We start from the raw sequence: 70,662 nt of genomic DNA, 5'->3' as shown, positions 1-70,662 counted from the left end.
AGGTTTGTGGGCCATAGTGAGGTCTTTGGTTTTACTCTGAGTGAAATGGGAACCATGGGAGGGCCCTGAGCAGTGGAGAGATGGGATCTGACTTAGGTTTCCAGAAGATCCCACTGATGCCCACAAGGTAGGAGGTGGTGGCAGTCTAACTGGTGGAGCCATCTAGGGGTGGGTGGGGGAGGAGGGATCCGGAGGAGAATATCCAGAGATGTTCTCAACACTCAGTATGGACCCTGTACTGTGCTGAGTGCTTTGCAAGCTTGACCTCAACCATTCCCTACCCACCAATGAGGTGGGTATAACAAGCCCCATTTTTACGTGGGAGGAAACTGAGGCACAGAGTCCGTGAAGGCACCAGCCCAAGGTCAATTGCTCAAGGGCACCAAGAAAGTCCCTGGCATGAGATCCCAATGCAGTTCTGCTTCATTCTTGGCCCTCACTTGCTTAACACCTTCCGATGTTGGTGGCTGAAGACCAATGTAGTCAAGGACAGTCCCCAAGACCCAGGGGTGGTGAGGTGGTGCCAGTGGTCACTTTTGGGACTGTGGCCATTCTCTGTTAGGGACTAATTTTCTTGGTCATGTGTAAAATGCTTTGTCAATGCACTCAAGGCACATGCCTAACCTTCTTTTTTTTTTAATTTTTTTTTTTTTATTTATGATAGTCACAGAGAGAGAGAGAGAGAGAGGCAGAGACACAGGCAGAGGGAGAAGCAGGCTCCATGCACCGGGAGCCCGACGTGGGATTCGATCCCGGGTCTCCAGGATCGCGCCCTGGGCCAAAGGCAGGCGCCAAACCGCTGCGCCACCCAGGGATCCCTACATGCCCAACCTTCTAACCCAACTGTTGTCCCCAACTGCTCAGAGGGTAGAAATTGTGGAATCTTCTCCGTATAAGAGCCTCTATGATTTGGCCCTGCAGTTCTTTCCAGCTTCAGGTCCTCATCTTCTTCTATAAGCATCAGACATACTTCCTCTTTGTTAAGTGTTCCCTCCTCCCATCCACCTCAGGGCCTTTGCACATTCTTTTTACTTGGAACTGTCCTCCCCCAGTGAATTCCTCTTGTCCTTCAGGTCCCCACTCGAATGTTGCTTCTTCTTGGAAGCTTTCCTTGAACTCTGAGGAGGAGATAGATCCCCTCCCGTTCATTTCATGCCTTCAGAGCAACATATCAGACGTCCCCTGGAGCTCACCTTTGTGTCCCAGGGACTCATGCCATGTCCCAGCACATAGTGGGCATGCAATAAAAACACTGGGGAAAAGAAGGGAGGAGCCAGGCCATTCTGCTACCAAAGCTTAAGGTCTTAAACCATCCCCCAGTGGTTTAAATTTTTTTTTTTCTTTTAAGCAAAGGAAACCTATTTTCAATGTCTCACATGAAACTCCACCACACAGAGCAGATAAAAGAGAAACTGTTCTGGTGAAAGTGGGGGCAGGGCAGGGGGGCCAGGAGCCCTGCCCATCTCTTCCTGATCCCTTAGGATTGAAGGTTCTGGACTCCCTGGTGTGTTAAGGTGGGGGTATGGGGGCGAGGGGCTGGACGGGGCTTCGCTGGTATGGCGAGGGGGGTCCAGAATGAAGGGGATGCCCTGAGCCCAAGGCAATCCTCTTAAACTTGCCTCATCAGACCATTAAACCTATTAGGTAATTAGCCCCCCAGAGGGCCTTCCCATCAATCATCCTGAGCCCCCTGAATTCACTTTCTTCCCTGGGCTCACAGAGGCAGCCTCTTGCCTGCTCCGGCCCCTAAACCTGTCACAGAGGTGGAGGACCAGTCCTCTATCCCTGAAAGGCTCAGAAAGAGGAGGAGGGTGTTCTCACAAGGACTCCATCCTCTTTTTCCTTCTTTGACTTCATTCCCTATCTTCTCTCCAGCCAAGGTCTCTTCCCCAACTTCCTCCTTGAATGTAGAAGATATTCATCTACTCTGAAGAAAACTGGGTATGCCTCCCTACCCCATTTCCTGTGCTCTCCGTCTTAGCCTTCCCCAGGAATCCCCATATGAAACAGCAGAAACAGCCATAAACTGAGTGTGAATTTTGCCAGGATGGGCCGCCTGGCCTTGGGCAAACCACCTCACCTCGTTGGGCCTCAGTATTCTCATCTGTAAAACGCGCTCCATAATTAATTAAATGATAAACCGTAAAGTACTCGGGATGGTCTCAGGCACATGGAGGCACTTGAGGAACACTAGATGTCATTACCTCCACCATCAGTGTGATTATCACTGACGTCAGGAACACAAGCAAAGTTCTTGTCACAGTGTCTGGCCCAGGGTATGTGCTCTACAAGTGGGGAGACGAGCCTCTAAGGTCTGAGGTTTTTGTTGGGCGATGAGAGAAGAAGGGGAGACCCCCACTTCCTTCATCACATGCACCCTAAGGGATGTCCCTGGCCTTTCTCTGCTTCTTGGAAGAGGAATGAGCTCTCACTGATGGAAGCGAGACCCTGCTCCCCCTTCTTTTCTCTGGACGCCCAGCATCTCTCTGACTACCTTCCTTCTCATGCCACCTCTTGCCTTTACCCTTGATGTATGCCCTCGGTACAGTTTCCTTCCTTCTCTCCCCCTTCCCTCCCATCCTCCAGCAAACCCTTCCTGAGCACCCATTCTCTGCCAGGCTTTGTTTTAGGTGCTGATGACACAGCAGGGAGCGAGACAGTCCATTCCTTCAAGCCCACTCGCTTTTAAAATTTAAATGCATCCAAAAAATAAAATAAAATAAAATTTAAATGCATCTATTTAAAGAGGACACTTAAAACCCACTGCTAATAATCAGAGTTTGAAGGCTCGTTATGTTTTCCCCTCCAGGACATATGATATAAACATACCATGGTTTTAAAAAAAAAAGTTTGTCCAGGGACTGCTTAAGCCACCTATGGGTGCTCAAAGATCCCTGTATCAGACTAGTGTAAATTGGGAGCCTCAACCTGAGGCCAGCCTCCCACAGAGAACGACTAGGTGGGACCTCCCACCTGCACAAGCTCAGAACTCAGGGCACAAGTCCCCCCAACTGTGGCCAACAAACTGCTCTGACCCTCTTTAGAATCCTCTTCACGTCTTTCCCATTTGGGAAGCACTCCCCTCCGCCTGCTTTTAACCCTCACTCACCCATCCCTGTGTGAGTCCCACCTCCCCCAGGAAAAAGCCAGGCCTCTCTTTTCCCAGCCTGCGTGGCAGCAAGGGGAGACACATACCCTGAACCGAACCCAGAGCTCCCCCAGACCTCACACACTCCCAGCCAGTTTGAGCAACCAAGGCTCTGCCTGTGAAAAAGTTCTTCCTTCTACTGAAGTAGAATCTAAATGCCAGAACTCTGCACCCACCTACCTCCACCCCCCGCCTAGCTTTTCCCTCTGGGTTCAGGAAGCTCCCTTTACCCACGACCATGACAGAGAACTAGAGATGCCCACTTCTGCTTTCCAGATGGTTTTCGTCCTGCTACAATGTCAAACACTCCTTCTTCTAGTCTTACCCTCCCTTTTGTGCCTACCTTCTTCAGCAATGCTTCTGGAGTTTCCAAAAGGCATCCAATACCCCTGTCCCCTGAAATAATGTGGACTTACCCAAGAGATTTGGGGTGCCGTGGTAAGAGTGGCACTTTTGATCAGAGAGTTGACACTAAAAGGCAGCTTTAAGTGGGGGTGGCATCTGGGTAGCTCAGTGGTTGTGCATCTGCCTTCGACTCAGCTCATGATCCCGGGGTCCTGGGATCGAGTCCCCCATCAAGTTCACCACAGGGAACCTGCTTCTCCCTCTGCCTATGTCTTTGCCTCTCTCTGTGTGTCTCTCATGAATGAATAAATAATATCTTTTAAAAAAACATTAAAAAAATAAAGGTGGGGGAGGTCATTCATGACAAAGGTAGAGCAGAAGGGGTGTGGTATGTGTTGTAGAGGTGACTTCGGTGTCAGGAGGTCTAGGGGGAACCAAAGTTGGGGTGTCTGTTCGTGGGACCCGCTCTGATTTGCGGGTTGGGACCGGAAGTGTCGGTGTGTTCCACAGAGGTGTGAGGCAGCTGGGGTGTGATGTTGACGTTGTCGCGGGAGTGTATGGGGATGTTGTCGGTGGAAGACAAGACCTGGTGGAGTGTGGCGGGAGCAGTACCGCTCAAGAGGGTGGGGACGGCAGGTGTGCAAAGCGGTCTGGTGTGAGAAATGCAGTACAACGTGCTTCCAGGGGACGGCATGTCGAAAGTGTGACACCGTCTTTGAGCTGTGACACTGTCTCTGAGTGAGAGAAAGGTGGCTGGGTAGGATTTCCTCGGGGGGGGGGGGGCGGGAAGCACTGCTGGATGGTGTGACAGGCCCCTGGTGGCATTCTCCATGGGATGGATAACAATGTAATGACAGCTCTTGTGTACTGATACGCATATGTGTGAGTGTGACAGCCTCACATATAAAGTCTCATTTAACCCTACATAGCAGTCTGGCGTGGTAAGTAGCAGATCTCACGGCTCCCATTTTGCAGATGAGGAGACTGAGGCTTGGAGCAGTGAAATAAGGTGGCCCAGGGTCCCACACCATGAGCACGGCAGGGAGGAGATAAACCCTAGAAGATCTCACTCTCAGGCTCTTAACCCCTGCGACACTGTCTTTATGTTAAGCAGCGAGGATAGTGGGAGTGAGGATTGGCAGCTGGTAGCTAGTTGGGGTGTGACTGGTGCGCATGTGTGTGTGTACGTGGGGAGGGAAGTTGTGGTTTCTGTACACATGGGGGTGACAGAGGTGGGAGTATGCCAGTCAGGAGTATGCCATACTAGTGGCACCTTAAGAGTTTCACTTGTATTCAAGGGAGGTGGGGGGACATCCTTTGTTACTGTCCTACAGCCAGACTAGTTATCTCTCTGATAAGTTCCTAACCTGAGTTTCCATTCAACCTCTTTTACCCAAATCCTCCTGTGCTTTGGTGCCTTGTCTCCCTCCCAATGGTGTCTGTTGGCCACAGTGCCTGGACATCAGTTGGAATGACCCCTATCTCCTCTATCAGCCGCCCAAGAATGGCCAGGAGTGGCAGGCTGGTGCTGCAGGCAAGAGCTCAATCTGCCCTGTCTGCCACGACCTGCTGTGACACCCTAGAAGACTCCCTCCACCCCCTGAGCCTCAGCTTCCTCACCCCAAAATGGGGTTCACCACAGTGTCTACCCACATCATGAGCCAGCCTCCCGGGGTTCAAATCCCAGCTCTGCCTCTTATTTGCTGACCCACCTGGGGCAAGTTATTTAACTTCTCTGTGCGTCAGTCTGTCATCTGTTAAGAAGGGTAACATAAAAGAATTGTACGGATTCAATGATTGGTCTGTGCCAAGCATTTTCCATAATACTTCCTGGCGCGCCACAGGCCAGAGATATTAGCCAGTATTATAATTTATTATTGTTGATTATTACATCATAGAGTGTTGGGAGAATTACATGAAATACTGCTTATAAAGCAGTGAGCAATGATATCGGTAGTGGTTATTACTACTATCGTTGTGGTTATTGAGATTTCCCCACCTGACAGATGGTGACTCTTGAGGCTCAGGAAGGGGGTGAGGTTGACCCAGCATCCCCCAGTCACGACAGTGTTATTGCAAAGAGCCCTCAATTTTGAGATGAGAGTCCTGGATCTTTGCCCAATGCTGCCTCTTGAGTGTTTCTGTAAATGGAGGACCATCCCTTTGCCTCTGCAGGCCTCAGTTTCTCCACAGGTCACCCAGAGGAGAGGTGGAAGAGCTTGCAGGAGAGGGTCCCTGTGGGCTCATCCTACTTTCCCCGCTGCCGAGGGAGGCAGAAAGCACAGTGGTTAAGCACATGAGCTCTGGAACCAGGGTTGAACAGATCCCCGTTCCACCAACTTATGAGCTGTGTGACTTTGGGCAAGTGGCTTTATTTCCCTGAGCCTGGTTTCCTCTTGTGAAAAAGCAGCTCAAATCATCTCCCCCAGAGGACCGTATTAGGAAATAACCCATATCTCAGAGCCTCACTTGGAGTAGGTGCCGAGGACTCGGGCCTGACCGTCCTTGGCAGCATCGCTATTGTTAGGTTGTGCTGCTCAGAGCAGTCAGATTTGGGGCATCTCAGCCCCTTAAAAAGAAGGATGAGACACCTTCCTCCCCCCAAGCAGGGGCAGGGCTGGGCTGTCAGGTCAGGCTCAAAGACCGCCTGGGTCCCCGACTCTCTCCAGGACTGGGAATGGCAGTGGGGCAGGAAGAAGGAAGGAAGTGGCTGGGACATATTCATGTGTGTGCTGGGGGTTGGGGGGGGCAGGAAGAAGGACAGGAAACTCCCTCCCACCCCTCCCCCAACTTCCTTTTCCTTCAATTTCTGCTGGACACCCCCTCTCAGGCAGCCAGGGGGTCCCCAATTCCGGTCCCACCTGGACAGGAGTGTGGGGGGCTGCTGGCGTGGAGGAAAGAGACTTGGCTTGTGTTCCATTGAGCGGAGGAGGTGAGAGGTCCCCACCCCACCCACTACAGGGCCTGGTGGAGACCGGAGCGTGCACTCTGGCCCAGGCCATCCTTCTCCCATCCGGAGGAAAAGGCCAGAGGAAGCAGATTTTGGCCAAGGTGACCGCAGGGAGGGGCTTGTCTGCTATGGGGTCTCCCTCCATCCAGGGAGTTAATAGGCTGAGTTTTGAGTCTCCGAGAATCCCTACCTCCTTCCTGAGTCCCTGGCCCGAGAGACACCCACTAGAGTTCCCAGCTCGTCTTTTATTCTTTGGTACACATACCTCCTCGGGTCACACACACAGTGAGGGGCCCTCCTGTCTCCTACGCGCACACCTTCTGTGTTGTCAAACACTCAGACCTCACACACACGCACACACACACAGAATCAGTCCCTTGTCTCTCTCACACACACAGAATCACTCCCACATCTCTAGTGTTACATACTCAACCATTTCACTCACACACCCTCCCCTTGTTATAGATATATATACACACATGCACACACACCCCTTCCCTTTTCATACCCCTTGGGTGTCATATACACACATTCTCTCTTCCCTGTCACACGGGCACCATCCTTCCTTCTCCTTGTTACACACCCTCGTGCAGTTCACCCACAGAGCCCTAACCTCTCCCCATCATACACTCACCTTCCCTTGTCGTACACACCCCCTCTGATGTCACTGTTGCACACCTCCATGTGTCACACCCAGCCACGGCCTCTTTGGAGTCACACCCACACCCTTTCCTTGTCACATACCCTCACCAGCTTCTTCTGGTCTCACCCCACCCCAAACACGCCTGTGTCACACACACTGAACTGCCTTCTTTGATCCACACAGCCTCTCATGGCTCACACCCAGAGCCGGCCCATTCAGCTTCCCCCACACACCCCCTTGCATGTCACACACACCCTCTCACTCATGTGTCACACCGCCACAGCCCCCTCTAGGGTGACATGCACACACTTTCCCTTGCCACACATACCCCTTTGAGGGTCTCAAACACAGAGCCCAGCCTCTCATCTCACCCTGTCTCTTACACACACACACACACACACACACACACACACACACCTTCTTTCCTGTCATATCCATGATCCCTAATGTCACACACCCAGGCCTTACAGGGCCCACGCGCGCAAATACACACAAACACACACACACACACACACACACCTGTCCCAGCCACACATTCTTCCACCTGGCTTTACACACCCACCCATTCCTCCATCTCACCCAACACACCCACCCAGCTTGTCCCCACGCACAATTCTCGCCCATGGCCCACTCGTGCCTCCCTCTGGGACAACCCTTGCTCAGGACATCCCCAAGGAGGGAGGCTGGGAAGCTCCGGGTCCACAGGCCTCCTCTACTCCTTCCCCTCCCCCCCGCCAGGACACGCCAGCTCGGGAACACCCCTGCCCCGAAAGGGTCACATCACACACCCCTCAAGGACACAGAGACGCCCGTCCCAGAGGGACCCACGCCCCCCATCCTTTTGCGCCCCCCAAGGACACTTACCACCCCCTCCCCCCCACCCCCTCTCATCGCAGACAAAGCTCCCAGCCCCGGGCAGCGGCGAGAGGGGGAGGGGGTCCGGCCCCCTCCCCAACGCCCCTCTCAGCTCCCCGGTCTAGGGAGGGGCGCCCTTCCCCGCCCCAGAGCCCTTGCACCTGCCACGGCGGGGGGAGGAGGATGGAGAAAGGCGAGGCCCCCTGCCCGCTCCCCTACACCGAGCCGCAACCCTTTCTCACCTCCCGTGTTGCTGCGCTTGGTGCAGACCACCTCGGGGGGCGTTTCGAGGGGCCTCTTGCGGGAATCCGGGGCCTCGGGCTCCATGGGGGGGGCCTGGGGCGGCGGCTGCTGCTGCTGCGGCGGCTGCGGCGGCGGCGGCGGCGGCTGCTGTGGCGGCGGCGACGGCTGCTGGGGAGGCTGGGGTTGCGGCGGCGGCGGCGGCGGGGGCGGCGGCGGCTGCGGGGCCGCGGAGGCCGTGAAGAGGCCGTGCACCGCGCCGGCGGCCATCATCCTCATGGTCGGGGGGGGGGGGGGGCGGGGGACGGGGGTGGGGGAGGGGGAGGGAAGGGGATGTGGGAGGGGGAGGGGGCGGCGGCGGCGGGATGGGGGAGGGGGAACCCCGGAGAGGGAAAGAGGGAGGGAGCTGGTTCTGGGGGGCTGACAGAGCCTGGAGAACGGATGTGAGCAGGACGGGAGGGCAAGGGGGGTCCCCGATAGGGCCCGGAGAGAACTGAGGGGTGGGGTCTCTCTCAAGATCACCGAGGCCAGGGACTGGCCGCGCCACTGGGGGGGGTCGGGACCCCCTTCTTTGCTCCCCCGGTGGAGGGCCGAGCCCCCCAGACCCTGCTCCGGGCGGGGGGCCGGAGGAGCGGGACCGGAGGTGGGAGGCGGAGGCAGCCGCTAGTGGGGACCCGGGGGGCGGCGAGTGCGGGCGGCAGCGGCGGCAGGGCTGGCGGTGGCTGCTGGCCCGAGCATCTTCTTCCCGGAGGCTCCCACAGCGGCCTGGCCCCTCCCACCCGATCAAAGCCACGCCCATGCCGGTCAGGGCCGCGCCCTTCGGCGCCCCCATTGGTCTGTCCTTGAAGCCTGGACCACGCCCTCTGAGTTGACCACGCCCTTTCCCGCAGCTGGGAGATGGACCAGGCTCTCCAAGGCTCCGAGAAGGACCCAGGGCTCGTTCACACCTTTCCTCCCCCCCGGCCCCCCCGCCCCGTAACGTACGTTTATTGAGCACTTACTGTGTGCCAGGTCCAGGTCTAAATAAGCGCCTCACTAACCTTATTACGTTTAATTCCCAAAGCAACTCTTACTCTCCTTTCCCATTTTATGGAGAAAGAAACTAAACCTCAGAGACTTGTCGTCACTTGGTCGAGATAAGAAATCTCACTTCACATGTCTCCCACCTCTGACAGCTGAGAAGTTCCCCCCACAAATCTTTCATCCTTCCCTTGAAGAATCAACACAGGATTACTGCAAGGGCTCTGGGGATTGAGTTCAGTGAATACCTCTATTAAGGGTGTAGAGCAGAGTTTAACAATCTAAATCCAGTTGGTGTTCGGGTCAATCAAGAGCACTTACAAATCACCTACTAAGTGTCAGGCACTATCCCAAACGCTGGGATACAACAGGGAACAAAGCAGTCTCGGCCCTTGAAGACTAAGTATTACTACTCCTGTCATTAAGAAAACCTGATTTTCAGACAACAAAGCGGACACCCAGGAACCTGGAGTGTGGTTCCTCCAAAGGCACACAGAGAGACAGACAGAAGGGAGACTGGGATTTGAACACAGAACAAGCTTAATTCCAGAACCTGAAGTAGGGGCCCCTTCCTTGGAGTGGATCATTGCTAATATTCAGTGCTCTCGGATACATGAATTTTCTGCTCCCTGAATTCCTTGTCTTCAAGGGTTTTCCCTAGGTCAGTCAGACGCAAGATTAGGCTCAGAGGGGCCTGGGTGGGGGTAACTGTGGCAGCTGGGGGGCCCCTCCCTCTCCTCCATCCCACTCCTACCCCTCCCTTGCCATGCTCTCAGGTCCCTGGGATGGGGAGGGTAGCAGATGGCCTGGGGAGGATGAAGTGGCCTCCCATCTGTCCCCTCCCCCCCCATTGTCCCCGGAGCCAAGGGGGATTCGAGGGGGTTGTGGTCCACTGCAGTCTGGATCCTCCCCCTCCATCTTCCTGGAGGGAGCTGAGGAGCTAGTTGCTATGGAGACAAGGAAGAGGCAAGAGAGATGCAGGGAAGCACTGGGGTCAGATCCACACCTTAGACTCTTTGATTCACATATACTCACACCACACAGGTACATATCCCAACATCCATGGGGTCTGGCATGAAGCTCCACATCCCCAGCACACACGTAGTCATGCCAGCCCTCCTGCAGACACACAGGTGTATACTCAACAGTTTCACATGGGCACATTCTGATATATGAAGAATTCTCATGGGGATAGGTACACACACACACACACACACACACACACACACACACACACACTTACCCATAATGCATAATGCACATTCAGTCATGTGGACCATATATGTCACAGGCTCTCATGCAAAAATAGATAGACACACATCTGATATCCGAGTATGTCCCAGGTGCACATATTCAAAGCCAAAATAACTCCACACTTGGTCACACACATCCTGAGAAGTTACATGATCAAAGCCATAAGACATAAACAGCCTATGTTACATAAGGCATACATGTTAGTGACATGTGATATATATACTGACAAACAGACCCAATCCTGCCTTCCACACAAATGGGATAATCACACACATTTAGATACATGGTTCTCATAGTCTAATGCACAAAATGCACAGGACCTCACAGGCCACTCAGAGACATGCAGGACACACACGGAATCCCAAGTATTGGTCAGCCCTCACCCCCAAGTCATGCCTGCAGCCCCAGCTCACCGCCCCCCACAAACCCTCCCATTTGGACACACATGGCAGCACGGTTGGTCACGCACTCACACTCACACACAAACACAAACCTCCTCCTAGATATTTTTAAACCCAGGCTAGTTCTGCTGCTATGGCAACCGCCCCAAACCCATTGCCATAGCAACCTAACGTCAGCTTTCCAAGCACCAAATCCTGGGGGATTGCAGGGCCCCAATCAGAGGCCAGAGGAGGGGGTTGCTGCACCCTCTGCCATCATCCGTGCCACCCCACTACCTCCACCCCAGGGCCTTCAAGAAAGCAGCCACCTTAGGGTGGGTAGAGGCTGGAGCCAAGGATACAAGACCCTCCAGACCAAGCTGAAGCAAGAACACCCCTCAACTTGCTTTTTCTTCCTGCTCCATTAGAGCTTTATGGAGGGGTTCATGGGGCAAAGGTCAGCCTGCTCCTGGACGCACACAAGACTTTGAGGGTTTGAATCTTGGCTCTGAAATGCACATGCTGTGTGACTTGGGCCTGTCCTTACCCTCTCTGAGTCTCATGTTTCTTAATTTGGAAAATGTTCCTGCTGTTGCTGTCAATACTAATACCCCAAGGGCTACTGTGACTCAGTGGCTAAAAGGCCAGCCCGATCTGCATCCAAATTCTCACTCTCCCATTTTCTAGCTGGATGAACTCAGGCAAGGGCCTCTGCGTCTCTGCAACAATGTTGGGGCGCACATAGTAATCTAATTACATAGGGCTGTTGGGATGATTCTCAACAAATGGGTGTGGCTGCTGATCTAAGAACTCTGCATGTATTCCAACTTATTTCAGTCTTAAGCATGGCCTTATGGGTAAGTACTATTATTATTCCCATTTTGCAGGAGAGGAAACTGAGGCCCAGAGATGCTGTCTGAGATCACACAGTTTTGAAGCATGATATTTGAACCCAGGCCATCAAAGATGTGGCCTTAGCCATTTCTCTCTCTCCTACTACTTAAAGGCATTTGGAGAAGGGTGATAGAATGGTGGATCTCTGGAAATGCTTGCTAGCTTCTGTTTTCCAGCCTGCAAAATGGGAATTCAAATGGTACAACCGGCTGAGGTGTCAGAGGATCTGTGAGGCCCCTTGCACCTGGGGGGCTGAGGATGGGCTGGCAAACCTGAGCGCTCTGTGTAGATGGGGAGCAGATTGAGAGGGGCAGGGCAAGCCAGCAAGTGGGTAGTCTGGGGAGGCAGGTTGGCTCTTCTTCCCAGCCCTGTGACCTCAGTCATGGGCTTTCTCCAACCTGAGCCTCATCTCATCATCTGTCAACTGGGAATCATAACAGTGCTTAAGGGAGTGTGGCAAGGAGTCCAAGAACCAATGCAGGTGAAACCACTTGGCCTGGGTCCCAGCCAGCAAGGGGAGAAATCTGAGCTGATACTAATACTATCCATCCAGTCTGTGGATGAGATTTAGGAGTCAGGACTATGGACGTGCAGGATTTTGTGAACTGTTTTGACCCACCATAAGAGATATTATATCATGATCCAATGCATACAACACTAAAAGTTTCATGAAATCATACTTCACCTATATCTTTGTCTATACTATGTCTACATTACATGCACAGACTCCGATCTGTTCTTTTCTACTGAAAAATGTTGGTTGGTTTCACAGTCCCCTAACCAGTTGTGACCAACAGTATGAAAAAACCCCAGTGTGGGGGTTCAGTGGTCTAGCGTCTGTCGTTGGCTCAGGTCATGATCCTGAGGTCTTGGGAGCGAGTCCTGCATCAGGCTCCCCACAAGGAGCCTGCTTCTCTCTCTCTGCCTCTCTCTGGGTCTCTCGTGAATAAATAAATAAAAATCTTAAAAAGAAAAAAAAAAAGAAAAGAAAGAAAAACCCTGACATGGCTCTTATGAGGTACATGGAGTCGTTGTAGAGTTTTACACAGGGGAGTGACATAGGTATCAAACAGGTGATGGAGGGGAAGGGGCCAGTCTAGGGGCTGGGACGGAGCCAGATCAGACTCCAGGGAGGAGGGGCTCTTTGCCCAGACCCTAGCAGGGGCAGGAGAGATAGAGAGATGTGATCAGAAGCCAACACATGAAGAGTCAACACAGTGTTTTGAACACAATGTATGGTGGTTACAAACAACAGCCTTGAAGACAGATCCTTACTCATCCATTCGACAAAAATATTTATCAAGCAAGTGCTGTATGTCGGGCATTTTTCTAGGCACTAGAGATATAGCAGCGGACAAAATAGAAGCAAATTCCTGACCTCATGAGCTCACATTCTAGGGAAATAGACAATAAACATGCCAAAGAAGTAAAACATATGTATAGTATGTTAGATGATAAGCACTGTGGAGAAAAATACTTCAGGGAAGGCGGATGAGATATCAGAGTCCAAGGGGGTGAGAATAAGGCTTTGGGTTTAAATATAATGGACAGGGGAGGCCTCACAGAGGAGGTGGCATCTGAGCAGAGACCTGAAGGAGGAGGAGGTGAGGGAGTGGGCCATATGGGTCTCTGGGGGAAGAACAGTCCAGGCAGAGAGAAGAGCAGGTGCAAAGGCCCTGAGGCAGGAACGCACCTGGCATGTTGGAGGAAGAAAAAGAAGCCCATGGAAGCTAGAGCAGAGTGGGGGAGGGGAGAGCATGAGGAATGAGGCCAGTTAGGCAGGGAGCAGACTGCGTGGGGCCTCGAGGGCCTCTGTAAAAGGCTTAGCTTTGACTCAGAGTGAGATGACAACTGTGGGAGAGTTTTTAGCAGAGGAAGGACGTGAGTTGACATAGGCTTTGTCGCAGATCCTCTGTCATGTATGATAAACATGGTGTGGGGGGTTGGGGGTAGAAGTAAGGAGCCCAGGGAGAAGGTGATTGTGACCATCCAGGTGAGGGGTGCTGATGGCTGGTTGGACCAGGGTGATAGGTAGCAGTGCAGGTGGGGAAACATCACTGGAGTCCTGGTGCTCCTATGTGGCTTTGGGCAAATCATCCCACCTCTTCAGAGCCTCAGTTTCCCTATTTACAAATGGGGCTGATAATAAAGCACCCACCTCTCAGGGCTCCTGTCTGGTCTCAGTGCGATAGAGCATGGACGGCCCTTGGCACAGAATGTGTGCTCCACAAACATTGCCTGTCATTGTCACTGATACTATGCCCCTCCTTCCTGGGCCAGAGAAATTCTGTGTCCTGTACAACGAGGCTTCGAGGAGGAGGATTAAAAAGAAGAGGTTCCTCCTTGAATAATGATTGTGTATTTATCTGATCCTGAGACTATTTGAGTCAGAGTAGCTTGGACCAAAAATACTTGCCCTGAGGGGGCCTTTTGGGGTCTTTTATTCCTACCAGGCTCTTTGTAGGATGGAGAAATGGAGGTCCAGAGAACAGTTTTATCCTGCCCAGGAGCCCACAGTGAGTTGGGGGCTGAGCCAGGGCTAGAATCCATCCTCGTGGCCTGTCTCCCAGGCCTGTGTTCCCGGTCCTGGCTGCCTCCTTGGTGATTATGGCATCTGACCCAGTCCCCTCCCCCCTCCCAGCCTCAACCTCTTCCTATGACTTCCGACTGCCTCCGGGATAAATTCCAAACTCTCCCTGTGGCTTAGGCCAAAAACCTTGCATTCGCCCTTGACACCCCCTCTTTCTCTCACACCTACATCCAATCCATCAGCAAACCTTTTCTGCTGCACCCTTAGATTCTATAGTCTGACCCCCTCCCCTGCCACATCTGTCCACGCCACCAAGGCATACACCCCCAGTGGCTCCCCACTGGACTCTCTTCTCTCCCAGGAGCCTCCCCTTGGGCTCCCTGCTTCCACTCTTGCCCCTTTTCCACAGCAGCCAGAGCCAGCCTTTTAAAAGGCAAGTCAGATCATACGCTGTGCTGCATCCAAGAGAAAGAAAAATGGGATTTCCGTAAGAACATCGAGGAGCAATATAGATTTCTTGCTTTAGGTTTGTGGGGGAAGAAGGGGCTTTTTATGTATCTCTCTCGAGGGTGTAGCTTTACAAATATTAGGGAGGGTGGATGCCTGCTGCCTTAGTCGCTAGAACATGTGACTCTTATTCTGGGGGTTGTGAGTTCAAACCCCAAGTTGGGCATAAAAAAAGAGAGAAAGTACAGGAAACAAGGCACAGGGAAGTCAAGTCTTTTGGGATTAAGTTGAGATTTGAACCCTGGCAGCCTGGTTGCAGGATTACCCTCTTAACAACTTCACCGTACTGCCTTTCTTTCTCATTGGCCTCTCTTTGACCAAATTTCTCCAGGGTACATGCCCCCGCGCCCCTCATCTCCTCCTTCCCCAGTGGTTTCGATGTTTCCCTACCTTGGAACCACAGTGCATGGTATGATCCACTTGAGTTGATTCAATGCAATCATCTTTGGTTGAATTTAATTTTAGAAAATTCCCCCTTTCATCTGTTCCCCCCATAGGCATCCACTCTAGCGTGCTTAATTTTTGGCCTCCATCCTTCTTCTGTTCTTTTATTAAGATTTATGTATATCCTTACAGTTAGTTTCTTTGTGTGTGCTTTAAATTTGCAACAATGTCATTGGGCCACAAACCTCATTATCTTCCTTTCATTGTGCTTTTTGAGAGCTCTCTGTGTGGCTCTGCTTATTTCTAGCTTATGAGGAGTGAGGTTTTTTTTTTTTTTTTAAAGATTTTATTTATTTATTTGAGAGAGAGAGAGAGAGAGACAGAGAGAGCAGAAGTAAGAGGAACAGCAGAGGCAGAGGGAGAAGCAGACTCCCCACTTGAGCAGGGAGCCTGACGGGGGGCTCAACCTCAGGACCCTGGGATCATGACCCAAGCTGAAAGCAGATGCTTAACCCACTGAGTCACCTGGGTGCCCCTGATGAGTGAGTCTCAAGACTATTTTGAGAGGCTACTCACCAGCTGAATGCCTTCAGGCAAGTTTCTTAACCTCTCTGGTCTTTATTTTTCTGTGTAGAATGGGAGGTTGTCAAATAATGGCACTTTTGGGGCGCCTGGGCAGTTCAGTCAGTTAGGCATCCAATTCTTGATTTTAGCTCAGATCGTGATCTCAGGGTCGTGAGATCCAGCCCCACTTTGGACTCATGCAGTGGGTGTGGAGCCTGCTTAATATTCTCTCACTTCCTCTCCTTCCATCTAAAAAAAATAATAAATAAAATAAAAATGGCACTTTTCTCATAGGATCATTGCCAGCTGGCATCTTAAAGTATTTAGCACTAGACATTTACTAAGCACTGCATTGACGTTTGCTTCTCTGTCTTCTATATGTCTGTGGGGTATCCTACCATATAGTCCACATTATGCTTCTCAAGCCCTAATAATGGACATCAAATTCCCTCCAATTCTTTGCTTCTAAACTGCACTCAATTTGCATCCTTATACGTACCCCATGTAGAGGCCTATTGGTGATTGGAGAAATTGGGTTGTCCGGCATCTTCATATTTAATTTCTCAAAGTATTCCAGATTGCTCTCCAGCAAGGATGCACCTATTTATACTCCTGCCATCGATGCCAGATGACCCATTCTTTCGTGTACTTCTCCAGAACTTGGTGTTCTTAGACCACCTAATTTTGGCCAATCTAGTAGATGTGAAAATATTGCTTTATGTTTTTATGGAGATCAGTTTAGCTTCTCTGGGCTTCTTTATATCTTCATCCCCACCCAGAATTACTACAAACACATGCAGCTGTGTGTGTGTGTGTGTGTGTGTAAGGCTTTGAATACTAACACTTTAATACTTTAGTTCCTGTCACAGTAAAAAAGGGATCATAATAGTACCTCTCTCCTAGAGGTACTCCTCTTAACAAAGAGGATGCAGTGATAAGATAATGGCCATGGATATTTTGTGTTTCCTTCTATGGCAGGTGCTGCGATAGGTGCTTTACATGTATTTACCTATTCATTCCTCATAAAAACACTATGAGGCATATCTGCGGTTTTCATCCCCATTTTACAGATCAGAAAACTAAGGCATGGAGAAGTAGACTATAGGAAGCAGAGCTGGGATTCAAACCCAGGCAGACAGGTTCATTAACCACCTCATTGCCTCTTACTGGGACATACAAGAAACCACCTATGGCTGAACGACTGCTCTATATTCATCAGCTGTAATAACCAGACAGGATAAACTAGGGGGACTTGGGATGTGTTTGCTGATGGCCTCAGCAAATCTGATAATGGGTTTATCTATTGGGACATTTTATAAGCATAATGACTATAGCACTTCATATTTAAACAAAATCATGTTAAGGTGTGGGAGACCTGGAAGGGACTCTGGGCCTGGGCCTCTGTTTTCCCATCTGTAAATGGGTAGGATTGGGCAAGACCCTGGTCCCTATCCTTTTCTTAGGTCCTCTATTTTCCAAATCAAAGCGCTTCTAGCCAAAGGAGTTGTCCTCCTTTCTAGCACTCACTGGGCACCGGGTCCTGTTTCCAGCTTTTATGTGAATGAGACTGGTGGGCAATTCTCATTGATCTCTCCGCCTACCTTGTGCCTTGTCCAGACAGAGATGGCTGGACAAAGCACACGCTACAGTGATCACTTGCCTGAGGACCTCCTGGAAGACTTCCTCATGTCCATTTACTCTCCCACACTCCTGGAACACTATACACCTTCTCCTCCTCCTTGAACCTCTAACCCTGCCCCATTCCTTGTTCTCACCCTTGGCCCTGCACCAATCTCTGAGAGAGAAGTGAATCCATCAGAAGATTCCCAGAGCATCTACTTCCTACCTGCACCTGGGACCCTATTCTCTGCCTTTCCTCCTGTTAACTACAGAAACACTCCTAGCGTGCACTAGATCTCATCCTCTCTCATCTATTAGGGACCTAAATCAAGCAATTCTCCCCTCTCTCTCCTGCTCCATCCACTGTCCTCTCTTCTGGATCATTCTAATGGGCATAAAACATGCTTTAATGTAAATATGGTGTATTAACATCATCTAGCTACAGCTCCATGTTCTGCTGCTCTTTACAGTTTTACGGGAAAACCCTTAAAAAAAGATATCTGTACTAATGTCTCCTGTTCCTTTCTTCAGTCTTTCTTGAATCACCCCAACCAGGGTTTGGCTTCACCACTTGGCCAAATCAACTCTTAAGGTTACTGGTGATCTCCACGTGGCTCAATCCAACAGTCCAGTGACCTGCCTTCATGCCACTTGAGTCCTCTCACCAATAGTCACACCTTCTTTCTAGGTTTATTTTCTTCCTTTGGCTCCCAAGACTCACCACACTCATGATTTCCCTCCAATCTCAGTGGCTGCTTCTTCTCTGTCATTTCTTGGAGGTGGGGGGAGAGGAAGAGGGAGAGAGGAGAGAGGGCGAATGCTAAGCAGGCTCCACACCCCCTGTAGAGCCCCATGTGGGGCTCGATCTCAGGACTCTGAGGTCATGACCTGAGCCAAAATCAAGAGGTGGAGGCTTAACCTACTGAGCCATCCAGGCGACCTGTCTTTAAACATTGGGGTTGGGAAGCCTGGGTGGCTTAGGGGTTGAGTGTCTGCCTTCGGCCCAGGGCTTAATTGTGGAGTTCCAGGATCGAGTCCCACATTGGGCTCCCTGTATGGAGCCTGCTTCTCCCTCTGCCTGTGTCTCTGAGTCTCTCTCTCTCTCTCTCTCAAAAAAAAAAAAAAAAAAAAAAAAACAAACCAAAAAACCCCCCAAAAACAACAACAACAACAACAACAACAAAAAAAAAAACACCGGGGCTCGGCGCTTGGTCTTCTCTTTTCCTTGTTCATTCAGACTCATATATTCACTCAGCCTCTCAACAAGCCTACCAAGGTTTGGAAGTCTGTTAGGTATTCCATCATGTCCAAAACCAAACTCCTGATCCCTACTTCTCCTGCCCCCACCTGCTATTCATCTAATCTCAATAAATGGAAACTTCATCTTAGCAGCTCCTCAGATCAAAAAGCCTTGCAATCATTTTGACTCGTTTCTCTATCTCCCTCCCGACACCCAATCCATCAGCGAATACTGTCAACCCGACCTTCAGAACATGTGCAGATCCTAACCACGTCTCACCACCTCCACTGCTACCACCCTCATAAAAGCCACCATCATCTCTCATTTGAATTACTTTCTGAATCTTTTGCTTAAACTATTAACCATTTTAAAGGGTATGAGCCAGAGGCATCTAGTACATTCGCAGTGTTGTGAAAGCATTATCTCCATTTAGTTCCAAAATACTTTCATCATCCCCAAAGGAGACCTCACACCCATTAACCAGTGACTCCCCCATTCCCACCCCTACCCCCACCCCGAGTCCCTGGCACCACTAATCTGCTTTTATTTCTCTACAGATTTGCCTACTCTGGAATTTCATGTGAATAGACTCATGCAATGTGTGACCTTTGCGTTTGGCTTTTTCATTCAGCATATTTTCCAGGTTGCTCCACGTTGTAGCATGGACCAGCAGTCCATTCCTTTTTATGGCTGAATAATATTCCATTGCATGGATGTACCGTACCTTGTTCATCTATACATAGACATTTGAGTTGTTCCCACCTTTTGGCTGTTGGCCACCATTACGAATGGTACTGCTGTGAATATTCATGAACAATTATTTGTTTGAGCATCAGTGTTCAATACTTTTATTTTTTAATTTTTTTAATTTTTAAAAATATTTTATTTATTTATTCATAAATATTTATTTATTTATTCATGACAGAGAGAGAGAGACAGAGACACAGGCAGAGGGAGAAGCAGGCTCCATGCAGGGAGCCTGACGTGGGACTCGATCCTGGGTCTCCAGGATCAGGCCCTGGGCTGAAGGCCACGCTAAACTGCTGCGCCACCCGGGCTGCCCAGTGTTCAATACTTTTAGGTAAATACCTAGGAGTGGAACTGCTGGGTGATATGGCAACTGTATGTTGAACTTTTTCAGGAACTGCCAATGTATTTTCCATAGGTTGCATCATTTTATTTCATTTGAATTATTTTATTTTATTTTTTTAAAGATTCATTTATTTATGAGAGATACACACACACACACACACACACAGAGAGAGAGAGAGAGAGAGAGAGAGAGAGAGAGAGAGAGAGAGAGGCAGAGACACAAGCAGAGGGAGAAGCAGGCTCCATGCAGGGAACCCCACATGGGACTCGATCCCGGGTCTCCAGGATCACGCCCTGGGCTGCAGGCAGCGCTAAACCGCTGTGCCACCAGGGCTGCCCTCATTTGAATTATTTTAATAACCTTCTCTCTTTTTTAAAAGAATATTTATTGATTTACTTGAGAGAGAGAGAGAGAGAGAGAGAGAGAGAGAGAGAGGAGGGGCAGAGGGGGAGAGAAACTGAAGCAGACTCCTGAGAGCAGAGCCAGACATGGGTTGAGGTGGAGTGACGTGGGGCTCAGTTTCACGGCCCCTGAGATCACGACCTGAGCCAAAACCAAAAGTCGGATGCGCAACTGCCTATGCCACCCAGGCATCCCTTAACAGCCTATTCTTAACACAACTGCCAGCATCACCACTTACAACATGAGTAAAATTGTATCTAGGCTGCCCTCCACTTCAGTGGGTCCCATCTCACTCAGAGCAAAACCCAGAGACCTCACAATGGCTTACAATACCCTACATGACTTGGCTTCTGGTTTCCCTTCAGGTGTCTTCTTCCATACTCCCACTCACTCAGTATTGGCCTCCTCTTTGATTTTTGTTTTTTAAGTAAATGCTAACCCCCAATATGGGGTTCAAACTCATGACCCCGAGATCAAGAGCCATATGCTCCTCCTTACTGTTCTTTAAATGCATCAGGGGGGGACACCTGGGTGGCTCAGTGGTTGAGCATCTACCTTTGGCTCAGGGCATGATCCTGGGGTCCTGGGATTGAGTTCTGCATTGGGCTCCCTGCGGGAAGCCTGCTTCTCCCTCTAGCTCTCTCTGTGTGTCTCTCATGGATAAATAAATAAAATCTTTTAAAAAATAAACGCATCAGGCAGGGGTGCCTGGGTGACTCAGTTTGTTAAGTGTCAGGCTTCAGCTCCAGTCATCATCTCAGGGTCCTGGGACCAAGCCCCAGCTGGGCTCCCTGCTGAGCAGGGAGCTTGCTTCTTCCTCTCCCTGCTTGTGCTCTCTCAAATAAACAAGAAAAATCTTTAAGAATAAATAAATAAATGCATCAGGCAGGCTCCCACCTCTGGGCTTTTGCGCTCATTGTTTGCTTTTCCTGGAATGTTCTACCTCTGTATCTGGAAAGCTGGTTTCTTCATTTTCTTCAGGTCTCTCTCCTAAGTCACCTCCTCTGAGGCACTGCTGACCACTCTGTTCTCTTTACTCTGCTTTGTTTTCTCCATGGCATTTACCACAAATCTGACAACATACATTTGTTTATTTATATTTAAATCTTTGTCTCCCTTCTACTAGGTATGGGTTTTTTCTCTTTATTCACTGATGTACCTACCCCCAGCACCCAGAAAAGTGCCTAGAGCATAGCAAGTGCTCAGTAAGTGCTTGATGAATGAAGGAATAAATTGAACTCCATTTATGGATGGAGAAAGCAAAGTTCAAGGAAGGGGCATGACTTATGGGAGTTTCCACGCTGGTGAGAGGATGCTTTGGGATTCCTTCCCCTAACTTCCTCATATGTCTTAGATTCTAATCCTGACCTCTTGGACTGCAAAGCCCGAGTTCCTAACTGGCCTGTTTTGTGAACTTTATATCTGGGCCTAAATGTTAGTCTTTTTAGCAACATCAATTTAGAAGTGAGAAAACTCATATCTAGAGAGGCCAGGGGACCCCACAACCAGTTGGTGGCAATGGCAGGACTGGCTCTTAAGCTTCAGGGCAGGATTCTTGGCATTAGCCTTTGGGATACAGTGGACACTCCAGTGCATGATGTTCAGGATGGGTTTATAATCAAGCTCATGCCAGCTTCAGGGCTCTGATTTTCAAAGATCCTTCAATGTGTTCCTAAGCTCTGCCATGTTCATAACATTGGCCAAAGGAAGATATTTAATTGCAATTGGTTAAGACTACTGTCTTTTTCCAGTTCTACTTCCCCCTGTTACACTTCTCTTTACTGTGGGTGGTGCTGCAGTAGCTTCGGGCATTTGAGGGATCTAGCTGGAGAGAAAGGTGAGTTGAGGATACATTTAGGTTGGGTTTCGTGGGATATGGTGATGTGGTTTAGAGCCGCTTTCAGATATACTTAAATTACCTAACCAGCAGTCCTGGTTTCAGAACAGCTTCCAAGAATGTTCCTATTGTCGGAGGTGCTAACTCACTAGCTAAAAGGCCCACAGTCTGTTGTGGCATGACTATATGCTTTAGTGGCCTGTGCAATGGAGGTGAGTCAGTAATTAAAAGGACTGAGCCAGGAGCACCTGGGTGGCTCAGTGGTTAAGTGTCTGCCTTTGGCTCAGGTTATGATCCTGGGGTCCTGGGATCTAGTCCTGCATTGGGTTCCCTACAGGGAGCCTACTTCTCCCTCTGCCTATGTCTCTGCCTCTCTCTCTCCGTCTCTCACGAATTAAACAACAACAAAAACAAAGCAAACATAAAAAACACTTAAAAGGACTGAGCCAGAAGCTACTCCATGAAAATATTTTCCAAAACATACCTAATGTAACTTAAACTTTGTGAAAGTTTTCACAGATTTCCATAAGGATTTTGATGACATCACCGATACCGATTTGTGAAGCTGAAACTTTTTCTAAATGATAACGACAAAAAAAAAAAAAAAAAAAAGAAGTTCCATCAAGCATACTGGAGGAAAGACAATTCACTTTTCTCCCTGCAGATTAGTATGAAATAAACATATGCAGCCAAAAAAGTAGGCGACTACCACAGAGGTGTGTCAGGCAGTAAATTAATGAAAACATTACGTTATCTTTTGGGATTTTGCAATGTTCGTGGTATTTGTCAGCTCTTTTAAAAATATGTAATTTGTTATTATTTCATATTCCAAATGTTCACGTTCATACCCAATTTTGTGTTAGTGCTTTCGTTTTTTTTTTTTTTGTTTTTTTTTTTACGATTTCATTTATTCATGAGAGACACAGAGAGAGAGAGGCAGAGATACAGGCAGAGGGAGAAGCAGTCTCCATGCAGGGAGCCCAATGTGGGACTCGATTCCGGGTCTCCAGGATCACGCTCTGTGCCAAAGGCAGGCGCTAAACCGCTGAGCCACCCAGGGATCCCCCTGTTTTTCTTTTCTTTTCTTTTTTTTCTTTTTCTGTGTTTCTCTTCTTAAGGAACGCTCCCCCCTTCCTTACTCCTCCACCAAATTCTATAAGCTCTATCAACCCTGTTGATGATTCATTGGCTCAAAATAGGAATACGTTTCCAGGCTGTGCGATCCCCGGGCAGTGGCTGTACCTCTCTGAGATTGTTTTCTTAATAGCCAAGTGGGGATCATAGCAGCCCCTACACCGCAGGGTTGTTGTTAAGTTAAAATAAGTCAGGGCCTGCAAAGGCGCTTCAGTACCTTCAGGAACGCACCCAGCAACGATAAATCTCAGCCCATCTTTACGCTGAGAACTTCCCTGCACCTTCCGGACCCACGGTGGCCGAGACCTTCCTGTGCGCATGCGCTCCGGACTCTCCTCCAGCCCGCTCCTCCGCGTGGGCGGGTCCTAGGCCTCTGCAGGGGGTGATGGGCGGGGTCAAGGGGCTACTTCCAGGATTTCCTCCCCCTCCGAGGGACAACCCCCTTTGTATGACTGGCAGCGGTCATTAGCCAGTAATGACTGGAGAAAGGACCGACGACCGGGCCCATGTAGGAATCTCTCGTCCGAGTGGGCCAATTGCAAGTCTTGGGGGGCGGGTCCTTCTCTGAGGCGGGACATGGAATGACGGGCGTCCATCTTGGCTAATCAGAAGTAGGCTGCGAGCCAGCCAGGGCCAGTCAGAAGCGAGAAGGCCGGATCCTGGGGCGGGGCTGGAGCTACGGCAGTTGAACCGCTCGCGAGGAGGGGTGCCTGTGGAGAAGGTGAGAGGCGGCCGGAGTGGCGGGTGCGCGGGCCGGGGTGGCTGTCCTGGGGGGGGGGGGGGTCGTCTGGGGGAGGGTGGGCTGCGGCGGGCAGCTGACCCGGCAGTGTAAGGAATCAGGAGAGGGTGACCTTTAACACGGATAGGCGCTCTGATGAGGGTTTGTGAGTAGGAGGGCAGTCCTGAGTCAGCGAGGGGGAGATGTTTTGTATTTCCCAGGAGGGTCTTTAATGGGGAAAGCATGTAAAGCAGGAGACAGCAGGCGGTAAAATACAGAAATTCCCCAGTAAGTAGAGCCCTGTGATTTAATGGGAGGTTTTAAGGCGAGGGGTTAGTATAGCGCGGCGTGGAGGAGCGGAGGTCCGTGAGAGGAGTTGCAAACATTGGTTTGGGTGGAGGGCAGGTTAGGGACAGCACCGACGGGGAGGATGAGCGAGGACTTCGCGAATGAAGGGGTGCCTGAGCGAGGTATGAAGGCATATGACACTCATAGCGTTTATGCATGGCGTACTATGTGCCAGGTTTTGTAGGAATTATTCTTAAACTTCCCAACAGCCGTCCGGGTGGTTAAGACTTTGGGCTCTGGAGTTGGGTTCCCTGAGTTGAAACGCTGGCCCTGCCACTGAACGTCATGGTAGCTTTGGGCAAATTCTTTGGCTCTCTGTGCCTCAGCTTTATCGTCCTTAGAACGAACTCATCTCCTCTCTCTGTGCTGCTCACCCGCTGTCCTCATGCAGTCTCTTGGCTTGCATGCTCTTTATATGACAATGCCTGTCTGCAGCCTGGATCTCTCCCCTGAACTCCAGACTCATGTGTCCAGTGGCTGACTCTTCTCTACTTGGAAATCCAACTGATATCCATGCTTTATTTTTTTTTAATTTTTATTTATTTATGATAGTTACACAGAGAGAGAGAGAGAGAGAGGCAGAGACACAGGCAGAGGGAGAAGCAGGCTCCATGCAGCGGGAGCCCGACGTGGGACTCGATCCTGGGTCTCCAGGATTGTGCCCTGGGCCAAAGGCAGGCGCCAAACTGCTGTGCCACCCAGGGATCCCGATATCCATGCTTTAAAAACTTGTCCCAAATCAAACTTGTAGTTTCCCCCTTTCAGCCTCCCAAAGCTGCTGATGACAGTTGCATTCTTCCAGGTACTCGGGACTAAAGCCTTCGAGTTGTCCTTGACTCTTCCTTTCCCTTGCCCATGTGCCATCTGCCAATCAGCAAATCTCATGGATCTATCTTTATTTCTCTCTTTTTTTTAATTTTTATTTATTTATGATAGTCACACACACACACACACAGAGAGAGAGAGAGAGAGAGAGAGAGAGGCAGAGACACAGGCAGAGGGAGAAGCAGGCTCCATGCACCGGGAGCCCGACGTGGGATTTGATCCCGGGTCTCCAGGACCGCGCCCTGGGCCAAAGGCCGGCGCTAAACCGCTGCGCCACCCAGGGATCCCCTATCTTTATTTCTTATTTATTTATTCATGGGAGGCAGAGACATGGGCATAGGGATTATGACCTGAGCCGAAGGCAGATGCTCAACCACTGAGCCACCCAGGTGCCCCTCATGGGTCTATCTTTAAAACACTTCCAGAATCCAGCCCAATTTCACTGACTCCCTTGCTACTCCTCTGATTCATGCTACCACTTGCTTTTACCTCTAGTCTCTTGCAGTGGCCTCCTCCCTGGGCTCCTTGCCTCTGCCCTGAATCCCACAGTTGGGGGTTCCTATTAAAAGAGAAGTCGGATCATGTTGCTCCCTGGTCCAGGCACTCCCATGACTCCCACCTCACACAGTACAAGTCCTTGCCAAACCCACAGTGACCTACCCGATCCAGCTTTCCCTCCACTTTGCCCTCAACTTGCACCATTCTTCCTTGTTTGCACTGCTTCAGCCACTCTGGCCTTCTCATTCCTCAGACATAGCAAATCCATTCCCACCTGGGGAAAGTCCTTGCTGCCCTCTGTCTGGATCACATTCCCTCCAGATGTCTACATGGCTTCTCCCTCACCTCCCTTACATCTCTGTTCAAATGTCAAACCACAGACAGACCCTTGCAGACCACCTAAGCTAAAATAGCTCCTGTTACTCCCTAGCCCCCTCATCACCTAGTTTTGTTTTTCTTCAGTAACAGCACTATATTAGTGTTTGTTTATACCTACTGGCTTCTTAGACTCCCACCCCCCCACTAGAGTGTTGGTTCTATAAGAATATAGAATTCAGAGCCTAGAAGTGCCCATAGAGGCTCAAAAAGTGGTACTTGTATTAAACCACCATCACCACCATTTCTGGGGTGTGGGAGGAGCACTCCTGGCGGTATAGGGCAGTGTTGTTGAACTGAGATAGTCTTGGAGTGGTGGGGTCAAGATGGAGTAATAAACTGGGCAGGTTGTGGTATCCAAGGGCAGAAGCTCTCAGATCTCAGTGCTCCGGGAGCTTGTAGGAAATGCAGAGTCCTGGGCCCACCCACAGGGGTTCTGCTTCTGTAGATCTGGGATCATGCCAAAGATCCTCCATTTTTATCAAGCACCAGTATTCATGCTGAAGGTCTGCACTCCTCACTTGAAGAAACAGACCAGCTCAGAGCTTGGACTGGAGCTCTCATCATTAAATTCCCCTTCTGTGTCTGGCCCTCTGCCAGGCAGTGCTGAGGACACTGGTGACTGAGACAGCTCCTCACCTAGCCCGGGAGTCAGGGAGGGCTTCCTGCAGGAATGGACATTGGAGCTGGGACCTGTTGACAAAGGAGTGAGCTAAGGGAAGAGGGCCTGTGCCTAGAACCCCGTTTCCTGGCATCTAGCATAAACTCACAAGTGGTCCCCGATCTGTGCCAGAATGCTGAAGATACAAGAATGATCAAAATGGCTCTGCCCTCTTGGGCTTCTGGTCTGTCGACTAATCGTCAGCTAGTTGCACAGATGGTAAACAGCTGACCGAGTGCCAGGCACTGTTTGAAGCTCCTTACATGTATTAATTTAATCCTCAAAAAAATAATTTAATCCTCACAATCATCCTATGTGAGATGGGAGCTTTTATTATCCTCACTTTACTGAAGGGAAAAGGCCCAGAGAGGGTAAGTGCCTTGCCCCGGGTCACATTGTTGGTAAGTGGTGGAGCAGGAACTAAACCCAGGAGTCCCTGTCCTGCAGTGTGTGTCATGTTTAAAGTATGAGGCCACACCTAAGGATTGATGCATGGAGGGAAAGGAGCAGAAAGTTATGGGAGAAAACAGAAGATGATTGGGGAAGGGTAGCTGGGTAATGGGTAGGGGGACCAATGTGACAGTTCCTCACTGTAGGATTTTAGGCAAACCTCAGTTTCATCCTCTCTAAAATCGGGGATGGTTACGGCATCTACCAGGGAACAGAAATAAGGACAAGTCACTGGTTGATATGTGTATATAGTCCTTATTTATCTAAGTAAAAAAGTGTTTGAGGGAGAATAGGGGCTGAGATTTGGATACCCCAGAGGGTGGTGGTGGGCTGCAGTGTGCACTATGGAGGGGTGGATTGTGGAGAGTCCTAAAAGGCTTTTGTGGTTACGTGTTTCAGGGAAACAGTGTGGAAGGCTTTGGTCTATATTTTGGGGGGGGGGGTGCAGGGTGAAGGGAGGGGAGTTCACTCACATGGCAGGAAGGTGAGCTTAGAATGGGGGCAAGGAGTCACTCAGGCCACGCCAGTGTGTGTATGTCGGGTGGGGGGTACACTGCATAGGAGAATGCAGCTAGGTCTTGGCTGGGCTGGAATATGTGGTGGTGGCACCTGGGCAGGGTGCTGCAAACAATGTGAAATAGCCATCAGGGTTGGGGGTTGACAGCGGTGGTGATTTACCCATGTCTCGAATGAGAGATGGTGATGTGGATTTGTTTTGGGGGAAGCCCAGCATGGAGGATTCTCGGCTCCCACCCTAGGGCGAGGGCTTTGAAATTCAAAATATCCAAGGAGCGCTCTTGGGAGGAGAAAGAGCCAGGGACCCAGATGTAACCCTGGAAAGGGAGAGGGGGCTCACCTTATTGAAAGATGAGACGGAAAAGGGCTGGAGTCCGAAAGCTGTGTGTGCTTGGGCGTATGTGCAATGTGCGTGCGTGTACGTGCGTGTGCGCTGAAGCCATGATGTCACGAGGCAGAGAAATGGGGTCAGATGTGTGGGCCAGAGTGGGGTGCTGGGGTGTGCACGCGGAGCGCACGCAGGGTTGAAGTGCTGACGTCACGGGTTGGCGAGGGCGGGGCCTTGAATGCAGGGTCAGGAAGCTGAGACGAAGAGGAGCTAGGAGAGTCTGGGGACTGGAACGAAACCAGCAACCAGGATGGGCCACTGGTCACAGAGCAAGGATGGAGGATGCAGGTAGAAGGACGCGGGGTGGGGGGGGAGGGAAGGGCTTGGGACCTGGGGAATCTCAGAATTGGAGGGGAGTAAAGGGGGTGTTCTGGAAAGCCTCTGCAGGGAAGAGAGGTGGAAAATGTAGGGAAGGGGTTTACATGGAATCTGGGAGGGAACAGACTCCAGGTGAAATATGGGGATAATGTGAGACAGGCTGAAAATGGGGTAGATCCCCATTTGGGCAAATATGCAGGCAGAATCCGGGAGGAATAATAGGAGGGAGCAAAATTCAGGTAAAATATGGAGGAAAGCCCAGGGGAACATGGGGGCTAGTGTACGGAGAAGGGGAATGTGGTCCCCTGTCCCCCCCCCCAATCTGGGGGAGATGAATGGCAGTAAGGGACTTGGGAAAGGGAGTAGAGAGCGCTGGTGTCGGGAATGTGGTAGAAGGGGTGAGGCTGGAATATGGAGGGAGGGAGGTTCTGCAGTGGGGAGGCGAGGAGAGTCCAGAATCTCTAGGCCCTCTGGGGAATGAGTAATGGGCTGTGGGATTTATTCAGTCAGCAGTTGCTGAACACTCACGACAGAAGGCGAGAAGAGGGGATGAGGGGAAGGGAGCGGGCGAAGTGTGTGGAGGTGTGGGAGGCAGGTGTGTAAGGGGACAATGGAAGTCGGGGAGAATATTCAGGGGCTTAGTATCTGGGGACTGAGGTGGAAGCTAGTGACGTCAGGGCGGTTGGATATAGAAAGGCCCTTTGATATGGTGAAGGGCTGCTATTCTCAGGATGCCAGTGGGGAGCTAATGTGGGGGAGTGGGGAAGGGGAAGAGCAGGGCTGGGTTGGTGCTGGAGATGGGGTGGGACGGGCCCCTTTATTCCTCTGTCTCCTCCCCAGAGTTGGGTACCACGAGTGGGGTGGTGAACTGGGCAGTGAAGCTCCTCAGGCGGTCTGCGGGTACCTCCAACGCCGTGGTAACCAGAACGGCGCGACTGTTGATTGGCTCGCGAGTCGGAGGGGCGGGGTCTAGGGCGGGGTCTAGGACGCCTGGTGGGGCGGGGCCCGCTCCCCCGGGGCCCCGCACTGAGGACCAGGGGATGCGGGATATGTTGAGCCGCATAGCTGTTTGCACACAGATCAGGGATTATTAACCTCACCCCCGAACCTCCAGAGAATGTGAGAGTGCCTAATTGTGAGAGTGTGGATTTTCAAGGGGAAAAGGTGTCTCAATTTCAAACATGCTTCCAAACACGAGAGACCCCTCCCCCAAATAAACTTAAGAGATTGGGTTGAGAGACAGGAACCTGCCAGGATGTCTGGGGCTTTGAGAGTTGTCCTTCAGCCTTGGAGAAAGGGGATATATGGATGGGCCTCAGGGTGGTATTCTGGGAGCTCCTGAAATTACTTGTAGAGGGTTATGGGCTTATTCATTTATCTGGGGAGGGGACCTAGAGTTTCAGGGCTCATCATTTTCTGGCTTCACAATATTATATTTTCTGATATCAGCCTTTATGAGGATTTCTTGGGGAAAGTGTGAGGAATAAAACATGTAGGGGAGAGGAGACCAGGCTTTGGAAGGGTCCCCATGATCTGGGTTAGAGCAGCCCTGGGTAGCTCTGTCTTTGGGGCAGCATAGGACTCTGCTGAGTCTCAGTTTCTCCATCTGTACACTGGGGAGAAAATGGGCTTGCCTTGTTTCTGTTGCCTTGAAGACACAACAACAAAGTAATAATAATAATGCCAGTATGTATATGGGTGCTTGCTGTGTGTCAGGCATTGCTCAATTTGTCCAAGGATTTTAATGTGATTAACTCATTTAATCTTTACACCAAGGAGATGAGCACTGTTATCCTCCTGTGGGCTTGTGAAAGCCTGCATGAGCATCCTCTGACCCGGTATATCTCATCCCTGTCCCTCCCTCATGTTCCCCTTACTGTTCTTAGAACAAACCAGGAATGTCCCACCTTAGAGCTCTTGCCTGGCTGTTCCCTTTGCCTCGACACTCTTCCGCCAGATATTCACCCTTCTTCTTACCCCCCTCCAGGCTGCTGCTCAAAGAGGCCTTCCCTAGCTACCTTAGCTAAAAGAGCAACACCTACCCACAATGTCTCCTTTTACTACTACTTCGCTTTTTTTTTTTTTTTTGACATTTTTATACCTCTAACTATTGCTGCCCTCTTGAGGGTAGGGGCATGATTTGGCTTATCATATCCCCAGCACCCAGGATTGCATGTGCTTTAAAGATAAGGAATCTTGCTCCAAGAGAGGTTAAATATATGCCCATATATATCCACATAGCTGGAACCCGATATGAACTCAAGCAGCCTGGGGCTCTCATTCCGAGCCACCCCCTAAATTCCAGGCTGAAGGCAGAGATCTGACCCTTTCTTCCACTTCATAGAGCTAACAGCGTGTGGTAGCCCTATTGGCTAAGAGAAGGTACTTAGACTAATTAATAAAATTGGTTATTAGTTCACTGGACATGATTTAAGTGTATCATTGATAATATATAGTGCCGTTGTTCTCTAAACTTGGACTACTTTCCCTAGATAGCCATATGACTTGCTCCCTGACTTCCTTCAGTTCTCTGCCCATAGGTTACCTCCTCAGAGAGACCTGCCCTGATCCTCTATTTAAAATTTGCCCTGCCTGACCTCAGTACTCTGTCCCCCTTTGTAGCTTGATTTTCCTCCACAAATGTTTGAATAATTAATATATAATGAACATAAGGATTAATAATAATCAGTATTAATCATGATTCTCTTGTCAGAAATCATATATTCTACTAGCCAGCGTGTGTTCGGCATGGACACAGTTCTAAATGCTTTTATGTGTATTGTCCAATTTAATCCTCATGAGAACTCTATGAGGTGGATGCCATTATTATACCCATTCTGCAGATGAGGAAATTGAGGCGCAGAGAGGGAGTCTCTTTTCTAAAGTGCCAAAGCTGGTAAATGGTGGAGGCAGCATATGAATTCTGGCCTTCCAGCTTTTGAGCCTGGGCTCTCAGCTCCTCTGGGTCTCTGTCTCATCCCTCTCTCCAGCAACACTGGCCATGGACCAGCCAGCTGGCCTGCAGGTGGACTACGTCTTCCGGGGTGTGGAGCATGCCGTGCGGGTGGTGGTGTCTGGGCAGGTGCTAGAGCTGGAGGTGGAAGACCGGATGACAGCTGATCAGTGGCGGGGCGAATTCGATGCCAGCTGTGAGTGTGCCAGCCTTGGGTGGGTTCACCTGTCCTTCCCCAGGATCACCTTCCTGAAGATGAGTCCAACCAGGAACCTGCCCATCTGCCTCTACCTAACCAGAGACTCTAAGGTGGGGAGGGTGGGGTGGAGGGCTCATCCCTCAGGCCAGAGGCACTGGAGTTGGGGAAAGTTGAAAAGCTTGGATGGCAGCTCTTGGGCTGGCAAACGGTGAGACTTTAGGAAGGATTTTTCTTTCTACCCAGTCATCGAAGATCTTACTCACAAGACAGGGAACTTCAAACAGTTCAACATCTTCTGTAACATGCTGGAGTCAGCTCTTACCCAGGTAGGGGCCAGGGCTGGGGGCCAGGGGAGGTTTCTGTTTTCTGGATCCCTGGAGGGGTTAGATGCCTACCTGATGTATGCAAGACCTTCCACCTTCTCTTTCCTTAAAGGGACAGGGCTATCTTTTTCTTTCCCAAATGTAAGTGGTTTATTCTGATCCTAAGGAGTTTAAGATTTTTCATTTATTTATTCATGAGAGATACAGAGAGAGAGAGAGGGAGAAGCAGACTCCATGCAGGAAGCCCGATGTGGTACTCGATCCCAGGACTTTGGGATCACACTCTGAGCCAAAGGCAGACAGACGCTCAACCCCTGAGCCACCCAGGCATCCCTTCCCCAAGTATTCTTTAACCTACTTTTAAAGGATTCAACAATATTTCACTAACATTTAATCACATCAGTGAATATAGGTATTCATTTGTGTAATTTTTACTGAGCATCTATACTGGTAGTAGACATTAGGATACAGCAGTGAGCAAAAGCAACAAAGTTCTTATCCTTATGACGCTGAATTCTAGTGGGAGAAACAGAAAATTAGAAAAATATATAATGGCAAGTAGTTAAAAGTATTAATAGGAAAAAAAGCAGGCTGGAAGTTAGAATGGCAGGAATGCTATTTAGACATCATTTTAAAACTTTGAACTACAGGGATCCCTGGGTGGCGCAGTGGTTTGGCGCCTGCCTTTGGCCCAGGGCGTGATTCTGGAGACCCCGGATCGAATCCCACGTCGGGCTCCCGGTGCATGGAGCCTGCTTCTCCCTCTGCCTGTGTCTCTGCCTCTCTCTCTCTCTCTCTGTGACTATCATAAAATAAATAAAAATTAAAAAAAAACTTTGAACTACATTATTTCTTTAATTGTAGATAAAATTTGCACTCATAATGACAGTGTTACAGTGCATGATTTAGAAAGTGACAGTCTCTTATAATCCCCTTTCTATCCCATACTTCAGACTGTTAATGTTTTGGTATGTGTAGGCAGTATAGCATGAACTCTGAAGTCAGATTCATCACTGCCACTTACTGGCCGGGAACCCTGGGCCAGTTACTTCCCTTCCATGCTTTAGTTTTCTTTTTTCCCCCTCTTTATTTCCTTTTCTTTTTCTTTTTTTTTTTCTCTTTTAGAGAGAGAGAGTGCATAAATGGGTGGAGGGGCACAGAGGGAGAGAATGAATCTTTTTAAATTTTTATTTATTTTATGATAGTCACACACAGAGAGAGAGAGAGAGAGAGAGGCAGAGACACAGGCAGAGGGAGAAGCAGGCTCCATGCACCGGGAGCCCGAAGTGGGATACGATCCCGGGTCTCCAGAATTGCGCCCTGGGCCAAAGGCAGGCGCCAAACCGCTGCGCCACCCAGGGATCCCGAGAGAATGAATCTTTTTTTTTTTTTTAATTTCTTTTTTTTTAAATTTATTTATTTATTTATGATAGTCACACACACACACACACAGAGAGAGAGAGAGAGAGAGAGAGAGAGAGAAAGGGAGGCAGAGGGAGAAGCAGGCTCCATGCACCAGGAGCCTGACGTGGGATTCGATCCCAGGTCTCCAGGATCGTGCCCTGGGCCAAAGGCAGGCGCCAAACCGCTGCGCCACCCAGAGATCCCCCCGAGAGAATGAATCTTAAGCAGGTTCTACACTCAGCATAGTCTAACTCAGAGCTTAGTCTCGAAACCCTGAGATCATAACTGGGGCCAAAACCAAGAGTCGGATGCTTAACTGACTGAGCCATCCAGGTGCATCATGCCTTAGTTTTCTTAACTGTAATGTGGGAATAATAATAGTCCCTATTTCAGTGTGGTGAAGATTAAGGTTCTGTGTAAAAAGCTTAGAATAGCACCTGGCTCATAAGTGCTTTACAGATATTGTCTGTTTTTATTATTGTCATCAACTTGTGAGTTTGTCATCCTTATTAGTGGCTGCATAGTATTCCATTATAGCCTTGTGGCATGATTTGTTTAACCCAGTGGTTCTCAAGTTTTTTGGTGTCACGACCTCTTTATGCTCTTAAAAATTATTGAGAACGTCAAAGAGCTTTTGTTTATGCAGGTTTTATTTAACAATATTTGTTTGCCCTGTTATATATTAACTAGGTGTTTTATAAATTAAAACTGAGAATGATGTAAACATATTTACAAATTAATAATAAATAATAAATTAGTTATATGTTAAATTACATTTTTATGAAAAATACATTTTCTTTTTTTTTTTTTAAGATTTTATTTATTTATTCATGAGAGACACAGAGAGAGAGAGGCAGAGACACAGGCAGAGGGAGAGGCAGGCTCTGCGGGGAGCCCGACATGGGACTTGATCCCGGGTCCCCAGGATCACACCCTGGGCTGAAGGCGGCGCTAAACCACTGAGCCAACTGGGCTGCCTTAAAAATACATTTTCAAAAAAAAAAAAAAACATTTTCTAAAACAAAATAAATTAGTAGGAAATATAGCATTGTTTTACATTTTTGCAAATCTCTTTAATGTCTTGCTTAATAAGAAACCACTAGATTCTTAGATGTGGTTCTGCATTCAGTCTGTTGTGCTATGTTTTGTTTGAAGTATATGTAGAAAAATCTCCCTCAGGGCACGTGGGTAGCTCATTCGGTTAAGTGTCTGCCTTTGGCTCAGGACATAATCCCTAGGGTCCTGGGATTGAGCCCTGTGTTGGGAGTCTGCTTCTCTCTCTGCCTGCTGCTTCCTCTGCTTGTGCTCTCTCTCTCTCTGTCAAATAAATAAATAAAAATTTAAAACAAAACAAAAAAAGAAAAATCTCCTTCACATAGATATGTAGTTGGAAAAGGGAGTCCTTTAATCCTTCTTTGCTAACATACTAAAAGTGGACAGGTGGTAATTTCTTAAAGGTTTGTTGTAGTGTGGAGCCCAAAAGCTATCGATGAACTTTTTGTCTTATGTTACATTAAAATCCTCTGATGTATCTTGAGCTTTCCTTGGATCTTTTACCCACTTTATGATATCATGCATTGGTCATGTGGATAATACGGTTCAGTGAGTTACACAGATCTTCTGAATGTTGATACATTTCATTATACAATATCAGGAAGTCACATTTGTTAATATCCTCCCTGATCTCACCAGGAAGTCTTTCAACATCGAGCAGCTTCTGAAGCACACAGTGGCAGATCCAAGTTTTCCAAAATTCTAATTTTTGCTGTGAAGTTTGAATTTTGTCATTGGCAACAAATACCGTTAGCTGTTTTTCTTGAAGTGACAGTCTGACTTTGTTCATTTTTGAGAAAATGCCTGCCAGACACCCAAGTCTGAATAACCAGAGTTTTGTCTGTCAGTCGTTCTTTCAAGTAAAAATAGCATTCCATGAAAGAGCGGCTAATTTAGCCCCAAACTCGATTACACAAGTTTCTTCCTGAGACAACTGTCGTACTTTGGTATGCCACAGAATGTGTGCTTCCCATCTTGTCACAGAGTAGTAAAAAGCCATGTACTCAAGAATGGAGATTGAATAAAATTAATAATTTCTATTGCTTCATTAAGGACGTTCTAGGTTGGATTTCCTGTGTTAGATTTGTTTCTTCTTCCTTCCTGGCCCGCCATTGAGACTGCATGGCAACAGAGAATACAGTGACTGCTAGTACATTTGACATCACTGGCTTGATTTGCACTAATAGGCACCATCAGTTTTACCCACCATTATTTTTCGTCCACCATGAGGGACACTAAGCTGTCCCTCATGGTGGAGCATTTAAGTTCTTTCCAGTTTCTTCCTCTGGTGTCCTTGTGCCAGCCTCAGGAGCCCAGCTAGCCCAAAGAATGGATGGGGCATGGCCTGGGCATCTGGGTTTTGTGCTCTGGGTATGGCCGTGTTGGGTCTGGTGGCATTTCCTTCCATCCTCCTCCAACAGAGCAGTGAGTCAGTCACCCTTGACCTGCTGACCTACACAGATCTGGAGTCCTTGCGAAATCGCAAGATGGGGGGCCGCCCAGGCCCCTTGGCCTCAAGATCAGCCCAGCTTAACTCCAAGCGCTACCTGATTCTCATCTACTCCGTGGAGTTTGACAGGTGGGGATAAGGGACTGGCTCCAGGCTTAGGCTGGAGGGCAGGTGGGAGGGGATGTGATTAGAACTCAGGAACCCCTGAGAGCAAGGGAGGGTATTGCCTTTGGAATCTTCAGTGTTGAGATTCTATCATTTACTATTGTGTTGGGCTATAAGTAGCAGAATAACTATTGCTAGTGCTTTAAACAGACAATAATTTATCACACAATAAGATGTCTAGGTAGGTGGCTACTACCCAGCAGTTTCTTTAGGGACTCAGGCTCCTTCTGTTTTGTTTTTTTTTTTTTTTTTTGTCATTGGTAATGTGTTGGCTTTTTGACCTCCATCCTTATCTCTTCCTGGTCACAAAATGGCTGCTGCCCCCCAGGCACTGCTTCTGTATCAAAGCAAGAGGAAGAGAACAGGGCCATACTAGCTAATTGCAACTACTGTTTTCTTTCTTTTTTAAAATTTTTAAATTTTTAAAATTTATTTTTTATTTTTATTCTTTTAAAATATTTTACCTATTTATTCATGAGAGAGAGAGAGAGAGAGAGAGGGGCACAGACACAGGCAGAGGGAGAAGCAGGCTCCATGCAGGGAGCCTGATGTGGGACTCAATTCTGGAACTCTAGGATCACGCCCTGAGCCAAAGGGAGATGCTCAACTGCTGAGCCACCCAGGCATCCCAACATCTACCACTTTCATCAGGAAAACAAAAGTGTTCTAGAAGATGGCCAACAGATTTCTGATAATATTTGGCCAGAAATGGTCTTATGGCCTTGCTCTAATATTTGGCCACAAGTGGGTCACATGCAGAGGATACTAGGATAATGAATAAGCTGGCTCTTTAGGCTGTATAGTGGGTGATGGCAAGTCAAAAGGGAGTTGGGAATGGCTTTTGGGTAGCCAGGGAATGGTGTCTGCCCCATTTGATAATAGCTCCTGGATTTTCTAGTGGGATGTTGTCTGTTCCCTATGCATAGCATCTGGTGGGGGAGTTAATCAAGGTACCCTACCTCTCCTCAGCCAAGAGGTGAGGCGGGTCAGGCCATTTAGAACCTACCCCTACAGAGTCTGAGTTAGGACTGTGCTTGGTGGCAAGTAACATGATCCCAGTGTTCACTCCACCAGCAGCATATGACAAGGAAGTTCGCCCAGACTGCACCAGGCCTGTCAATCCCAGCAGTTGCAAGATTGCTACATAATGGAGTCTGAGGGGTGGCAGGCTGCTGTGAGGGGTAGGGGAGCAGGGAAGGGGCTCGAAGCTGCATTCAGAACTTAAGACTCTGGTAATGTGAGGTTTTTGGAACTGGGTTTTTTCATACTTGAAGGCTCTCGGGGTCTGGTAGTTACCCTCGGGTGGCTTCTTGGCCTCTGAGCTGCCATGGTTCTGATCCTCCTCAGGATTCACTACCCGCTGCCCCTCCCGTACCAGGGCAAGCCAGACCCTGTGGTCCTGCAGAGCATCATTCGTTCACTGAAGGAAGAGCTGGGCCGCCTTCGAGGGCTGGATGGTCAGGATGTGCGGGACACCCGAGAGAGCGAGATCTGGCACCTGAGGGAGCAGTGAGTCTTGGGAAGGGAATGCGGCTGGGGCTGTGTGGGGGAGGCATCCAGGCAGGCATGCCATAGCCCCCTGCTCAGTGCTCCTGGGAGGCTGGTGGTCCCTCATGCACCAGGTATTTATTCTGTACCTGCCTTGTGCTGGGCAGTGCTGGGGACACAGTGATGACTGAGACACTCCTGGCCCTGCTCTCCTGGGACTCCCAGTCCAGTGGGGGAGATAGCTTTGTCCGAAGACAGTGATGATTCACAGCAGATGAGGCTTGGGAAGCCCAGAGGGGAGACTGGAGCCTGCCTGGTAGCCTGGAGGGGTGTTCTAGGCAAAGGGAGCACATGTGCAAAGACAGGGTGGGAGGTAGAGTTATATCCAGGGCCTCCTTTGTACTTCCTTTGGGAGGTAGAGTTATATCCAGGGCCTCCTTTGTACTGACCCCCTCCCTGCCTTTTACATCGTAGCCAGCCCAGGGGGCAGACAGATGTTGACCTGAGTCACCTGACATAACCTCCTGAGCTACCCAGGCACCCCCCCCATAATATTTTTAATAACAACAATAATAATTGTTACAGCAGCTTACATTTATTGAGCATTTCACTGTAAGCCAGGGATTCTGTTCAGTGCTTTATGACTTAATTCCTTTAATCCTTGCAAGGTGGGGCATTGCTGCTATCCCCATTGTGCAGAGGAGGAAAACAGTCCAAGAGAGGTTACAGAACTTGCCCCAGGTCACACAGTGAGTAATATGGCCAGGCTCAACCTTGAATCCAGGCAGCCAGCACCAAGCCCCCTTTGTTTCCTTTTGTTGGTGGCCGCTAGACCAGGACTGAGTGTTGGGGCTGACAGGGAGGAGTGGGAGCTGATGGAGCAGGAGAGCCTTGTAGGTCTTTCTGGAAGAGCCTGGCTGTGCATTGCTGGGAAGCAGGATAAGTTTTAGCCTCAGTTTATCCTCAGGATCTACCCCCTGGTCTCTCTGGTGTGTGTGGATGTATGCGTTTCCCAGACTGGCCACAGCGTGGCACCCTTTGCCCTTCAGAACCAACCAGAACCAGAGAGAGTGGCTTGAGATCCTATAGCTGGTCAGTGGCTTCTTTTTTTTTTTTAATTTATGATAGAGAGAGAGAGAGACAGAGACAGAGAGAGAGAGAGAGAGGCAGAGACACAGGCAGAGGGAGAAGCAGGCTCCATGCACCGGGAGCCCGATGCGGGACTCGATTCCGGGTCTCCAGGATCACGCCCTGGGCCAAAGGCAGGCGCCAAACCGCTGCGCCACCCAGGGATCCCTGGTCAGTGGCTTCTTATCTTCCTCCTCCCAACTTCCTCTTCCTAACTGGTGAGGAGTTTGGGCAGACTCCAAATTCATTCATTCATCCATCCATCATTTTTCTGGTTCATACTGTGTGCCAGGCACACTGCCCCGCCCTAGTTAATGCTTCTTGAGCTCTTACTCAGTGCCAGACACGGTCCAAGCACTCTTCATAGATTCTTACGACCTCATAGATAGGGATTATTATCATTATTGTCCCACTTTGCAGAGATGCGAAGGTCACCCAGCTTATGATAAGTGGAGTGGAGTCAGACACAATCAGTCTGCTCAGGTCCATCACAGCTGGACCAGACAGCTGGAGTGAGGATCCAGAAAGAAAACAGATAATCACACTGATATGTGCCAGCTGTAGGAAGGAAATGTACAGAGTCAAGAGAGCAGAGAGAGAGGGACATGGCCCAGCCTGGCTGGGGGTTGGGGATGTGACACTTGAAGGGTGAGAGAGAGCATTCCAGGAGGAGGGACTTGCATCTGCAAAGAGATGCTTGGCTGGAGCAGCACCAGAGAGGATGGTGGGAAGAGAGGAAGGCAAGGGGGATGTCAACCAGACGGAGCCAAATGGGAAGCTCCTTGGAGAATATAGAGGAGCCACAGATTTTAAGGAGCTTTTTATTAGGCAAAGTTCCAAGAACATATAAAAATAGACAATAGTATAATGCACATGTACTTGTGCCCCCAATTCAATGGGTATCTACATTTTACCCATCTTGTTTGATCTACACAGTCCTCTCTTCCTGAGAAGCAAATCCCAGACATCATATCTCCTCTGTAAATACTTCATTTTCTATCCATGCTTAATGTATTCCCCTTTCCCCTGTATTTCCTGTGAAGTAGCCTATAGGCTCATCGGATTTAGGATTCTGGCAAGACAGAATCCTTGGTGGTGCTGTGTGCTTGCCTGCTGTCAAGTGGTGTTGGGGCTGATGGGTTCAGATGTTGAGACCTGGATCCTTCTTATTAAGTTCACATCAGCCCAGCATCTCTTGGGACTTTTCCTTCCTTCCTTCCTTCCTTCCTTCCTTCCTTCCTTCCTTCCTTCCTTCCTTCCTTCCTTCCTTCATTTATTCATGATAGACACACACACACACACACACAGAGGCAGAGACACAGGCAGAGGAAGAAGCTGGGTTCCCATGCTGGGAACCCGAAACCGGACTTGATCCCGGGTCTCCAGGATCGTGCCTTGGGCCTGGAGACCCAGGATCGAATCCCACGTCAGGCTCCCGGTGCATGGAGCCTGCTTCTCCCTCTGCCTGTGTCTCTGCCTCTCTCTCTCTCTCTGTATGACTATCGTAAATAATAAATAAATAAATAAATAAATAAATAAATAAATAAATAAATAAATAAATAAAAAAGAGTATCCTTTCCCTACAGCTTAACCATTGTCACCTTTATCACAAATAATGTTTATATATCATCACAAATCAGGTGAGTTTCTGTGCTCTGTAGTACATTGGTTTGTCTATCCCTGTGCCAGCACCACACTGTTAAAATTATTGTAGCTTTATAATTTGGCTGATAGTGGGTAGAGCAAGTCTTCTGACTTTTGTTTTTACATTTTAAGAATTTTTTGGTTGTTTTTAGAAATTTGCATTTATTTATAAATTTTAGAATCAGGTTTTTCAATACAAAAACAAAACTTGGAATTTTTTTTAATAGGCTTGAGAGGGATGCCTGGGTGGCTCAGTGGTTGAGCCTCTGCTTTTGGCTTAGGGTGTGATCCTAGGGTCCCAGGATTGAGTCCTGCATTGGGCTCCCTGCAAGGAGCTTGCTTCTCCCTCTGCCTATGTCTCTTCCTCTCTCTCTGAATCTCTCATGAATAAATAAATCAAATCTTTTTTTTTTTTTTTTTTAATGGGGATGTGGGATGCCTGGGGGCTCAGTGGCTGAGTGTCTGCCTTCGGCCCAGGGCATGATCCTGGAGTCCTGGAATCCTGGAATCAAGTCCCACGTTGGGCTCCCTGCATGGAGCCTGCTTCTCTTTCTACCTGTGTCTCTGCCTCTTTCTCTGTGTATGTCTCTCATGAATAAATAAATAAAATCTTAAGAAAAAATAGGCTTGAGATTTTATTGTTTTTAAGTAATCTCTACACCTAACATGGAGCTTGAACTCACAACCCTGAGACCAGGAGTTGGATGCTCCACTGACTGAGCCAGCCAGGTGCCCCAAAACTTGTTGGGATTTTTATTGATATTGCATTGAATCTATAGAATAGCTTAGGGGAAGCTGAAATCTGTATAAATAGTGAATGTTCCAGTATATAAACAGTATACCTTTGCATTTATTTAGGTTTTATTTAATGTCTCAGTGATGTTATTCCATCATACTTTTGTTAGATTTTTTCCATCTTTGGATGATTTTGCTAATGGTTTCTTTAAATATAAATCATATTGAGGGGATCCCTGGGTGGCGCAGCGATTTAGCGCCTGCCTTTGGCCCAGGGCGCAATCGTGGAGACCCGGGATCGAATCCCACGTCGGGCTCCTGGTGCATGGAGCCTGCTTCTCCCTCTGCCTATGTCTCTGCCTCTCTCTCTCTCTCTCTCTGTGTGTGTGACTATCATAAATAAATAAAAATTAAAAAAAATCATATTGATGTTTATATAATTGTATTTATTTAATTTTTAAAAAGTATTTTATTATTTATTTGAGAGAGAGAGCAGGAGTGGGGAAAAGCAGCAGAGAGAGAGGGAGAAGCGGGCTTCTGGCTGAGCAGGGAGCCTAACATGGATCTGGATCCCAGGACCCTGAGATCTTGACCTGAGCTGAAGGCACTTAACCAACTGAGCCACTCAGGTGCCCCTACAGTTGTATTTATGTGTTGATTTTATATCCAATAACTTCAGTCAGTTTTCTTATTATTTCTTGTAATTTGTAGATTTCCTTTGATTTTCAATATTTATAATCATTTCATCTGCAAATGACTACTATTTTGTTAATTCTTTCTTAACCTTTATCTTTCATTTCTTTTTCTTGCCTTACTGCATTGGCTAGAATCGCCAGTACAGTGTTGAGAAGTAGTAATAGGTGTCCTTGAGCCCTTGTTTTAGATTGCCAAGGGTAATTTCAGTATTTTGCCAAAAATGTAGGCATGTGTATGTTTTTCAGATCCCTAATGACTTAAACTTGCAAGCACGATGACAACAGCTGAGTTAATACATAGTTGTAGTAGTTACTGATGTGTAGCTAGATAGACTTTTCATCGGGGTTGGTAAAGGGTCATGATCTAATTCTATATTTCTTTTTGCTTTTGTTAGCTGAAAGTTTTCAATAAAGAAAAGCATTCTCTCATCAACTATTTGGTTTCCCTGAGATACATTTCCTATGGGAAAGGCATGATTAATCTTGATTTTTTTCCTTTTATTTAACTTTTGTCAGAATAATGAGCTGGTTCCTTCAAATCCTCCATGGAGATCAATGAGTTTTGTTTTGTTTTTTACTATCATTATGAAGTAATAAATTTAAACTTAATGATGTTATGTTGGTTTCCTATGGTGCTGTGATAAATTACCACAAATTTGGTGGTTTAAAAAAACAGATATTTATTTGCTTACAGTTCTGGAAGCCAGAAATTTGAAATCACTTTCACTGGGCTGAGATTAAGGTGTTGGCTAGGCAGTGCTTACCCTGAGATACTCAAGCAGAGAATCTGTTTCTTGTCTCTTTCAACTTCTGGTAGATATCATCATTCCACATCATTCTATTCTCTGCCTCTGTGGTCACATTGTTTTCTCCTCTTCTGTGTCTAATCTTCCTCAACTTTTATTTATAAGGATATTTTGATTATATTTAGGGTCTACTCTGATAATCCAAGATACTCTCCTCATCTCAAGGCCCTTAATTTAATCAGATCTATAAAGTCTTTTCTGGGGCTATATAAGTAAAAAATTCACAGGTTTGAGGGATGTATTGGATATACAGATATATTTTGGAAAACCTGGATATATTTTGGGTGACTATGATTCAGTTTACCACCAATGTGTCTTAGTGTATTATTCATTGCAGATATTCTCTTTGATGCTCATATTACCTTCAGTCAGTCTGAACACCTGCATGTTGGCCTTCTGAAATGACCCCAGTAATCTTTGATGACTTCCTTGTTTTTTGACATGCCAAGATGTCTCAGACTCTCTTGTGTCTTTCCAGCCTCAGGTTTAGTACGAATAATTCTTCTAAGGAACCCTGGTTTCTTCTAGTGGGAAATTGTATTTAGAGACCACAATCTGGTCATTAGGGGTGCTCATTGCCATTGAGTTAACTTGCTTTTAGGCTTTTTTAAAAGTGAAAGAGCCTTTCTAAAGAGCCTTTCTAAAGAGAAAGTAGATATACTTTTGGAAAGAGAAGAATGATGTCTCTGCTATCTGACTTCTTTGATTTATGTCTTTCTCACTTTGAAAATCTTAGTTTCTAGTAATAGTAACATAATTACTTACTTTATCCAAATAAGAGTACTGAATGAAGTTTAAGGTTCCTTTTGTCCCTAAGCTATTACCTACTTACTAAAAGTGGTGTGTGTTTTTTTTTGCCACTTAACCTAATTCTCCAATATGACCACCAACTTTGATATACAGTTAGATCGCTTTGAGCCAGTTTCTTTTAAGTGTTGTAGGGGTTGATTTGTTAAAATTTATTTATGTAAAATACTTCCATAGTCCCAAAGTTAAAACTAAAAAAGAAGGTACATTTTGGAGGGGTCCAACTTGTATTCCTGTTGCCACCTGTTTCTCCTTCATAGGTAAACTATTTTTTAAAGTTGTGACTTATCCTTATATATTTTTGAAAATATGAACATAATATAATTTATAGTTCCTTTTTTTTTTAACACAGAGACACACTAAACATTGTTCTGCACTATTTTTAGACTTATATCCTGGCCATCACTTGGTGACAGAGTATAGAGCTCTTTCTCATTCCTTTTTATAGTTATGTGGTACTTAGGTGAGTGGATGCACCATAGAAATTCAACTTATTTTCTGGTTATGTCTGGTTATTTCCACTCTTTTGCTATTACAAACAGTGCTGCAACGAATAGCCTTGTGTATATATCTTTTTCCTCTAGTAAGGTTTTGAGCACAGTAGTGACTGATTGGATTTGTATTTTATTTAAATGTTTAGAAGACTATGTTAGAGAGAACATGAGAGAGTGCAAGCAGGGGAGGGAGAGGGACATACAGACTCCGTGCTGAGCGTGGAGCCCCATGGGGGGCTCCATCTTGGGTTCAGTCTCAGGACCCTGAGATCATGACCTAAACCAAAATCAAGAGTCTGAAGCCCAACCGACTGAACCAGCCTGGTGCCCTGTTGGATTTGCATTTTAGAAAGAGTCTTCTGGTGAATTAGAGGCAGTGACACCTGCTTGGGAGGCCTGGGGGTGGTGGTGGTGGTGGTGGTGGTGGTGTCTAAGGCCCAGGACCTTAGGGCTAGGCTTTCAGGGTACAGAGAAGGACAGATTAATGATTTATTTTGGAATTGGAATTCATAAGGCTCTTGTCCTTGGCACGGGATGGATGGGAGTGATGTGGCCGTGTTCCTCCTCACGTGGGGGCAGGTGGAGGAGGAGAGATGATGGGACCCAGGGGGTCAGCTGGAGTGGTGGGGCTGCATTCCTCGTTTCTGCAGCAGGTGAAATGGTTCGTGCCCACCTCCATGGAGAAGTAAGGATGATAGGATCCTGTGATCCCTCCCCCCCAACTCTGTTGTCTTCTTCCCTCTACCTTCTTCCCCCAGGGTTTCACGCCTGGCATCTGAGAAGCGAGAGCTGGAGGCTCAGCTGGGCCGAACACGAGAGGAGGCTCTGGCCGGGAGGGCGGCGCGCCAGGAGGCCGAGGCGCTGCGTGGGCTTGTCCGGGGCCTGGAGCTGGAGCTGCGGCAAGAGCGGGGCCTGGGACACCGCGGGATCGGCCGCGGCAGCCAGGACTGCCGGCGCCTGGCCAAGGAGGTGAGGGGGCGGGGAGGATGGCGGCAGTGAGCGGTGGGTCACGGACTCTGGCCGCAGCGTGGTCCTCAACGCCCCTGTTCGTTCCTGGCAGCTCGAGGAGGTGAAGGCTTCGGAGCGGAGCCTGCGCGCCCGGCTCAGGACGGTGAACAACGAGCTGGCCGTGTACAAGAGGGGGTGAGAGACGTGGCCTGGGGCGGGCGGGGTCTCGGAGCTGTGACCGGGCTGCTGCGGGGCGTGGGACCTGGTGGGAGGGGCTTGGGGCTGGGTGGGCGGGGCTGGGAGGAGGTGCAGAGTCTGGGAGGGAGGGCGGGCGGGGCCCCTGGCCTGTGGGCCGTGGAGAGTGGGCGGGGATGGACGGGTGGAAGGAATCAGATGGACTGAAGGGGGCCGAAAGTTGGGCAGAGCTGGCGGAGTCTGGAGAGATGAACTGGGCTTGAAGCATCAGTCGGGAGGCTGGGCCTGGAGATAAGGATCGCGGGGCGGTGGGGGGTGGGAGGAGAGGTGGGACCTGAGGATCTTGTGCGAAAGGGCGTGTCCCAGCTGGTGGGGATCTGGTTGATGGCCGCTGTTATTTATTGGGGTGGGTGACGGAATATTGGGAAGGATTTCTAGGGAGCTGTGGGAGACCTCAGGAAGAAGGGTCCGGTGAAGAGGGTTTGTTAGTATGTAAGGAAGTGACAGGTGCCTTTGGGGGCGTTCCATGTTGGGCGGAGCCCGGGGCAAGGTATCTGTGAAGGTCGTGGGCAAGGGCCGTGAATGTCAGAGACCGAGTGATCGGAGAAGAGGCTTGAGATAGAAGTTGAGATAGGAGCTGGCCGGCGGGAAACTGACGGGTCCTGTACTCCCAGGAGACGGACTTCGCCGGTGGTGCCGCCAGCGGCCCGGGAGGATCGGGCTTTGTCGTCGCGGGAGCGCTCCACATCGCGCGGGTCGCAGTGCCGCCCGCTCTTCTTCCCGGGAGAGCGGCCGGGGGGGCCGGGGTCGAGGCCGTCCTGCCCGCCCCTCGCCCTCGCCCACAGGTCTGTGCCGGCCCAGCTCTGCCCTGCCCTGCCCGTGGAGGGGGGTGGGGGATGGACTGGAGCTGTGGAGGTCAGATCCTGGGATCCCAGCGTCTTCTCTCCACACTCTCCCACCCCATCCTAGGTAGTCGCCTGCCACGTTTCGACCCCACAGCCTTTGTGAAAGCCAAGGAGAAGAAGCAGAAAGAGATCAAGATGAAGTTAGCGCCCATTTCCTCCTTACCTGACCATATCCCTGTCCCTTTACTCGGACCCCTGACCTGTGCTGTCATCCATCCCCGTGTCCTGTCTCCATCACCTGTCACTTGCTCTGCCTCTTACCTTCCCTTTGCCTGCTTTTCACCTGACCTCCGCTTACTCTCCTGACACGCCACCCCCACCCCCGTTCTGTATCTGCATGTGTCCTTACCTAGACTGTGACCTCAGCTGGGTTACTGCCCCTGGCTGTGACCATAGGGGCGCAGCGACGCCGTTCCTAGCATTAGTTGGGCGCACAGGTAGGCGTCTCCTCCGCTCCCCAGGCAGCAGCAGCAGCGGAACCGATTGGGCAGCGGAGGAAGCGGGGATGGGCCATCCATCTCCTGGTCTCGCCAGACTCGGCCGCCTGCTGCCGTGACCCGCCGAGGAGACGCGGCTAACCGCTCCCGAAACCGCAGCTCCTCGGGTAACAGGGCTGTAGCACGGGTCGGCAGGCTGGGCGCCACTGGCGAGGGCGGGAGGCTCACACTCTACTCCCCCCCTCTAGTGGACAGTTTCCGCAGTCGCTGCTCCTCCGCCAGCTCCTGCAGCGAGTTGGAGGATTTCTCTGAATCCCTTCCTAGAGGGTAAAACTTGGGCCCTGGGAAAGGACTGGTTCCAGATGGGTGTCAGGGAGGCCGGAAACAGTCTTTTGCAGGGAAACTGGGTGATGGAGGCTGGAGCCTTGAAATCGCCGGGGAGGGCAAGGTGGGAGGTGCCCAAGGCTCCAACCGCTGGACCTTGAATACTTTTTCCTATCAGCGGGACGACGTCGTGGGAAGCCCCCCAGCCCCACAACCTGGAGTGGGTCCAACACGGTGAGAGTCTTTTCCCCAGACCTTGGAGGAGGTAGGGGCAGCACGAAACCACCAGAAGCCCATGGTTTTCCATTCTGGGGGCATCAGGTTGCAGAGGTGTCGGAAATGTGTCTGGAGGCAGAATGTTTTGAGACTTTTGGATTGGAGGAGAGTGCGGGGTGGCATGGGGGTAGGCAGTGATACTGGCTGGCTAAGTGTACCAGCCCTGACCTCAGATTGCTGGGTCTTAAAACCTGGTCCTCCCTTCCTATCACCTGTGTGACTCGAGGTATCTGAACCTCAGTTTCTTAATCAGCTAAATGAGGATGGTAAGAGTATTCATCCCAGAGGGTTCCGGTGGAGATCCCAGGAGGTGATTGTGCATCTAGTAAGTGCCCAGTGGGTGTCAGCCCTTGTTCTTTGAGGTCCTCAGGTTCATAATCTCCAGTGATATTTTGGGGACAGGAATAGAGAGAGGGACCTAACGCCACCACTACCCCTCGCCTTCATGCCTCCCCCAGCAGCAAAAGTCCACCCCTCTGGAACGCGGCCGCCATCAGAGACGCCTGGCCAATTCGGGGGGCTGGGTCCCTATCAAAGGTGAGCTGGGGACTCCTCCTCCCCTGCCCCACAGCCTGAGGGCAGTGCATTGGGCCCTCCCGGCCCCTACACCCACACCTGCTCTCACAGAGTACAGCTCCGACCACCAGGCGGCAGATATGGCCGAAATAGACGCCCGCCTGAAGGCCTTGCAGGAATACATGAACCGACTGGACACACGGTCTTGACCTCCGCCAGGGACCCCCACCCCTCCATCCCCTACCCAACATCGCTGGATTAGGAGTGGGGGGCGGCGTGGCATGTCCTTCCAGCCCCGTGCAGGCTCCTCCCCTGCTGGTGCTCACCGGGTTTCAGGTGTGTGAAGCCCGATCCCTCCCTCTGCCCCATGCATTGCATGCTAGGAGGGAGGGTATGTGCATTTTGTAAATAAACGTGTTTGCCTTTGGGATCCTTCAGCAGATGACTGAAGGGTGAGGCTGGCCTTGGGGAGAAATGAGGATTGGGTAGTGGGTGTAATTGGGACCTGGTGTATTTCTGGACATGTCTGCGACTGGGAGGCATTTTGGGGTTCAGGGTCAGGCAAAGCTTCCATAGGATCTAAAGCAATGAAAGAGGGGCCATGAGGGGCAGTAGCGAGCAGCTCTAAGCAGAGATGTTGCATGGGCTCTCTCTGGCTGAGTGGTAGAGAAGGGGTGTCTTGGAGCATGGCCCATGCCCCACAGGACCCCAGGAGCTGCTGTCAGTGACATCTGGGCTGACCTGGTGCTGATTCCTGCGCTCTGACCTGAGACCTCTGGGTTCTGAGCTGTGATGTTCCTTCCAAGCTGGGATCTCTGGGGTCTTGGTTCAGGGTCGGGGCCTCTGGGTTATGAGCACCAGCGAGGACAGAGTGCTGGGCCCAGGGTGGATGGGGAGAGCTGGGGTCTTGTGGGAAGTAGAGAAGGAGAGGAGGCACGTGGAACACAGAAACACAGTTTGAGCTGCACCTTTATTGGAGGGGTGGTGGTGGAGGGGTTTCTGGGTGTGGAGGAGATAGGCAGGGTCTCAGTCGACGTAGTGTGGCCACGTCTGGATGATTTCATAGAGTCGGTCTCCTGGAGAGAGTGTCTGCTGCACATCCCGGTGTCCTCTGAGCTGGTATCTGGGGTTCAGTTTTCCCTGAGCCACACCACAAGCCAGCAGACTCTGGGCCGCCCTGAGGGCCCGGGGTGGGGGGGACCGCTCTGGGGAGGCAGAGGCAGGAGTTAGGCTGGAGCTTCCTTGAGGGGCAGAAGTAGTGTGGGGTAATGGTTCCAATTATGCATCCTGACCCACTTGGACCCAGAACAGGGTCTGTCTCAGTCCCTTAGCAGTGACTTAACCCTATCTGCTTCAGTTTCCCCATCTGTGAAAGGAGAGAATGATAGCACCTGCCCACCTGGCTGTGGGACAAGAAAATGAGTTATTCTATATAAAGCCCCCACAGAACAGTGCCTGGCATAGGTTAAACCCTCAGCAAGTGTCAGGGTCAGAGCTTATCCTCCTCCTTCTGCCCCCACACCTCTGGGTCCTACCCATGGTGGTGGCTATTTATCAAGCACTTCTTAAATGCCATGGACTGGCCAAAGACGTTTTATGCAGATTGACTAATCCTGGCCAAACCATGTGGGTGAAAAGAACTGGTCATTATCCAAAGGAGGTGAGGCTTGAAGAAGCCGACTCACTTGCCCAAGGTCACATAGCTTGTTGGTGGTGGAGCCTCCCAAGGACTACATACCATGGGATGCTGGACCCCAGGTCGGCCCTCCATCCCAACAGCTGGACACTTACCCATATAGTTACCCATGAAGGAGATGCCAATGGAGATGGGGTTCCAGTTGACACCTGTGTGGTCACCCTTGGTGTCCCAGCCCCGGCCCTCATACACGAGCCCATCTTCTCCAATCAGGAAGCTGCATAGGGGGGTGGGAGGGTGGGCTTGATGAGTAAATGAAGGCGATCCTGGGGGAGGACTCCCCCCTCCACTCACCCTGCCCCTTGCTACTCACACACAATTTCTCCCAACACCTCCCTCTTATCCTGTCATCCGATGCCTCTGGCCCCTGCCATGTGCCAAGCACAGCTCCACATACATCTTTTTTTCACGCTCATGCTCACCTGTGAGTCAGTACTGCCCCTCCCCCCCATTCTGTAGGTGGAGAATCAGAGAGGTGGGGATATCTGCCCACAGTCACACAGCCAGACAGGGACAGAGCCCACATTTTCACCTGGGTCCCTGGGGACTCCCACCCACGTGATCCTGTTCCTTGCTTCCTCCAGCCTCCCAGGAGGATTTGTTGAGGTCTTGATTTGCTCGGTCCTCTCATGCAGTCCTCTGAGGCAGGTGCTGCCAAGCTCATGCCCCATAGACCCCTGCCTGTCAGAACTCTTTTCTCTAAGAAGCTCTTCTGCCCTGGGCCCAACCTGCTTCCTGCTTTCTCTTCCCTGCTGGGGTACACGGAGTGACAGGATCTGGGACTCAAGGATTGGCATCACAACCAGATACAGACCCTGGAGTTCCAGCATCTGCCCCGTGGAGCATCTGCTATCCTGGCATCAGAGCCTTAAGGCTTATTTGACATGTCTTAATTGAGCAAGTCTGATTTGGAATGTTGGAATTAACTAGAAGATCTCTTCATGCTCACACAGTCACCCGGGATGTAAAGAATGTTGGAGCTTAAGAATCTGGGTTCTGAATCTCCCATGCAGGAAGCCAGACTCAGAATCTGGCTCTGAAGAGACTAGAAATTCCATAGTGATGCTGTGGGTACACCCACTCCCTGGGTACTGGGCTGTTTATGGCCCTGCTACAGACCTAGCACCTGGCACAGGCAGTTGGGACTCCTTGTGTATTTGTGAAATGGAAGCATCTAATTTAAACCTCCAGCACCAGGTGGGTAGAGTGAGGAACCCTTTTTATTAGTAAAGACACGGAGACTCAGAATGTGATGTGACAAGGAAGGGAGATCCAGAACGCTGGGATCAGACTCTAAATCCTAAAATCTAAGAAACAGACTTTCAGTTGGCTTTTCCATAAGGCAGTTTAAGCCAGAAGCTGGGGAGCCAAGCTTTGTCTTCACTACCTCATGGAAACACTTAAAATCAGAGCACCTGAGTCTCAGAGACAAAACTGGGAAGTTCGAGCCTTTGAACCGCAAAAGCTCGAGCCAGAAGAGCTGGGGATTCCCTCTGAGGCCTCTATAATTCCACTGAGGTCCTCCAATTCCCGGCCCTATTCGAAGCTGTCTCTAAGGATGGAACCTGGGAGCCTGGATTTCCAGCACGGTGACTGGTGCTTACCAAGGTCTGGGAACCTGTAGGTTCAGAGTTCACTCGCTGCGGAGGCCCTTGTGTGGGACCTGGGCCTGTTACCCAGGAAAGGGATATGGGGGGGTAGGGCCCCCAGACGCAGATCTAAGCAGTCCTTTGTTTCTGCCACCATCCACTTACAGTCTGTTCTGCCCTCGGTGGCCAGAGGGAGCTGCTCCCACCCAGCAGGCTCACATCCCTCCCATGGCTCCTGTTTTCTGACCCCGTGACCTCTAAGGTCCTGTGCCATCTGGCTCTGTGGAGCTGGTCCTGTTCATCCAGCTCCCAGCTCCCTCCAGCCACCCTGATCTCTGTCCTTGAGATGTGACCCTCTCACTTGGCCTCAGAGCCTTTACCCCTGCTGGACCTCCAGGTTACCTCTCTTCCCGCAGCCCTCCATCCATCCCATCTGAATTCATCTGGTTGCTTTTGCTTGTTTCCCACCTGTTCCTCCCTGTTGGTCTTTAAATCCCATTGGGCCAGATTCCTACAGCTCATGTGTCCCCCATCCCAGCACCGGGGCAGGGCCTGGCACACGGTAACTGCCTGAAGGCAAGAGGCCATGAACTTGGGGTTTCCCATTGCATGCTAGTCGGTGTCCTAAGTGCTTTGCATGTGTGTATTGGCTGATTTAGTGACCCAGTGGAGGGCCACAAGCTGACTCTGCAGAGGAGGGAAAGGAAACCAAAGTGAGGAGAGCAACAAGCAGAGCTGAGACTGGACCCTGCCCGGGTCCACTCCCCCCGCACCTGTACCCTTACTCCCCACCCCGCGCTTAACCAGCCTGCTTGTCTGCCTCCTAGCAGAGGCAGCAGACTTTATGAAGGGACTCCACTGTAGAGGACACTTTCGTGTTGGCAAAATCTGCACCTGCCTCTGGGGAGCAGAGCTTGGACTTAAGCCTTATCCCTTCCTGCTAGTACCTGTCTGCTGCCCGCACATGCGCAGTGCTGTGTGCCCGCGGTTGGGGGCAGGGGGCTGTCAGCCAGGTGGCTCTAGGGCCGCCTGGGCTCCCTGGAGCTGCACACCTTTCCTTAGACCTGCCACACCCCCACCCCCACCTTGGCTCCCTCAGCACTCACTTGTAGCCTACATCACACCAGTTGAGTGACTTCGTGTGGTAGCTGTGCACGTTCTGCACCTGCATCAGGCACAAGGCCGGGCTGTTGCAGTGGCTGCCAGCTGTGTGCGACACCACCACGTTGCGCACTGGCAGTTGTAGCTTCTCAGTGCATCTGGACACCGGGGCCCTCCACTCTCTCCGGGGAACGATGGGGCAGCAGCAGGAGTTTAAGGGGTCTTCTCCAGGCACTCCGAGTCCGAGTCCAAGAAGAGCGAGGAGAGCCCAGGTGAGCAGCACACCGGGGGTGGACATGGCAGGCGAGGCACGCAGGGATGGATAGGAGTTCGTGGCTGGCTGGGCCACCTTTATCCCCTGGGGCCTGGCATGGTAGGGGAGGGCCTTGCTTCACACCCCAGCAGGAAGGGCAGGTCACACTGAACTCCAGATTCCACTTCCTTCTCTAGCACGACCGCAACAGGATGCGGTGTGGTGAAGTGAGGAAGTGGGGAGCCTGCGGCAAACCCAGGGGCCTTTCTTCTAGCTGAGAGTCAGGGTGGGGAGGGGTGCACGGACCCGGCCACTAACCCTGTGGTTTCTGGAAGAGCAAGGGCCTGGCTCCCTGCCAGGCTTTGTCTCTCCTCTCAGTGGGGCTTTGGACAACTCACCAGGATCACTGCCGCCCCTCCATCTCTCTTCCTCCTGGAGGCACCAGGGTAACAAAGGCTCTTCTCTCTCTTTTTTTAATTGAAGGATAATTAACATACAATTGTATTTAGTTTCAGGTGTATAACAGTGATTTGACAGCTTTGTACATTAGTTAGTGCTCACCCTGTTAAGTGTGACCCCCATCTGTCACCAAACAATGCAATAGCAGTTCTGTTGACTACATTCCCCATGCTGTACTTCTCTGTGACTTGTTTTATAACTAGAAGTTTGTACCTCTTAATCCCCTTTATCTACTTCACCCACCTCTCCACCCCCACCACTTCCCCTCCTGCCAGTTTGGTCTCTGTATTTAAGAATCCAAAGCTCCCATTTTGAAAACACTTCTCCCAGGCCCAAGCCCACAGTCATGTAACCCCTGCAGCAAACTGAAGATGTTGAGTGGTGGGAAGCCCGTTTCACACTTGAGGACACTGGTGTGGGGAGAGGGGAAGTCTCCTTGGTGAGACAGGGGGACATAGGTGAGCCTGGTGGTCCACAGCCTGGATTCAGAGCCAGGCTGCCTGCATTTGAATTCTGGCCACATTCCAGTGTCTGATCTCCTGCAAGTGAGGTTTTGGTACCTCAGTTTTCTCTACCTACAAAACAGGGATAATAATGTAAAGTACCTGACTCATAAGGTTGACGTGAATTAAGGAATTATGTGGATTGATAAGGGTCGGGTCCTTACAAGATGTCTGGCCCATAATGTCACACAAGGGCCACTGGGACTCAAACTCAAATCTGTCCTTGGTAGCAAGCAACAGGTTTTGCACTGGGTGACACTGGCAGCTCCATTCTGCGCCGGAGGGACTCTCAGGTCCAGGGCCACTCAGTGGCTTGAGATCACCTGTTGGGGCAGAAGACTCTCCTGGGGCCTCTGCCCTGCCTAAGCCCTCTTCCCCATTCCTTCCTAGCAGCTGGTGAGTTGAGGGCAGACCCCTTCCTTTTCTCTAACTCCTTTTCTCCCACTTTAGTGGATTTAAAAAAAAAATACAAAAGTAATACATGCTAGCTGTAACAGGTTGGACTGATAAAAAATGCAAATCCCCTGTGCCCCAGTCCCCTCCAGCTCAAGCTCACTAATAACTTACTAAAAACAGTGTGGTATGTTTTCTTGTACTCTGTTGCCCGTGCTCTGGAGGTCATGCTCACATCTGTGATACAGAATAGCATAAATATTTATTAACCACTCTCTATGTCTATCATAAATAAATAAATAAATAAATAAATAAATAAGTCTTAAAAAAAATATTGCTATCTTGTTTTTACTTTTAGACCTTTACCTCGGCTGGATTTTATAATTGCAAATGGTGTAAGGTAGGGGTTTAATTTTGTTTCCAAATGGCTAAAGCCATTTGTCCTGGCACTGTTTATTAAATAGTTAGACCTGATTTTAAATTTAAGCCCTACCACTCATTAACTGGATGACCTTGGGCAATCAGGCAGCATTTGACATACTTGACCACTTCCCTCTTGAAATGTTCACTTCCCTCAGCTTCTGTGTTGTAAGACTGTCTTGATTTTCCTTCTGCTTCTCTAGACAGGCTTTTTCTTGCCTTTTTTAAAATTTATTTTATTTTATTTATTTATGATAGGCACACAGTGAGAGAGAGAGAGAGAGAGCGAGAGGCAGAGACATAGGCAGAGGGAGAAGCAGGCTCCATGCACCGGGAGCCCGACGTGGGATTCGATCCCGGGTCTCCAGGATCGCACCCCGGGCCAAAGACAGGCGCTAAACCGCTGCGCCACCCAGGGATCCCTATTTCTTGCCTTTTTAACTCATTTTTCTTCCTTCACCATCGTACTATACTTGTTCTGCTGGGTGATTTCATCCAGGTAATGGCTTCAGCTGCCGCTGAAATGCAGATGACTTCCTGATTTTTATGTCCGGCCTGGAGCTCTCAGATGAATTCTGGATCTGTGTATCCACCTACCTCCTTGATATCTCTACTTGGATGTCCCACAGGGACCTCAAATGCAAGGTTTCCAAAGTGGTTTATGATTTGTTCCTCTAAAATCAGCCCTCTTCCAGGAATTCCTGTCTAAAGGAACACTGTGATTGTCTTCCAGTTACAAAAGCCATGCATCAGAGCCTTGACCAACCTCTACTCTGTCCCCTCTTGTTTCTAGCCCCCAAAACAACACTCAGCACTTAGTACGTGCTCAATAAATACTGAACGATTGATTAATATCCAGTTCACAGGGCACTTGGGTGGCTCAGTTGTTGATCATCTGCCTTTGGCTCAGGTTGTGATCCTCTTTCTGTGTGTCTCACAAGAATAAAATAAAATCTTTAAAATAATAATAATAATAATAATAATAATAATAATATCCAGTTCACCCCCAAGTCATGTTGCTGTTATCTCCATATTTAGGGGATATGAATAAATTCCACTGCTCCTGTCTATGTCACTCTCCCCACCTTGGCCCAGTCACCATGTTCTTGCACCTGGATTTTGCTCCCACCTCTTCGGTGACTTCTTACCATGCGTGCACTTTGGCTCCTGTGAGGCCAAAGCTCAGATCTGCTCAGGTCACCCTCAAATGCAAGTCAGTTTTCTGTGGCTCCTCATGACTCTTAGGATGAATTCCAAGCACCTCAACATGGGCTGCCTTCAACCTAGCCTCACTTGGCTTACTCTTGAGACCTTCTTCCCGAATCATCTAGCTTCCCTGCCCTTCTTGCTGCCCTTGAAAATGCTTTAGCTACCTTGTCCTCAGGGGACTTTCTATGTAGTATGTCCAAGTTTTAAATAGAGGAATCTTCTTTAAAAAAAAAAAAGATTTTAGGGATCCCTGGGTGGCGCAGTGGTTTGGCGCCTGTCTTTGGCCCGGGGCGCGATCCTGGAGACCCCGGATCGAATCCCACGTCGGGCTCCTGGTGCGTGGAGCCTGCTTCTCCCTCTGCCTGTGTCTCTGCCTCTCTCTCTCTCTCTCTCTGTGACTGTCATAAAAAAAAAAAGACTTTATTTATTTATTCATGAGAGACACAGAGAGAGGCTGAGACCCAGGCAAAGGGAGAAGCAGGCTCCCTGCGGGGAGCCCGACATGGAACTCAATCCCAGGACCCCGGGATCATGCCCTGAGCCGAAGGCAGACACGCAACCACTGAGCCACCCAGGTGCCCCAAAATAGAGGAACTTGAAGAAATTCAGAAACTTTGTACCTTGCCTTTACGATTTCAAAACACTCAGCTCGCCTTTTGTAAAAAGACAGGAATATTTACACATTAGATTGCTCATCAGTACTAAGAATATCATCATTAACCAGGCGGTGTGAAGTCTTCCCTTGTTAGAATTTTTTTTATTCATTCTGTATCTTGTCAGCCTAAAATTGAGACATGCCCTGGTGAGCATTTACAAGAGCTTCAATTGGTAATTGTTATATTACCTTTAATCCTGAGACTATTACTACTGTATTTTATTAATAGGAAATTAGATCTACTCCCTGTATGTTTTAGGAAGTTGAATTTTTAAATATTTAATTCATCAACTGCCTTTTTTAGATCTCATTATAATTAATTCAGCCATTTTAAAAACTCCTCAGGTTCTCTTGAAGTTAACAAAAACACTGGTTTTCTTTGTTGTGTCAAAAATGAAAGAAGTCAAATGCTGATTATAGCGAAGACACGGTTAAAACACAATGCGGAATCATTTTTTCCCCCTTGACATTCTCAACCCTGGAATGCTCACCTCCCTCACTCCCCCCCTTCCTAATTGTCACTTACTCTTCCTCCCTGTGGCCTCCTCAGAGCTGACAAATTAGCTTATTTCCCCAAATTAATTTCTTTCCTTCCTATTTATCACTGTAGTTATTAACTAACCTGAGCAATTCTTTGATGAATTTCTCTCTTTCCTACTCTACAGTGAAGTCTATAAGTATTGTCCAAACCGATATACTTGAGGGAGCCATTGATAGTTTTGCCGGGTCAATAGGCATCCGTGGATTCTCCCAAATAATCCAGGATGTATCATCACCTCACTTAAAGATATCATTTGCCCCCCCCCCTTGAATACCACTATAGCCCCAATTCCTTGCACATAGTTGGTGATAGATACAGGGCAAGCTCCCATTCTAAGCCACCCTCAGTTTCTCCCCCTGTGAAATGTATTTAATGACAGTCCTGCCCTCATAGGGCTGTTGAAAGCACCAGTGCTGGATGGAGTCTATATCCTCATAAGCTAACAGCTGCTAAGCAGAAGACCATCTTCCCTCATCACAAAAACTTACCTTCACAAAGTCAACATAGAAGGATATGCACAAAACAAACCAAATGTCTGTGCACTTTCAAAGTGGATTTTTTTTTCCTACCAGAGACCATGGTTCACTCTGGACCATTGGGGGGCTGAGGGGTGGTTGGGGAGGAGGAGGAAGAGGACAGCTTTCTCCCACATTTGTTGAATCTGCCCCTCTTTCAGTAAAGTCAGGAAAGCCACGTGATTAATACCTTTTTGTTGTTCCTTTTTTTTTTTTAAAGATTTCATTTATTTATTCATGAAGGGGGTGGGGTGGGTGGGCAGAGACACAGGCAGAGGGAGAAACAGGTTCCATACTGGGAGCCCGAAGGACTCGATCCTGGGATTCCAGCATCACACCCTGGGCCGAATGCAGGCGCTGAACCACTGAGCCACCCAGGGATCCCCTGTTGTTCCTTTTTAAAAAGAGATTTATTTATTTATTTATTTGAGAGGAGGGGGAGAGGCCGAGGGAGAGTCCCACGTGGACTGTGTGCTCAGCACAGAGCCTGACCCGGGGCTCGATCCCTCGATCCCATGACTGTGAGATCATGACCTGAGATGAAACCAAGAGTTGGCTGGCTTAACCCGATGGAGCTGAGCCACCTGGGTGCCCTGCTGTTGTTTATCTTTTTGGGGGAATGGGACTGCTTTTCATTTGTCGGCCTCCATCCCCATCCAGACCTTCCTGTGGGTGTCTCCTCCCTTACCTGGGCTAACTTAGGCATCTCTGCTCACAACGTGCTCTCAGCGCCCCCATCCTGCTGCCCAGCTCCTTTTTAGTAACTCCCTTGGAATTCTGAGTTTTCAAGCACCTTGGAATTCTTCCAGGAACATGGAGGCTTCCAGAGAGGCCCCTGGCTCCCAACTTATAGCCCAGCCCTCTTCTTTTTAAAATCCTCTTCTCGGGATCCCTGGGTGGCGCAGCGGTTTGGCGCCTGCCTTTGGCCCAGGGCGCGATCCTGGAGACCCGGGATCGAATCCCACATCGGGCTCCCGGTGCATGGAGCCTGCTTCTCCCTCTGCCTGTGTCTCTGCCTCTCTCTCTCTCTCTGTGACTATCGTAAATAAATAAATAAATAAAAAACCTTTAAAAAAAATCCTCTTCTCCATCCCACCATGGGGGCCCCTGTTCATCCCACTTGCTTGCCAGCTCTAACCATGTCTCAGAGACAGAGGGAGCCCCTAGGGCTCAGAGCTGCACACCTGACCCCTCATACCACTGATTCAGGAAAGAGGCTCAGGCGAGTTTTGGAAGGCTACTAGTGGCTGCCTGTTCAGGGAATTGTAGGGTCTCCAGGCTCCATAGCATGTCCAGAAGCAGGGACACATCTTGCTCCTGGCGATTCTCTGACCTGAGAGACTCAGGCCTGTGTCTAAGGACAATATCGATGCTAACTAATTCCATTCCACAGTTCTTTACTGAGAACCTATGGGGGTTGGGGGGGCACCTACCTGTTGGCAGGTGCTGGGGATGCAGCGGTAAATAAAACAAATTCCTGTTCGCCCTTTCTAGTAGGGAAGACACACAGTAAACAAAGAAACTAATAGCTATTTAAAATAGCGCCAGGTGGAGATCCCTGGGTGGCTCAGCGGTTTAGCGCCTGCCTTTGGCCCAGGGCGCGATCCTGGAGTCCCGGAATCAAGTCCCACGTCGGGCTCCCTGCATGGAGCCTGCTTCTCCCTCCTCCTGTGTCTCTGCCTCTCTCTCTATCATGAATAAATAAATCTTAAAAAAAAAATAGCGCCAGCTATACTATAGCTTCGCGTGGTGGCGCGACTAGGGTTAGGCCTGGCGGGTAGGAGGCGCCCCAGGAGCATCACCAGCTCTGACCTTGGGTTTGATTTCGACCTCGGCCTTGGTTTCTGCGCGGCTTTGGGGAGCCTTCTCCGCAGTTCCCTCCTTCTACCGCCAGAGGGCGCGCCGTCCCCATCTGTCCTCACCCTTCTCTGCGCGCTTTTCCCCAATCTTTTTTTTTTTTTTTTTTTTTTTTAATTTATGATAGTCACACACAGAGAGAGAGGCAGAGACACAGGCAGAGGGAGAAGCAGGCTACATGCACCGGGAGCCCGATGTGGGATTCGACCCCAGATCTCCAGGATCGCGCCCTAGGCCAAAGGCAGGCGCCAAACCGCTGCGCCACCCAGGGTTCCCTTCCCCAATCTTAATAGTAAGGGGACAAGCCTCATAGCCTCGCAAAGGCCCCGTTCTGGGATTTTCCTGGAGGCCTGCCTGTCCCAGGGAGTGGTTTGCTCCTAATGACAGCAAGGACAATCATACCATGAAGAACGAAGAGCTCAGAGTTACTCAATTTTATGTTGATCACACAGCACCTATAGGCATAATCAGCCAGGGTGCAGAGAGAGGGAAGGCTCTTGGGTCAGAGGGACCAGCGTGAATGGAGGTATGGAGAAGAGAAGAGGCGGGGTAATGTTCTGGAGCTATAATGTTGCTGGAGTGTAAAGGACCAGAGTGTGTGGGGAGCCAGCTCAGCAGAACCAGACAATCCTGGGACTTGTTCACACAGTAAGGGTCTGGACTTCATGCTGTGGGCACTGGGAGCCATGAAAGAACATATAAGGAGTGACACTAAGCCACTTCGTATTTTTATTTTTATTAAAAAATTTTTTTAAAAAAGATTTTCTACTTTTAAGTAATCTCTACTCCCAACAAGGGGCTGGAACTCTCAATCCTGAGATCAAGAGTCAACAGGCTCCACCTTCTCAGCTAGCCAGGTGCCTTGCCCCCTTGCATATTTAAGAGATCATTTTGGGGGACAGAGAGAGAGAAGGATGGAAGATAGCACAAACTCCTGGAGGTCTATAAGGACACCCATGGAAACTTCTGGAAGCCGGTTTTCAACCATGAGGGAAGTCACAATTAGTGTGTGGTCAACTCTTCAGAAGGCAGAGAAGATACAGAGAGTCTGTGATAATATTGCTGAGCCTCTGGATCTGGCCTCACGTAAGATCAGCCCTCTTATCAAATTCTTCTGCCCTTTGACACTCCATAAATTAGATTGATTTTTACTAATTTCTTGTTTCAACCTCTCAATTGATTAGGACTGTTCTATTTACTGTGTCTTTGACAGGTTGTGTAATATAATGGTTGTGGTAGGCTGAAAAGTGGTCCTCATCAAAGATACCCACATCCTAATTCCTGGAACCGTGTGTGTTCCTCCACATGGCGAAACAACAACCCCCCAAAGGTCTTTGCTGGTGTGATTGTGCTCAGGATCTTGCGATAGGGATTAATTCAGATTACCCAGGCAGGCTCTAAATACAATCATACTTATAAGAGGGAAGGAGAGGGCTATTTGACTGGAGGGAGAGGGCTATTTGACTGGAGACAGAAGAGAAGGCCATGTAAAGAGAGAGGCAGAGATTGGAACAATGCAGGTGCAGCAAAAGGTACCAGTATCTACCAGAAGCCAGAAGAGGAATAAACAAATTTTCCCTTCAAGCCTCCAGAGAGAGGCGATCACAGTAGGAACTGAGCATCCCTGAACATTATTGCTGGGCACGACAGGAATCCAAGCCCTGACTGCTCTTTATGCAGACCATTTCTTGGGATCCTGTTTATAACCAGCAACCCTGAAGGGTAAGGTAACATTTCCTCCCAGAAAAAGATAAACTTGCTTACTGCTCCTATAAAAGTGGCAGATTCCTGAAGCTCAGTGTTCTCCAGGTGTGATATAACCCCAGGCACGTACAGCACCCTGACTCCCTCTGCATGCCCCATGGTACTTGGAAGGGCGGGAGGGGGTGGGGTGGGGTGGGGTGGGGGAGATGAATCAACAGAAGCAAGTATCCCATACTCATCCTTTTGGTGTGCTCTGAATACTGGAGTCCTTTGTCTCTGAACCCAGTGTTTCAAGCCTTCTGCCAACTTTTATGAAACGATTGCAGAATAATTTGTTGGCTTGTAAAGTGGAATAAAATCCAGACCCTGACAGTTCTACTGCTGGATTCCAACATTCAAAGAATAAAGAACTCTTTCATAAAAACTCTTTCTGAAAATAGAGGTAAGGAATACTTCCTGACTCATTTTTATGAGACCAGTGTAATCCAGATGCCAAAGCCAGAAAGAAAGGTATTCCAGAAAAAGAAAAAAAATCACAGATCAATATCCCTTCATGAAAATAGATGCAAAAACTCTTTAACAAAGTATGAGCCAGCGAATTCAACATGTAACGAGATCAGGTAAGGTTTAAGTCAGCAGCTCAGGGCATGCTTAACATTCAAAACCCAGGGATGCCTGGGTGGTTCAGTGGTTGAGCATCTGCCTTTGGCTCAGGGCGTGATCCTGGGGTACCGGATCAGGTCCCGCATCAGGCCCCTTGCAGGGAGCCTGCTTCTCCCTCTGCCTGTGTCTCTGCCTCTCTGTGTCTCTCATGAATAAATAAATAAAATCTTTAAAAATTTTTTTGCAACTAGAGTTGATTATTCATCAGTTCCTAAGCAGAAGAATGGTGAAGAGGCACCCACAGGGGTAAAGACCAAAGGAAAGGTGAGAATGTGGTCACAGCACAAGATACTTTGGAACAACTGGGACCCAACTGTGTTAAGGATGAGACATTGACTATAGGGAAAACTCAGAAAATCCTTATTAAAAAGAATCAGTCATGCAGAGCCTGGCTGGCTCAGTTGGTAGAGCATGGGACTCTTGTAGAGCATGGGACTCTTGATCTTGGGATTGTGAGCCCCATGTTGGGTGTAGAGATTACTTTTTTAAAAAGGAGAAGGAGGAGAAGGAAGAGATAGAGGAGGATGGGGAGGAGAAGGAGGAGAAAAAGGAAGGGGGGAGGAGAAGGGGGAAGAGCAGGAGAAAGATAAGTAGGGCGGAAGAGGAGGGGGAAAAGGAAGAGGAGGAGAAAGAGGAGGGGGGAGGAGAGAAGGAAAAAGAGGAGGAGGGGAATGAGCCATTAGGTTTTGGCCTGCCAGACGGTTTCTCTGGTTGATTGGCAGCTCCACAAGATTTGCCTTTTCCCCTTCAGCTTCCTGGATTAGGTGACAGAGACGCCTAGCAAGAAAATACCAGGGCATAGCAAAAAGATGTGAGCTGGCAAGCAGATGTTCTAAGGCAGCAGAAAATAGCAAATGGAAAAAAGACAACAGAATAACAGAGAAAATGGAAAAAGAAGCACAGCAGCTAAAGAAGAAGGAAAAACCAAAATCGACAGTGAAGCTTCCGTCACACATGTTCTTCAAATGTCAAAGTGCCAGTAAGAGATCTGAGCTCCACCTCTCTGGGGTGGGTATGTATTTAAGAGTATTTTCAGAATATAAAACTTGATTTTTTTAAAAAAATCTTGTTTTTTATTTATTTTTATTTTTTTAAAGATTTTATTTATTTAGTCACTAGAGACACACACACACAGAGAGGCAGAGACACAGGCAGAGGGAGAAGCAGGCTCCATGCAGGAAGCCTGATGTGGGACTCGATCCCGAGACCCCAGGATCATGCCCTGGGCTGAAGGCAGGTACCAAACCACTGAGCCACCCTGGCATCCCCAAAATCTTATTTTTAAGTAGTCTCTAGACCCAGTGTGGGGCTCAAAATCATGATCCCGAGATCAAGAGCCATGTGCTACACTGATTGAGCCAGGCAGGCGCCCCCAAATTTGATTTTTGATGCATTCAGCAGGTCACCCAGGACACCAGGATTCTCTCAAAGTGTCTAGAACTCTTAGGGCTCAAGACTCAAAAAAAGAGATAAGACTTATGAGATAAGATTTTCTTCAACAAACTGCAAATATGAAACAATTGTTCGTGGGAGAAAAATTATCATAATTGGAATGTGCCAGTACCTCTTCAAAAGCTAGTGCTTCTAGCAAATAAAGGGGTAGAGACGATTTTGTGGTGGAAGAGTACAGGGTTGTCTTCTCTCCTTCACTGTGCAGAACAATAAAATATACTCTTGAATTTTTCTGTGATTTCCTGACGTACATTAGCCAAACGTGGGGACTTGAAACTTCATTATTTTTGTTGTTGTAAGCTGGCATTGGCATGTATTTCCTCTCATTTGAGCTGGTACTGTTGGTGTTTGACACATACACCAAGAAATTTGAAGATTTGGGTTTCTCAGAAAACAACATGAAGTGATTTTAATGATTGATTTTCTTTACCATTAAAAAAAAAACAATCAGTATAGTTTGTCATGGCAACAAGGTAAAGAAGTAAGCTGTATGATCATCTCGACAGACGCAGAAAAGCACTTGACAAAGTTCAGTATATATTTTTTAAAAAATCAGCAGAGAACAAAGGAAAATCCCTCAAATGGTGAGTGACCAATAAGTCCACTATGCACATGGTGAGGGTACCAGGAATTATGGAATATGGATCCTTCTTTCCCACCAAACAAAACTCCAAAAAGCAAAACCCAAGGAAAGTTCTATTCAAATGATCCTATCCAAACTTTGCCTTCAGAAAATGTTTGATAAATTTCTCCTCCGTCTTCTTTTTTTTTTTAATTTATGATAGTCACAGAGAGAGAGAGAGAGAGAGAGAGAGGCAGAGACACAGGCAGAGGGAGAAGCAGGCTCCATGCACCGGGAGCCCGACGTGGGATTCGATCCCGGGTCTCCAGGATCACGCCCTGGGTCAAAGGCAGGCGCCAAACCGCTGCGCCACCCAGGGATCCCTTCTTCTTCTTTTTGATGGAGGCTCCACAACCAATGTGGAGCCCAACAGGGGGCTTAAACTCACAACCCTAAGATCAAGACCTGAGCTGAAATCAAGAGTTTGATGCTTCACCAACTGAGCCATCCAGGTGCCCCTCAAGGAAGGTAATTTTATTTTATTTTTAAAAAGATTTTATTTTATTTATTAGAGAGAGAGAGAGAGAGAGAGAGAGAGCATGAGCAGAGGGAGAGGGAGAAACAGATTCCCTGCTGAGCGGGGAGCCAAATGCGGTGCTTGATCACAGGACCCTGAAATCATGACCTGAGCTGAAGGCAGACGCTTAACTGACTGAGCCGCCCAGATGCCCCTGGAGTCTTCCTGTATTTGCTTTATGTATAATGTTCAGGACTTTTGGTTTTATCTAGCAAGAAGCATAGAGGAAAGTATGTCTACTCCATTTTTCCTGAAACAGGAGTCCCTCTTTGATGTTTAATAAGTAATAAAATAACTTTAAAGGAAAAAACCCTTTATTTTCATACTTTTAAAAGTTTTTTTAAGATTTTATTTATTCGTGAGAAAGAGAGAGAGAGAGAGAGAGAGAGAGAGAGAGAGAGAGAGAGAGGCAGAGACACAGGCAGAGGGAGAAGCAGGCTCCATGCAGGAAGTCTGACGTAGGACTTGATCCCGGGTCTCCAGGATCAGGCCTTGAGCTGAAGGCGACGCTAAACTGCTGAGCCACCCGGGCTGCCCCTCGTACTTTTAAAAGTTTTAATTTAAATTTCAGTTTGTTAATATATACTGTAATATTTAGTTGCAGGTGTACAATATAGTGACCCAACAATTCCATATACCCGGTGCTCATCACGGCAGGCAAACTCCTTCATCCCTCTCCTTTCCCTTCCGCTAACTGGCAGTTTGCTCTGTGTACTTAACAGTCTATTTCTTGGTTTGCCTATTTCTCTCCCTCTCTCTCTGCTCTAACAAGGGTGTGTTTTAATAGAGATTTTAAGGGCATAAAGAGTAATATTTATGGTTAAAAACCATATAGCACAACTGACAAGCAAATGTTAGAGTCTGGGGTGGCCTAGGATTCTGTTCCTCAGAAACATCCGAGCCACCCACACGCCCCAAGTGTCCAAACAATATTGAGCAAGAGTGGTCCTGTTACTGAAATCCCAGTTCAACTGTCGTTTCCTGGAAAGGTCAATCCTCAAGAGAAGAGTTTTGATTGGGAAGGAATATGATCTTTATTCAGGAGGCCAGCCACCTCAGGGAGAAGGTGGAGTCTTGTCCAAAGGCCAACTTGGAGGTTTTGCCTGGCATGGAGATTTTTTTAAATAGATTTTATTTTATTTATTTATTCATGAGACACACACACACACAGAGAGAGAGAGAGAGAGAGAGGCAGAGACACAGGCAGAGGGAGAAGCAGGATCCATGCAGGGAGCCCGATATGGGATTGGATCCCGGGTCTCCAGGATCACGCCCTGGGCCAAAGGTGGCGCTAAACCACTGAGCCCCCCGGGCTGCCCGGAGATTTTTTTAAATAGATTTTATTTTATTTATTTATTCATGGGAGACACAGAGAGAGGCCGAGACATAGGCAGAGGGAGCCCAATGCGGGACTTGAACCCGGGACCCCAGGATCACACCACTGAGCCACCCAGGTGTCCCTGACCTAGAGATTTTTAACGGGATTTAATCAGTTGAGGGAGTGCAGTGGTCTGTGACATTTCATACTTACGTGCAAACTCCATGATGCCAGCTACAGAGTTATCTCAGTGCTCAGAGGTTATGCAAGAAATTCTAGCTTTTCGGTGCCCAGGGCTTGGGCGGATTGTACTAGAAGGTCTGGTTCCTCGGTACCCAGGGGTTGTGCAAGAGTATTCTGTTCTTTCTGCAAAGGGATGCAAAGTCTACAGATGCGCAAAGGGAGGTCAGTAAAGTCATTTGTGTGACCTTAAAAACACACATTTTACTAAAAGATTTTTGGGCTAATTAGAAAGCCCAGGCAAGGGGCGCCTGGATGGCTCAGTCAGTCAAATGTCTGCCTTCCGCTCAGGTTGTGGTCCTGGGATCGATCCCCACATTAGGCTTCCTGCTCAATGCTTCTCCCCCATCCTCTGCCCCTCCCCACCCCACCCTTGTGCTCTCTTCCTGTCTCTCCCTTTCTCTCTCAAATAAATACAATCTTAAAAAAAAAAAAAAAAGCCTGGGTGACTCCAAGTGGACTTGTTGCCCTCTGGGAAAGTTCTGGTCTCTTATTGCCCAAGGGCTGTGGTCTGTAAATTTTTTTTTTTTTTTAGTGGTCTGTAAATCTTAAAGAAAACAAATCAGCTCTGTTACAGATTAAGGGCCTTAAATCAGCAAACAAGGAGTATGTTACCTTGAAGCAAGTTCACCCTGAAGACCAGCTGGAGGGCTGTGATAGCCTCAGGAAGCCTGCATATAAATTAGCACTCCTCCCCTAACTTGGCAGGAATCCGCATGGGCTGGTATATGTTTTTTTTTCTTCGTTATTGTTGTTTATTTTAAATATGGAAGTTCTGAGACATTGTCATTTGAGAAAAAATCCTGCAGCTTATAAATGGTAGAGTCGGGTCCTAAAATCATCAGAGAGAACTATAAGCCTATTATTTAAAACTATAAAGGGTGTAACGCCAGAAATTGCTAACAGCATTGGACTCAGGAGTGCAGTAGGGATGGAGGTCAAGGGAAGAGAGTGTGATTTTTATTTTTAATTTTTGAAAAGACATAAAGACATGAACTGGAAGTTTTACCCTATATATGGATGCCTCTGAAAATTTAAAAGGAACCCAGGTTGGGCAAATAACCAGGGCAGTCTCTACCTGGCCTGATAAGCAATGGGCTCTTATTTTTTTCTTTTCTTTTCTTTTCTTTTCTTTCTTTCTTTCTTTCTTTCTTTCTTTCTTTCTTTCTTTCTTTCTTTCTTTCTTTCTTTCTTTCTTTCGGAGGTGGGGAGAGAGAGAGAGAGAACCTGCCTGATGGGCATGAGCAACGGAGGGAGAAGAGGGGTAGGGTAGAGAGAGAGGAGAGGGAGAATCTAGCAGTTTCCATGCTCAGCACGGAGCCCCATGCAGGGCTCCATCTCACAACCCTGATATTATGACCTGAGCTGAAATTAAGAGTTGGTTGCTTAACCAGCTGAGCCACCCAGGTGCCTCTAGATCCTTATTTTTTATCAGTGGGGGAAATTGACAGCAGAATGGAAGATGGGGAGGAAGGGAGGCCTGAGCTGAGCCCTGAAAGAGAATCGAATGACTCACATGAAGGGCCAGGGGGAATCAAGCAGAGACCCACAGGTGAGCCAGGCTTGGGAGCCTGTTTGGGGAAGTGCAGGGAATGAGCATTGGGGTTCATGGCAGAAACCAGCAATGCTGGAGCAGGTGAAAGGGCAGGAGAACACAGGGCAGATCATGACGGACCTTGCTGGACATGCTGGGCAGCAGTTTGAGTTTTATCCTGGAGGAAGCAGGGAGTCACCCAGCAATTTTGAGCAGCCTTGAAAATCCAAACCAGGTCACATTTCTGTGACACTAGTGATTACCCTCACACTCAGGGCTATCACAGTTGTCTTAGGAAAGGCAACGACTTCCCCAAATCACACACACCTGCCCCATTTTATTAACTCACTTGTTATTTTTTAAAATGATTTTATTTATTTATTTGACAGAGAAAGCAAGCACAAGCAGGGGGAGCAGCAACAGACACACAGAGACCACACTCACATAGCTTTTATTACAGCATATTGTTATCATTCCTTTATTATTGTTGTTAATCTATTGCTGTGCCTAATTTATAATTTAAAGTTTATCATAGGTATGCACGGGTAGGAAAAAACATACTATATATCGAGTTCGGTACCTATCCACGGTTTCAGGCATCCGCTGGGGATATTGGAAATACCCCACCATGGATGGAGCGGTGGGGACTACTGTAGCTATTTCTTTGTTTTAATATTGTTGGTTGGTGTTGGTGACAATTCTCCATAGGTCTCTTACATTTTTTCATGTCTTGCAAGGAGGCATGGCTGTTTTTTCTTCCAGGCTCTTTTCAAGAATGTTTATAGTGTGAATAGCCTTGAAGGATAAGAGGCAGTGTCTTCTTCCCACGGGAAGGACAGATTTATTTAGGGTCCTGGGTAATAGTGGTAAGATCTTCCTCCAGGACAAAAGCCAGGCAGGCTTACCACCCATTATGTAAAAATTCAGATTTCCTGACTTCAGATATAGGTTCATCTCCTATAGTGCAATGCACTGTGTGTGCTGGCATCCCCTAGGCCTTCTCCCTTGCCCTATAGGAACTGTGGCTCAAGGCCCATATCTGGCTTCACTCTCAGTTTGGAGTCTGCTTGAGATCCTCTCCCTCTGCCTTCCCTCCCTGTGCTCTCTCTCTCAAATAAATAAATAAAATAAATCCTTAAGAGTCGCATGCTCTACCAACTGAACCAGCCAGGTGGCCCTCTTTGCCTATCTTTCTTAATCTTTACATATCACTTAACAATACAGACAATAGGAATATATGTTATTGAAAAATGTTCCATTTGTTGAGAACTAGAAATTATATATGAGAGGTGATAACCTTCTTCATTATACCCCCTCCCCTCCCACATGGTAACTGCATTTACAAGGTACTATTTGTGAGGCACCTGGGTGGCTTAGCAGTTGAGCATCTGCCATCGGCTCCAGTCATGATCCCAGAGTCCTAGGATCAAGTCCCACATCAGGCTTTCTGTAGGGAGCCTGCTTCTCCCTCTGCCTATGTCTCTGCCTCTCTCTGTGTCTCTCATGAATAAATAAATAAAATATATTTTTTAAATTTTTATTTATTTATGATAGTCACACACACAGAGAGAGAGAGAGGCAGAGACACAGGCAGAGGGAGAAGCAGGCTCCATGCACCGGGAGCCCAACATGGGACTCGATCCCAGGTCTCCAGGATCGCGCCCTGGGCCAAAGGCAGGCACTAAACCGCTGCGCCACCCAGGGATCCCAAATAAATAAAATCTTAAAAAAAATCCCCCAAACCCCTACAATGTACTGTTTGTATTTTCTTTAAATTATATGTATGTATACACATACACATATACCACACTTTTCCATTTATAAAATAAGATAGTATTATACATACCCCTTTAAAATCCCAAAAGCACACAGGTATTTTTTTTTTATGGCTGCCTAGATTTCCACTTTACAAATAAATTGTAATTTATTCCATTTGTCACCTTTTGAAAGTTACCTAAGTTTTCCCCCAGTTTCTCAGTCTTACCCTTAAAATGTGGCAATAAGTATTCTAATACTTAAGTCTTTGTATGCATATTAGAGTGCTTCGTAACAGCATTAGAAGAAGTTTTTTTTTTTTAAAGATTTTACTTATTTATTTATGAGACACACATACATACACACACACACACACAGAGGCAGAGACACAGGCAGAAGGAGAAGCAGGCTCCATGCAGGGAGCCCAACATGGGACTTGATCCTGGGTCTCCAGGATCAGGCCCTGGGCTGAAGGCCGTGCTAAACTGCTGAGCCACCAGGGCTGCCCAGAAGAAGCAATTCTAAAGCAAATTGGGTATGATGCACTGAGTCATGTAATGGTAATGGGAACACTAAAACAATATGCTAATTGATTATGTCCTATGTAACAAGAAGTATGAGCAAGGCTGGGCCCAGGGTTTTTTAGTTCCAAGTGTTTATTTTATTTTTTTTACATTTTTTTAAAATTTTTATTTATTTATGATAGGCACACAGTGAGAGAGAGAGAGACAGGCAGAGGGAGAAGCAGGCTCCATGCACCGGGAGCCCGATGTGGGATTCAATCCTGGGTCTCCAGGATTGCGCCCTGGGCCAAAGGCAGGCGCCAAACCGCTGCGCCACCCAGGGATCCCTAGTTCCAAGTGTTTAAATGTGCATGGTTTTTTGGGATGGTCTCCAACAGAATTCACACTGATTCCAAGCCTTCCAAACAAGAGATAGTGATGTTTGTTGGAGATTTTCTTTCTGGACATGTTACTCATGGTGCAATTGTGCAAGTCTCAAGGAACTTCTGGTTTAACTCTCCCATACTCAGGTCAAAAGTTTTAATCCTCTTCTAGGGAATTAGACTTTGTTAAATAGAGCTTGTCATAGAGAAGCACCATTACTAACTCCCATCAGAGAGTTACATCTATTAGGTCATCAACTCATCTGCACTTTATCAAAATAAATTGTCTCTTGGAAATTGAGAACCAGTTTAGGCAGCTAGAAATTCCTGCTTCTATGGCCTGCTTTTTGGTGGGTGAGCCTAAAGTATTTGTTATCTTGATAAAGGAGGATTTGATTTATTCTGAGTATGTGTTTTGTGTTGAAGTTTTTGTTTTTTCTTCATGTTATTGTATCTTGGGAAGAAACAAGTCATGTTCAATGGGTTCAGTTTCCTAAATCTCCCATGTGGCCCCCAGGTGATGGCATTACTCTGTACTCCCCTGGGTCTGTGATATCTGCCTAACAAAGTACAGCCCCCAATAGGCTTGCTCCTTACAGAAAATCCACTCTACTCCTTACAGACCTAACTCTGTGGTCTGTTGGCAAATGTAGAACCCATCATCATGACTCTCAGGAGCCAGAAACTCCAGGACATGATCTGGTTCTTTCTCTGTCTGTCTCTGAGTTCAGCACTCCTCCCCAGTTTGCTTTCCCTCACTCTAGTGACACGCAAACAAGTCAGAAAGCTCAAGGTTTCTGTATGAATTGAACTATGATGCCAGTCACATTCATCTCTCCTTTCACCATTTGCAAATGAAGACACTTTTCAGTTTCTCTAGAAGAATGATATTCTTCCCCCAAAAAACCACCCCTTTTCTGGTTTCCAGTTCTCTTTCTCTCTCTCTAAAATATATTTATTCATGAGAGACACACAGAGAGAGGCAGAGACATAGGCAGAGGGAGAAGCAGGCTCCGTGTGGGACGACCCCAGGATCACAACCTGAGCTGAAGGCAGATGCTCAACCACTGAGCCACCCAGGCATCCCTTCAGTTCTCTCTTATCTGTCTAGTTGGTTCAGTTTCTTTCCCACCTAGAGACCCAGGGGAGTTTCACACCAAATAGAGAGACATACAAATAAATAAAGAAGTGATCTATATCCAACAGGTATGGGGAAGTAAAGAGAAAAATAATGGTGACTTGCATGAAAGAAGGTGATGTGAAATCAGGAGTCCTGATAGTGCAAGCCTGGTTAGTTGATCAAGCACACGAACAGAACTAGCTGAGAGTTTCCTAGTGAACCAGAGAAGTGGTAGCATAGCATTTTTAAAGAGGTAAAAGAAAATAACAGTCAATCTACTCTTGATTTTGCCTCAGGTCATAATCTTGTGGTTGTGAGGTTGAGCCCCAATGCTGTCCTCTGCACTGAGCTGAGAGTGGAAGCCTGTGTGGGATTCTCTCTCCTTTCCCTCTTTCCCTCTCTTTCATTCATGCTCTCTCTCTCTCTCTAAGTAAGTAAGTAAGTAAATATATAAATAAATAAAATTTTAAAAAAGAACATACAGTCAATCTAAAATTGTATACGCTGCTGAAATAACCTTCTTTTTTTTTTTTTTGAAATAACCTTCTGAAATGAATGTGAGGGTTCTCCTACTTAGA

General features: G+C 48.5%; 3 protein-coding genes across 3 annotated transcripts in view; 1 reads left to right on the top strand and 2 right to left on the bottom strand.

Moving 5' to 3' along the window:
* NOVA2 (NOVA alternative splicing regulator 2) overlaps positions 1–8,425 on the bottom strand; it is a 27,225-nt gene extending 18,800 nt beyond the window's left edge. The window contains exon 1 of the mRNA XM_055309397.1: positions 8,184–8,425. Coding sequence (XP_055165372.1) covers positions 8,184–8,268 — 85 coding nt within the window. The 5' untranslated portion in view covers positions 8,269–8,425. The remainder of the gene's footprint in view (positions 1–8,183) is intronic.
* A 15,450-nt stretch (positions 8,426–23,875) lies between these two features.
* CCDC61 (coiled-coil domain containing 61) lies at positions 23,876–47,519 on the top strand. Its single transcript, XM_055310911.1, is given in 15 exon segments — positions 23,876–24,228; positions 31,128–31,286; positions 31,533–31,615; positions 35,491–35,648; positions 37,032–37,193; positions 44,240–44,450; positions 44,542–44,624; positions 45,299–45,377; positions 45,379–45,469; positions 45,594–45,669; positions 45,991–46,133; positions 46,215–46,304; positions 46,469–46,524; positions 47,028–47,103; positions 47,194–47,519. Coding segments are annotated over 15 exon segments (1,605 nt in total). The 5' UTR covers positions 23,876–24,188; the 3' UTR covers positions 47,292–47,519.
* A 93-nt stretch (positions 47,520–47,612) lies between these two features.
* PGLYRP1 (peptidoglycan recognition protein 1) lies at positions 47,613–53,343 on the bottom strand. Its single transcript, XM_055310910.1, has 3 exons — positions 51,474–53,343; positions 48,874–48,995; positions 47,613–48,287 (listed from the first exon to the last, which is right to left on the bottom strand). The coding sequence occupies exons 1-3, from the start codon at positions 51,764–51,766 to the stop codon at positions 48,109–48,111; spliced, it is 594 nt and encodes a 197-aa protein (XP_055166885.1). The 5' UTR covers positions 51,767–53,343; the 3' UTR covers positions 47,613–48,108.
* Positions 53,344–70,662: the final 17,319 nt, after the last annotated feature.

This window comes from Nyctereutes procyonoides, unplaced genomic scaffold (assembly GCF_905146905.1).
Source record: "Nyctereutes procyonoides isolate TBG_1078 unplaced genomic scaffold, NYPRO_anot_genome, whole genome shotgun sequence".
In the NCBI taxonomy this organism is placed as follows: Eukaryota; Metazoa; Chordata; class Mammalia; order Carnivora; family Canidae; genus Nyctereutes; species Nyctereutes procyonoides.
The sequence above is the reverse complement of the archived record's forward strand: the minus strand, read 5'-3'. Positions and strand labels throughout refer to the sequence as shown.

Bases quoted from the DNA above. Each gene is read 5' to 3' on its own strand.
- PGLYRP1 (XM_055310910.1), bottom strand. From the start codon at position 51,766: ATGTCCACCCCCGGTGTGCTGCTCACCTGGGCTCTCCTCGCTCTTCTT. The intron at 48,996-51,473 runs GTGAGTGCTGAG...CCCCCTATGCAG, and splicing joins TGGTGTGATGTAGGCTACAA to CTTCCTGATTGGAGAAGATG. The intron at 48,288-48,873 runs GTAAGTGTCCAG...CTGCCTCCCCAG, and splicing joins CTTCATGGGTAACTATATGG to AGCGGTCCCCCCCACCCCGG.